The sequence below is a fragment of the Xenopus tropicalis genome, chromosome 10, assembly GCF_000004195.4.
Source record: "Xenopus tropicalis strain Nigerian chromosome 10, UCB_Xtro_10.0, whole genome shotgun sequence".
Taxonomy (NCBI): domain Eukaryota; kingdom Metazoa; phylum Chordata; class Amphibia; order Anura; family Pipidae; genus Xenopus; species Xenopus tropicalis.
Genome location: NC_030686.2, coordinates 51,420,557 through 51,492,452, shown reverse-complemented (window position 1 = coordinate 51,492,452; position 71,896 = coordinate 51,420,557). Strand labels below are relative to the sequence as shown.

Here is a 71,896-nt window from a genome sequence, read left to right as displayed (position 1 = left end):
TTCCACACAAGAATATTAGAACCCAATGCCATCATTCTGCTTCTGCCCAAGCAAAGGTTCAAGGGTCTCTACTCCGTCCTCTTTCCGGTGGGCAAGCTGCTTGATACAGGCGAGTATTGAGCCACAAGCCATGGAGCCTAAAGCTCAAGAAAACACTTTGCCAGTGAGTGAATGATCAACGCCATGACAGCAGTGCCAGTGTTTCAATCCACCCTCTACCCCAAAGGTACCAGATGTCTGAACCATTATCGCTTTTGTGCCCACATTATGGCCCCACAAGCCTTTACCAGTGCCTGCCCCAGTGATGCCCACCCTTGGCATGAGAGGCATTGGTGTTGGAATGGAAACAGTCCCTGAGTCTGCGCTCTATATGAATGTTCCTCGTACGAGTGAGAGCAGTATCTGAGCTCTAACACCAGAAGCTGCCGGAGCCAGAGACAACCCAGCACGTAGTCGGGCAGTACCACCACCGTGGCATCTCTCCTGTACCAGGCGGGCATGGGAAGCAATGAATATGGCAACCAAGATATTCATGTGGGCAGAAAGGAGCATTCTGGGAGAGAGGGTCCGCTCGCTTGGGGAGCTCGTATCTCCACCTTTACTCACCGCTGCGAGACAGGAGGGGCTATCCCTCTGATAGGGCTAAAAGCAAGGACAAGTAACCCCAATACTTATATATGAAATATAATGGACTAGAGAATGAGGCATCATGGCAGTCACATGATCACTTGTAATGGCAGAAAACTCCCCGCGGGTATCGGCACTAAGGGGCCATTCACACAGGATTTATTGGCGCTAAAAGTCGCAGAAAAACATTCGCCCAATGGCCGACGTCCCTTCCCCGCAGGCTCCTCCTTATGCTTCCGAACGTTAGCGCTTTCAGATTTCTCATGCTGGTTTTTTTGGCAACAATTAAAAAAAAAAGTAGAAGTTTTGGTCTGAAAATGTGGAGTTTAGCGACTTTTTCAGTTGAGACTTTTCAGTAAATGTCAGACAGACGTTGGGGGAAATGCGTTTGTTGGCGTTTTAGTAAATGTGGCCCTAAATGCCGGAATGAGAGAGATAATGGGGGGAATTGCACTGATGCACCCACAGGAGCGGATGGACCCTGTGACCCCGCAACCTAGCGACACGCCGCAACCTAGCGACGCCCCCTCTTGGGGATATCAACTGACTCGGTGCCAATAATCCTCCACTAATAAGCACTCCATCCACTTATACAAGCGAGTAGTTGTACTATATGTAGAACCAACATGGCCGCCATTATAACTGGGCTCCGCCCCAGATCATTATGCGCTAATTCTACAAACTGGTGGGAACTAGAAATGGAAACAATCGCTTGATTTTGTCCATAGAACGAATTTGGCCTGATACTCAGCATGACTGCAGATTTCATAATGGATTTCGAATAGTTGTTTTTGCCCATGGGAATATTGCCTGCTGTATATGGATTTGGGCGCCCCTGTACCCCACATAGCTTGGTAAATCTGTGCATATGGGGCATCAAACTGTCCGTAGGCCCCTGGGTTCCTGTAGAGAATGCTTTATGTGAATATGTTACTAAATGCCGGGTATATAATGGGCTAAAATGCAAGCTTTGTGACGGTTTTTAGAAATTTTGTAAAAACTGCTACGTTTAGCATAGCTGTGTAGTTTGCAGTAGAAAGATTTATTTACCCATTTTGGTTTCATCAGAATGTGTACTTTGGGTAAATATATGGTTTTCTAGGGTCTCCGTACTGTTAGGGGGTCTTATGGCACATAATACGCATATCCGTACTGTTAGGGGGTCTTATGGCACATAATACGCACATCCGTACTGTTAGGGGGTCTTATGGCACATAATACACACATCCGTACTGTTAGGGGGTCTTATGGCACATAATACGCATATCCGTACTGTTAGGGGGTCTTATGGCACATAATACGCACATCCGTACTGTTAGGGGGTCTTATGGCACATAATACACACATCCGTACTGTTAGGGGGTCTTATAGCACATAATACGCACATCCGTACTGTTAGGGGGTCTTATGGCACATAATACGCACATCCGTACTGTTAGGGGGTCTTATGGCACATAATACGCACATCCGTACTGTTAGGGGGTCTTATGGCACATAATACGCACATCCGTACTGTTAGGGGGTCTTATGGCACATAATACGCACATCCGTACTGTTAGGGGGTCTTATGGCACATAATACGCACATCCGTACTGTTAGGGGGTCTTATGGCACATAATACACATAGCGGGAGCTCATATTGCAGCAGCCGAGCGTCAGATGTGAAAATCCATTTCCATTTTGGTGCCTCTGTACCCCATAGCTTGGTAAATCTGTGCATATCGGGCATCAAACTGTCCAGCAGGCCCGTGGCGTTCATATTTAGAGTATTTAGTGTTGATACGTTACACGGTGTGAGGTATAGAATGGGGTAAAATACAAGCTTTGTGACAACTCAGCAATGACATACAAATGGCTCCATTTCGCTTCGCTTTGCAGTTTGGTGCTTCGCCGCACAAAGACATATTTACCCATTTTACATTCGGCAGAAAGTGTCTTTTTTGAAAATATGAAGTTTTCTGGGGTCAACTTACTTATTTCCCAGTTTTTGCACATATATGTAAGTTCAGAATAGCGTTGCTGTTTGGTACTTATGAGTAGAAAGACAGGGTTACCCATTTTGGATTCGGCAGAATCTGTACTTTGCAAAAATATAAGGTTTCCTTGGGGTAAAACTAACGTTCCAGGACTTTTGGCTTTGGAAGCTAAAGTATGCCGTATTCTGCTGTAATGCTTTGAAAATTTGGTAATTTACTGCCGGGAGTTTTTGATCTACAGACGTCAGAAATCTCCATCAAACTGTACATAACGGGTATCGGCACGTTCGGGAGACTTTCCAGATCAGTTGGATTTTGCGCCTATAAAATAAAATAGGTTTCTGCTATAAATCCCTATATCATGAAGAATAGCAATTTTTCTTATTGTTTGTACTTAGAGCTCTGTGCCTACCCACTTGCCCACATACCCTGTGCCTACCCGCTCGCCCACATACCCTCACACTCGCCCACATACCCTGTGCCTACCTGCTCGCCCACATACCCTGTGCCTACCCGCTTGCCCACATACCCTCACACTCGCTCACATACCCTGTGCCTACCCGCTCGGCCACATATCCTCACACTCGCCCACATACCCTGTGCCTACCCGCTTGCCCACATATCCTCACACTCACCCACATACCCTGTGCCTACCCGCTCGCCCACATACCCTCACACTCGCCCACATACCCTGTGCCTACCCGCTTGCCCACATACCCTCACACTCGCCCACATACCCTACCCGTGGGTGTGCAGTGAGGACATAGACATCGCATTTAGTGCATGGAAGCAACATCAACTTATTGCGCACGTGCTCAGAGAAGGCTTTGCGGCTTACTGCAACGGGTGCCAACGGGGGCCCATGGGCAGAGCAGACCCTCGCAGAACTCACAAAGGTAATAAAACCCAGTCCTGGAGCTTCAGCAGGTTGGGGTGTGATCACATGACAGGAAATGAGATGTGTGGGGACACTAATTTGTTGATTGCTTACTAATGTCACGTGATAGGGGATGAACCCATTGGTGCCCACTGGCATTTGAAGCAACACGGCAAACAGTTCTTTCAAATTGAGCCCCATACTAAAGCCCCTGTAGGACCTTCACATCATCTTCACATCCTCCTCCTCCGCTGGAAGCGCTCAGGGTGTTCGACTCAAAACTTGATAGGTCCCTTCCTACTGGCAGTTTGCTCGGCTACAGTAGTCTCTGAAAAACCATAGCAACAACCATGGGTGGCCCTACAGAAAGATAACGGAAAATCATATCATACTTAGCGAGATTTTGGTTTCCTGGACTGGAACATGGCAGTGGGCACTAATGGGTTAATCCCCCCTGCCGTGAGGAAGGTACAGGAAATGACACAATATAAAAGACTTCCCCCAGCCCCCCCATCTCTACTGACTGAGTGCAAAACCTAGGGTGGGAAGCCCCGTGCCCACTGCCATGTTCCAGTCCAGGAAACGAAAATCTCCGTAAGTAGGATATGATTTTCCGTTTTCCTGTTCCTTCCACATGGCAGTGGCACCAATGGGACAGAACCAGCTTACAGCATAGGGAGGGCAAACTATTATTTATTAGCAGTAGCCTCCGATAGAATAGCCCTTCCAAAAACAGCTAAGTTAGAAGCAAAAGTGTCAAATTTATAATGCTTGGAGAAGGTAACATAGTAACATAGTAAGTTGGGTTGAAAAAGGACCATAATGCCTATATATAACCTGCCTAACTGCCAGTTGATCCAGAGGAAGGCAAAAACCCCATCTGAAGCCTCTCTAATTTGCCCCAGAGGGGAAAAAATTCCTTCCTGACTCCAAGATGGCAATCGGACCAGTCCCTGGATCAACTTGTACTGAGAGCTATCCCCCCTACCCCTGTATTCCCTCACTTGTACTGAGAGCTATCTCCCCTACCCCTGTATTCCCTCACTTGTACTGAGAGCTATCTCCCCTACCCCTGTATTCCCTCACTTGTACTGAGAGCTATCCCCCCTACCCCTGTATTCCCTCACTTGTACTGAGAAGCTATCTCCCCTACCCCTGTATTCCCTCACTTGTACTGAGAGCTATCCCCCCTACCCCTGTATTCCCTCACTTGTACTGAGAGCTATCCCCCCTACCCCTGTATTCCCTCACTTGTACTGAGAGCTATCCCCTACCCCTGTATTCCCTCACTTGTACTGAGAGCTATCCCCCTACCCTTATTCCCTCACTTGTACTGAGAGCTATCCCCCATACCCCTGTATTCCTCACTTGTACTGAGAGCTATCCCCCCTACCCCTGTATTCCCTCACTTGTACTGAAGAGCCCTTATCTCCCACTACCCCCTGTATTCCCTCACTTGTACTGAGAGCTATCTCCCGCCTACCCCCTGTATTCCCTCACTTGTACTGAGAGCTATCCCCCCTACCCCTGTATTCCCTCACTTGTACTGAGAGCTATCTCCCCTACCCCTGTATTCCCTCACTTGTACTGAGAGCTATCTCCCCTACCCCTGTTATTCCCTCACTTGTACTGAGAGCTATCCCCCCTACCCCTGTATTCCCTCACTTGTACTGAGAGCTATCCCCCCTACCCCTGTATTCCCTCACTTGTACTGAGAGCTATCCCCCTAACCCCTGTATTCCCTCACTTGTACTGAGAGCTATCTCCCCTACCCCTGTATTCCCTCACTTGTACTGAGAGCTTCCCCCCTACCTGTATTCCCTCACTTGTACTGAGAGCTATCCCCCCTACCCCTGTATTCCCTCACTTGTACTGAGAGCTATCTCCCCTACCCCTGTATTCCCTCACTTGTACTGAGAGCTATCTCCCCTACCCCTGTATTCCCTCACTTGTACTGAGAGCTATCCCCCCTACCCCTGTATTCCCTCACTTGTACTGAGAGCTATCTCCCCTACCCCTGTATTCCCTCACTTGTACTGAGAGCTATCTCCCCTACCCCTGTATTCCCTCACTTGTACTGAGAGCTATCTCCCCTACCCCTGTATTCCCTCACTTGTACTGAGAGCTATCTCCCATACCCCTGTATTCCCTCACTTGTACTGAGAGCTATCCCCCCTACCCCTGTATTCCCTCACTTGTACTGAGAGCTATCCCCATACCCTGTATTCCCTCACTGTACTGAGAGCTATCCCCCTACCCCTGTATTCCCTCACTTGTACTGAGAGCTATCTCCCCTACCCCTGTATTCCCTCACTTGTACTGAGAGCTATCCCCCCTACCCCTGTATTCCCTCACTTGTACTGAGAGCTATCCCCCTACCCCTGTATTCCCTCACTTGTACTGAGAGCTATCTCCCATACCCCTGTATTCCCTCACTTGTACTGAGAGCTATCTCCCCTACCCCTGTATTCCCTCACTTGTACTGAGAGCTATCCCCCCTACCCCTGTATTCCCTCACTTGTACTGAGAGCTATCCCCCCTACCCCTGTATTCCCTCACTTGTACTGAGAGCTATCCCCCTACCCCTGTATTCCCTCCTTGTACTGAGAGCTATCTCCCCTACCCCTGTATTCCCTCACTTGTACTGAGAGCTATCCCCCCATAACCCCTGTATTCCCTCACTTGTACTGAGAGCTATCCCCCCTACCCTGTATTCCCTCACTTGTACTGAGAGCTATCCCCCTACCCCTGTATTCCCTCACTTGTACTGAGAGCTATCCCCCCTACCCCTGTATTCCCTCACTTGTACTGAGAGCTATCCCCCTACCCCTGTATTCCCTCACTTGTACTGAGAGCTATCCCCCTACCCCTGTATTCCCTCACTTGTACTGAGAGCTATCTCCCCTACCCCTGTATTCCCTCACTGTACTGAGAGCTATCCCCCTACCCCTGATATCCCTCACTTGTACTGAGAGCTATCCCCCTACCCCTGTATTCCCTCACTTGTACTGAGAGCTATCCCCCTACCCCTGTATTCCCTCACTTGTACTGAGAGCTATCTCCCTACCCCTGTATTCCCTCACTTGTACTGAGAGCTATCCCCCTACCCCTGTATTCCCTCACTTGTACTGAGAGCTATCCCCCCTACCCCTGTATTCCCTCACTTGTACTGAGAGCTATCCCCCCTACCCCTGTATTCCCTCACTTGTACTGAGAGCTATCCCCTACCCCTGTATTCCCTCACTTGTACTGAGAGCTATCTCCCCTACCCCTGTATTCCCTCACTTGTACTGAGAGCTATCCCCCCTACCCCTGTATTCCCTCACTTGTACTGAGAGTTATCCCCCCTACCCTGTATTCCCTCACTTGTACTGGAGAGCTATCCCCCCTACCCCTGTATTCCCTCACTTGTACTGAGAGCTATCTCCCCTACCCCTGTATTCCCTCACTTGTACTGAGAGCTATCTCCCCCTACCCCTGTATTCCCTCACTTGTACTGAGAGCTATCCCCCCTACCCCTGTATTCCCTCACATTGTACTGAGAGCTATCTCCCCTACCCCTGTATCCCTCACTTGTACTGAGAGCTATCCCCCTACCCCTGTATTCCCTCACTTGTACTGAGAGCTATCCCCCCTACCCCTGATTCCCTCACTTGTACTGAGAGCTATCCCCCCTACCCCTGTATTCCCTCACTTGTACTGAGAGCTATCCCCCTACCCCTGTATTCCCTCACTTGTACTGAGAGCTATCCCCCCTACCCCTGTATTCCCTCACTTGTACTGAGAGCTATCCCCCTACCCCCTGTATTCCCCTCACTTGTACTGAGAGCTATCCCCCTACCCCTGTATTCCCTCACTTTTGTACTGAGAGCTATCCCCCCTACCCCTGGTATTCCCTCACTTGTACTGAGAGCTATCCCCCTACCCCTGTATTCCCTCACTTGTACTGAGAGCTATCCCCCTACCCCTGTATTCCCTCACTTGTTACTGAGAGCTATCCCCCCTACCCCTGTATTCCCTCACTTGTACTAGAGCTATCCCCCTACCCCTGTTTCCCTCACTTGTACTGGAGAGCTATCTCCCCTACCCCTGTATTCCCTCACTTGTACTGAGAGCTATCCCCCCTACCCCTGTATTCCCTCACTTGTACTGAGAGCTATCTCCCATACCCCTGTATTCCCTCACTTGTACTGAGAGCTATCTCCCCTACCCCTGTATTCCCTCACTTGTACTGAGAGCTATCCCCCTACGCCCTGTATTCCCTCACTTGTACTGAGAGCTATCCCCTACCCCTGTATTCCCTCACTTGTACTGAGAGCTATCCCCCTACCCCTGTATTCCCTCACTTGTACTGAGAGCTATCCCCCCTACCCCTGTATTCCCTCACTTGTACTGAGAGCTATCCCCCCTACCCCTGTATTCCCTCACTTTGTACTGAGAGCTATCCCCCTACCCCTGTATTCCCTCCACTTGTACTGAGAGCTATCTCCCCTACCCCTGGTATTCCCTCACTTGTACTGAGAGCTATCTCCCCTACCCCCTGTATTCCCTCACTTGTACTGAGAGCTATCCCCCCTACCCCTGTATTCCCTCACTTGTACTGAGAGCTATCCCCCCTACCCCTGTATTCCCTCACTTGTACTGAGAGCTATCCCCCCATACCCCTGTATTCCCTCACTTGTACTGAGAGCTATCCCCCCTACCCTGTATTCCCTCACTTGTACTGAGAGCTATCCCCCCTACCCCTGTATTCCCTCACTTGTACTGAGAGCTATCCCCCCTACCCCTGTATTCCCTCACTTGTACTGAGAGCTATCCCCCCCTACCCCTGTATTCCCTCACTTGTACTGAGAGCTATCCCCCATACCCCTGTATTCCCTCACTTGTACTGAGAGCTATCTCCCCTACCCCTGTATTCCCTCACTTGTACTGAGAGCTATCCCCCCTACCCTGTATTCTCTCACTTGTACTGAGAGCTATCCCCCTACCCCTGTATTCCCTCACTTGTACTGAGAGCTATCCCCCCTACCCCTGTATTCCCTCACTTGTACTGAGAGCTATCCCCCTACCCCTGTATTCCCTCACTTGTCTGGAGAGATATCCCCCTACCCCTGTATACCCTCACTGTACTGAGCAGCTATCCCCCCCTACCCCTGTATTCCCTCACTCTCGTACTAGAGCTATCCCCCTCCCCCTGTATTCCCTCACTTGTACTGAGAGCTATCCCCCCTCCCCTGTATTCCCTCACTTGTACTAAGAGCTATCCCCCCTACCCCTGTATTCCCTCACTTGTACTGGAGAGCTATCTCCCCCTACCCCTGTCTTCCCTCACTTGTACTGAGAGCTATCCCCCCTACCCCTGTATCCCTCACTTGTACTAAGAGCCTATCCCCCCTACCCCTGTATTCCCTCACTTGTACTGAGGAGCTTCTCCCCTACCCCTGTATTCCCTCACTTGTACTGAGACTATCTCCCATACCCCTGTATTCCCTCACTTGTACTGAAGCGCTATCTCCCTACCCCTGTAATCCCTCACTTGTATTCTCGAGAGCTATCCCCCTACCCCTGTATTCCCTCACTGTACTGAGAGCTATCTCCCCTACCCCTGTATTCCCCTCACTTGTACTGAGCAGCTATCCCCCCTACCCCTGTATTCCCATCACTTGTACTGGAGAGCTATCCCCCCTACCCCTGTATTCCCTCACTTGTACTGAGAGCTATCCCCTACCCCTGTATTCCCCCACTTGTACTGAGAGCTATCCCCCATACCCCTGTATTCCCTCACTTGTACTGAGAGCTATCCCCCTACCCCTGTATTCCCCTCACTTGTACTGCGAGCTATCCCCCCTACCCCTGTATTCCCCACTTGTACTGAGAGCTATCCCCCCATACCCCTGTATTCCCTCACTTGTACTGAGAGCTATCCCCCCCTACCCCTGTATTCCCTCACTTTGTACTGAGAGCTATCCCCCTACCCCTGTATTCCCTCACTTGTACTGAGAGCTATCCCCCCTACCCCTGTATTCCCTCACTTGTACTGAGAGCTATCTCCCATACCCCTGTATTCCCTCACTTGTACTGAGAGCTATCCCCCTACCCCTGTATTCCCTCACTTGTACTGAGAGCTATCTCCCTACCCCTGTATTCCCTCACTTGTACTGAGAGCTATCCCCCCTACCCTGTTATTCCCTCACTTGTACTGAGAGCTATCCCCTACCCCTGTATTCCCTCACTTGTACTGAGAGCTATCTCCCTACCCCTGTATTCCCTCACTTGTACTGAGAGCTATCTCCCCTACCCCTGTATTCCCTCACTTGTACTGAGAGACTTCCCCCCCTACCCCTGTATTCCCTCACTTGTACTGAGAGCTATCTCCCCTCCCCTGTATTCCCTCACTTGTACTGAGAGCTATCTCCCCTACCCCTGTATTCCCTCACTTGTACTGAGAGCTATCCCCCCCTACCCCTGTATTCCCTCACTTGTACTGAGAGCTATCCCCCCTACCCCTGTATTCCCTCACTTGTACTGAGAGCTATCCCCCCTACCCCTGTATTCCCTCACTTGTACTGAGAGCTATCTCCCCTACCCCTGTATTCCCTCACTTGTACTGAGAGCTATCTCCCCTACCCCTGTATTCCCTCACTTGTACTGAGAGCTATCCCCCCTACCCTGTATTCCCTCACTTGTACTGAGAGCTATCCCCCCTACCCCTGTATTCCCTCACTTGTACTGAGAGCTATCTCCCCTACCCCTGTATTCCCTCACTTGTACTGAGAGCTATCCCCCCTACCCCTGTATTCCCTCACTTGTACTGAGAGCTATCCCCCCTACCCCTGTATTCCCTCACTTGTACTGAGAGCTATCTCCCCTACCCCTGTATTCCCTCACTTGTACTGAGAGCTATTCCCCTACCCCTGTATTCCCTCACTTGTACTGAGAGCTATCCCCCCCTTACCCCTGTATTCCCTCACTTGTACTGAGAGCTATCCCCCCTACCCCTGTATTCCCTCACTTGTACTGAGAGCTATCTCCCTACCCCTGTATTCCCTCACTTGTACTGAGAGCTATCCCCCCTACCCCTGTATTCCCTCACTTGTACTGAGAGCTATCCCCCCTACCCCTGTATTCCCCTCACTTGTACTGAGAGCTATCTCCCTACCCCTGTATTCCCTCACTTGTACTGCGAGCTATCCCCCCTACCCCTGTATTCCCTCACTTGTACTGAGAGCTATCCCCACTACCCCTGTATTCCCTCACTTGTACTGAGAGCTATCTCCCCTACCCCTGTATTCCCTCACTTGTACTGAGAGCTATCCCCCTACCCCTGTATTCCCTCACTTGTACCTGAGAGCTATCCCCCTACCCCTGTATTCCCCTCACTTGTACTGAGAGCTATCCCCCTACCCCTGTATTCCCTCACTTGTACTGAGAGCTATCCCCCTACCCCTGTATTCCCTCACTTGTACTGAGAGCTATCCCCCTACCCCTGTATTCCCTCACTTGTACTGAGAGCTATCTCCCCTACCCCTGTATTCCCTCACTTGTACTCGAGAGCTATCCCCCCTACCCCTGTATTCCCTCACTTGTACTGAGAGCTATCCCCCCTACCCCTGTATTCCCCTCACTTGTACTGAGAGCTATCTCCCCTACCCCTGTATTCCCTCACTTGTACTGAGAGCTATCCCCCTACCCCTGTATTCCCTCACTTGTACTGAGAGCTATCCCCCTACCCCTGTATTTCCCTCACTTGTACTGAGAGCTATCTCCCCTACCCCTGTATTCCCTCACTTGTACTGAGAGCTATCCCCCCTACCCCTGTATTCCCTCAACTTGTACTGAGAGCTATCTCCCCTACCCCTGTATTCCCTCACTTGTACTGAGAGCTATCCCCCCTACCCCTGTATTCCCTCACTTGTACTGAGAGCTATCCCCCCTACCCCTGTATTCCCTCACTTGTACTGAGAGCTATCTCCCCTACCCCTGTATTCCCTCACTTGTACTGAGAGCTATCCCCCCTACCCTGTATTCCCTCACTTGTACTGAGAGCTATCCCCCTACCCCTGTATTCCCCACTGTACTGAGAGCACCCCCCTACCCCTGTATTCCCTCACTTGTACTGAGAGCTATCTCCCCTACCCCTGTATTCCCTCACTTGTACTGAGAGCTATCTCCCCTACCCCTGTATTCCCTCACTTGTACTGAGAAGCTATCCCCCCTACCCTGATATTCCCTCACTTGTACTGAGAGCTATCCCCCCTACCCCTGTATTCCCTCACTTGTACTGAGAGCTATCTCCCCTACCCCTGTATTCCCTCCACTTGTACTGAGAGCTATCCCCCCTACCCCTGTATTCCCTCACTTGACTGAGAGCTATCCCCCCTACCCCTGTATTCCCTCACTTGTACTGAGAGCTATCCCCCTACCCCTGTATTCCCTCACTTGTACTGAGAGCTATCCCCCCTACCCCTGTATTCCCTCACTTGTACTGGAGAGCTATCTCCCCTACCCCTGTATTCCCTCACTTGTACTGAGAGCTATCCCCCCTACCCCCTGTATTCCCTCACTTGTACTGAGAGCTATCTCCCCTACCCCTGTATTCCCTCACTTGTACTGCGAGCTATCTCCCATACCCCTGTATTCCCCTCACTTGTACTGAGAGCTATCCCCCTACCCCTGTATTCCCTCACTTGTACTGAGAGCTATCTCCCCTACCCCTGTATTCCCTCACTTGTACTGAGAGCTATCCCCCCCTACCCCTGTATTCCTCACTTTGTACTGAGAGCTATCCCCCCTACCCCTGTATTCCCTCACTTGTACTGCGAGCTATCCCCCCCTGGCTACCCCCTGTATTCCCTCACTTGTACTGAGAGCTATCCCCCTACCCCTGTATTCCCTCACTTGTACTGAGAGCTATCTCCCCTACCCCTGTATTCCCTCACTTGTACTGAGAGCTATCCCCCTACCCCTGTATTCCCTCACTTGTTACTGAGAAGCTATCCCCTACCCCTGTATTCCCCTCACTTGTACTGAGAGCCTATCTCCCCTACCCCTGTATTCCCTCACTTGTACTGAGAGCTATCTCCCATACCCCTGTATTCCCTCACTGTACTGAGAGCTATCCCCCTACCCCTGTATTCCCTCACTTGTTACTGAGAGCTATCCCCCTACCCCTGTATTCCCTCACTTGTACTGAGAGCTATCCCCCCTACCCCTGTATTCCCTCACTTGTTACTGCGAGGCTATCCCCCCTACCCCTGTATTCCCTCACTGTACTGAGAGCTATCCCCCTACCCCTGTATTCCCTCACTTGTACTGAGAGCTATCCCCCTACCCCTGTATTCCCTCACTTGTACTGAGAGCTATCTCCCCTACCCCTGTATTCCCTCACTTGTACTGAGAGCTATCTCCCCTACCCCTGTATTCCCTCACTTGTACTGAGAGCTATCCCCCCTACCCCTGTATTCCCTCACTTGTACTGAGAGCTATCTCCCCTACCCCTGTATTCCCTCACTTGTACTGAGAGCTATCCCCCCTACCCCTGTATTCCCTCACTTGCTAAGAATCCATCCAGCCCCTATATAAAGTTATATAATGTATCAGCCAGTACGACTGATTCGGGGAGGGGGACCCCACAACCTCACAGCTCTCACTGTAAAAAATCCTTTCCGAATATTTAAATGGAACCTCCCTTCTTCTAAACGGAGTGGGTGCCCTCGTGCCCGTTGGAAGGACCTACTGGTAAATAAAACATTAGAAAGGTTATTATATGATCCCTTTATATATTTATACATAGTTATCATGTCACCCCTTAAGCGCCTCTTCTCCAAGTACAAAGAGAAGACCAAGTTGCAGCTCTGCAAATTTCCTCTGAAGACACCTGAGCCCGGGATGCCCAGGACGCCGCCATCCCTCCAGTAGAAAGTGCTTTCAGACCTGAAATCGGGGCTGTCTGTAATGAGAACGCAATTTGAATAGATTCTTCAATCCGTCTGGCAATGGAACCTTTGGAGGCTTTGGTTCCTGGATTGTTTCCTGCAAAAGTAACCAGCAAAGCATCCGATTTCCTGATTGAAGAAGTTTTCTCTAAATAAATTCTTAGACATCTAACCACATCTAGAGCGTGGAGTTTCTTCTCATGCTCATTCTCCAGACAGGTATGAAAAGATGGAAGGATGATCTCTTGAGACTGATGAAACTTGGAAGAAACTTTAGGGACAAAATTATCCTCTGTTCTAAGAACCACTCTTGAAAAAAGGTGATTTTGGATGGTTTGATGGATAATGCGTGGATTTCTCCAACCCTTCTGGCTGAGGTAATAGCAAGCAGAAAAGAGGTTTTTAGGCAAACCATCTTGAGAGAAGCTTTATCCAAAGGTTCAAAAGGGCATTCAGTACTAAAGAAAGGTCCCAAGGAGGAATCTTCTGTTTGCACACTGGTCGAAGTTTGCTAAGACCCATGAAAAATTTTTTAACCAAAGGATTTTCTGCCCAAGAAATATATGAAAAAGAAGAGATAGCTGTGACTTGTCCTTTAAGCGTAGAATTGCTAAGGTTGCGATCTGCTCCTTCTTGAAGGAATTCGATCAAAGGACCCACCGAAGTACAAAAAGGGTTAATATTCCTGGAAGAACACCAACTGGAAAAAACATCCCAAACTTTAGAGTATTTAAGATGAGTAGAAGGTTTTTTGGAAGCCAAAATAGTAGAGAAAGCTTTTCTCGGGATTCCTTGCTGACTCAGCCGGTTCCTTTCAACTTCCATGCTGTTAATGCCCAACTCTTTGGATTTGGATGGAAGAGGGACCCTTGTGATAGAAGATCCTTGCAAATTGGAAGATGAAATGGTTTGTCTACAGCCATCTGAATTAAGAGAGGAAACCAAGGTCTCCTGGGCCACCATGGAACCACCAGAACCACATTCGCTTTGTCTTCCCTGATCTTCTTGATTGTTTTGGAAATCATTGCAGTGGGAGGAAATATGTAGGCTTGACTGAAGTTCCACTGGAAAGAAAAAGCGTCCCAAAAGATGGTTCTTTTGTCCTGTTTCCAGGAACAAAAAACTGGAATCTTCTTGTTGTGGAAATTCGCCATAAGGTCTATGGAAACTGGACCCCATTTGTTGGAAATCGTCTTGAAAACCTCTTGATTGAGTTCCCATTCTCTTGCTGAGAATCTTCTGCTGAGCCGATCCGCTAATTGGTTCTGGGTCCCCGGTATGTAACAGGCCGCTAGACATTTGAGATTCTTTTCTGCCCAATTCAGAATAATTGTGGTCGTGTTCAACAAACTTGCAGATTTGGTGCCTCCCTGTTTGTTTAAGTAATTGACCGTAGTTTGGTTGTCTGACCTGATAAGCACCTCCTTCCCTAGGATAAGACGACGAAAGTATAGCAGACTCTGAAGAACTGCATTTAGCTCCCTCCAATTGGAAGATTTCTTCGCATCTTGTGTTTTCCAAATCCCTTGGCAAGTCCCTTGTAGTGAGCTCCCCAGCCCTTGAGACTGGCATCCGTGGTAATGATCTCCCACGAAGGAGGAGTCAAGGACACTGGGACTAGAAGATTCTGGGTCTCCATCCACCAGTTCAATGTGTTGATGGTGTGATCTGACAATGAAATTATCTGGAAATCCCTCCGATAATCTTTGTCCCATTGATTGAGGAAATCTACTTGTAGCTGTCTCGAGTGTATTCTTGCCCATCTGATCGAATCTATAGTGGAATTGAGTTTCCCTATGACTTGTTGGCAAACTTTCGCTGTGGTGACAGGATGATGAATGATGGATAACACCTGTGCTTGAATATCTGGAATTTTCTCTGTAGGCAGACTGAGGTGAAATTTCTTTGTGTTGATGATGGTCCCCAAAAAAGTGATTTCTTGAGTGGGTTTCAGCATCGATTTCTCCCAATTCACTAGCCATCCCCAATCCGTAAGGGTTTTGATTACAATTTGAAGATGATCTAGGAGGAGTTGCCTTGTGTGAGCTTTGACTAGGAGATCGTCTAAATATCCGAAAATCTGGATCCCCCGAAGCCTGAGATGAGCTAAAAGCGGGGCTAACACCTTGGCGAAAGCTCTGGGAGCCGTAGACAGACCGAAGGGCATGGCTTGATATTGAAAATGTTTTCCCAGGATGAAAAACCTGAGAAACTTCCTGTGAGGTTTCCATATGGGAACATGGAGATACGCATCTGCGAGATCTATCTTTGCCATCCAATCTTCACGGCAGATGTGTTGTGATATAACCCTGATCGAATCCATTTTGAATGAACGAATCAACAGAACTTGGTTGAGTACACGTAAGTTCAGAATAACCCGAAACTGACCGTTTGGTTTTTTCCTTAGAAACAGATGAGAATATATTCCTCCAAATCTCTCTTGTTTGGGCACTTCTGAAATTGCTCCTTTTTTTAAAAGGTCTGAGAGAATGGAAGCTTCTTGATGGCCTCTGAAGATCTGTTTTTTCTGATGACACGAAGCTTCTCTTGGGATAACTCTTTAATTCCAAAGCATAGCCTTCTGTGATGGTTTTTATGACCCAGGCATCTTTTGTATATTGAGCCCACACTGCCCCAAACATATTTAATCTTCCTCCTACTCGAGACAGAGGGGCTCTCGCACCATCATGCTGATTTTTTATCTGTTTTCTGACCTTTCTTGTCGTAATTCTGGAATCTGGATCTCCATGGTTGCCTTTGAAAAGGTTTCCCTGGCTTGTACTGTTTGGAATCACGAAAGGACTGTTTGGGATTCCTGAATGGTTTTCTTTCTCTCTTATCTTGAGGTAAAAAAGAAGCTTTAGATATAATCTGCTCCAACTTTTCTTCAAATTGCTCCCTCCCTTTCAAAGGGAATTTGCTAAGATTATGTTTAGACTGAGAATCTGCATGGCAATGACGCAACCACAAGGCTCTTCTAGCTGCCACCGGCAAACCCATGGCTTTGGCTGCGAATCTAACTCCATCCAATGAAGCTTCCGAAGTAAAGTCATTGACCATCTTTACATCTTGAATGAGCTCAAGAATCTTCTCTCTCTCTACCCCAGACTTGAGGGCATTTTCTATGTCAGCAAGCCAAATATTATTGGCTCTAGCCAATGAAGTAAGAGCGACAGATGTTTTACAGGCCATTCCATCTACCAGATAGAGTTTTCTGAGCGTGGCATCCTGCCTTCTTTCCATCGCATCTCTGAGAGAAACCCCTTCATCAACAGGTAAAGTAGTACGTCTAGCTACCCTAGTGATGGAAGCATCAACTTTGGGAACTGAAGTCCAGTGGCGAACATGCTGTTCTGCAAACGGGTACATTTTCTTGTTTTTCCTTGATTCTGCCAGCTTTTTATCTGGGGTTTCCCATTCATGAAGCATAAGATTGGAAATAACCTCATGAACTGGGAACGTATGATTCTTTTTTCCACAAGCCTTGAACATTTTGTCTTTTTTCAAAGGGGGATCAACAACATCTAGATCCAAAGTGGCTCTCATATGTTTAATAAGAGGTTCTACAAAATCAATATTAAAGCAAGTCTCATTAGAACCTTCTGACTGGTTGTCCGAGAAGGACACTTCCCCTTCAGATCCACTGGAGAATCTCATCTCCCGTTCATGCTGCTCGCCAACTGCCGCCGCAGGGGTATCCATGTTGCGCATAACTTTCTCTGTCACCTCATCTACCACAGAAGCCACAGATTGTTTGAAGGTAGATTGCATCCAATCCATCATAGAATTCATCTGATCAGATGGTCCAGCGATGTCAGAGAGACCCTTTTTGTCTAACCAGGCCGGGTCACTACAAGCTTCACATTGCTTTCTCGGTGACTTGCTTTTGCTAGGTCTTTCACCTTGCCGCGAGCTCCTGCAACAAAAATAAAATAATACCATAAAAAACTTTTTTTTTTTTTAAATGGTCCCATGCTCTCACAAGTTATAGAGCTTACCCCCTGGAGCCAGAGATGGTCCGAGACTCATTGTATGTATATCTTTACTTATAGACTCATTACAGCCTGTAAATAACATTACACACACAGGTTAAACTTCAAACAACCTGAAGCTCCATGCGTAAAATAAAACCGATGGGTTAATTACTTACACCCAGGATCAATTTTGGTCAAATAAGCACAATTGGCAAAGTTTCTGATCTGGAAAGACACCATAGGCAAAAAAGGGAACAAAAACGCCGTTTAAATTTCAAATTTGGCGCCAACCGTCCCTTTAAATCTTACCCGGAAGTTCGCGCAGAAGCGCAAGTCAGCTCTCCAGACAGGGGCGCTCAGCGTCTCGCCTAATGGATCGGCATTGCGACTTACTGCGCTGTGGGCAACGGATGGCTATAAGCCCGCCGGCTTCTCTCTGCGCACTCAAAAGATGCGGATCTCGGCTGCAGGAGCATCAGACAGAGGAGCGCTACTCTGCTGGTAACGGGGGAAGAGATGGGGCGCTGGGGCGCTGGGGGAAGTCTTTTATATTGTGTCATTTCCTGTACCTTCCTCACAGCAGGGGGGATTAACCATTAGTGCCCACTGCCATGTGAAAGGAACAGGAAAAGGTGGTCCTACAGAAAGATAAGGTGGTCCTCACAAGTGCCCCTGGGTTAACAAAGTTCTAGCTACCTTCCACCTTAATGACAACATCCATTCACTGTGCGGGAATGATGCGGGAATGATGCGGGAATGATGCGGGAATGATGCGGGAATGATGCGGGAATGATGCGGGAATGATGCGGGAATGATGCCCCCCATCCTCTGGGCTATGGGAAGAGCTTCAAAGATGTATGTGAGGCCCTATACCAGCTGTCTGATGTTGTGTTATGAACTGATGGTACAACATGGAGAGGAGGCCAGGTGGCTACTAGAGAGTATTCCCTTTGGCTAATAGAAGGGCAGGGAAGCTGAAGCCACTCAGTGATCCCCGTGGCTCACAGGCTCCATGTTGCTCCTGTTTGAATTCCTGGCTTGGAGGCAAGTTATGGAGGTGTGAAGACCAACAGAGCCGACTGTAAGTTCAAATAGCCAATTACAGCTCTTATTAGGGAACCACTAGGAAACGTCATTCTCGTATTGGCTCATATATAGAGTTTGAGGACCCCCCCCTCCCCTACTCTGTATGTTCTCCACCTCTTTCCCTCATTGTGTCTTTGTTGTACTAAACTGTTGCCTGGAGAGGGAGTCTGGTGTAGGGTGGGGGGCACTGTGGGGCTTTTGTTCTGCTAGAGGTGTCCAACTTGTGTGCTAGGATTTAGGAGTAATAAAAAGTTATTGTAGAGGTAAGAATTGGACCAAGGACTCCGGCGGAGCAGGGCAGTGGTACGAGCCATTGGGATGAACCAGTGCGATGAACCAGTGGGACGAGCTATTGGGACGAACCAGTGGGACGAACCAGTGGGATGAGCTATTGGGCTTGGTTCCTCTCTGGATTCCATGGAACTATCTGTATTGATACATTGTGTTGCACCGAGTGATTGGAGAGATATTGGGGGAAGAAGCAGAGGAAATATCAGAAGAAACCTGAATGGGTCAGTGCTAGAGGTACTGGCTTGTAATGGTGGAGTCCTGGGTTCAAATCCAGATGGAGGTATTTTTTTTTTTATGGAGAGCCACGTGGCGGGGAAGAAGCCAAGCAAAATCTCTCTCCGGCTCTCGGATTCGAACCCAGGACTACTGCGCCGAGAGCCACAGCTCCAACCCCTGAGCCATTCAGGTTCCTCCAATTACCCCTGTGTTCCTTGCAGTAATATCTTTCCCATCTGTGTGTGGGGGCAGGGTAGGTCGATGTAGGTCACTGGCCCATTGGCTACTTCGGCTACAGTCTCTCTCATGTACCGACAAGGGAAGGGGCACATATACAAGGTGGGCACCAAGGGAAGGGGCAAGTGCTTGAGGTGAATGGGGAGGGTGCTGCCAATGGATGCCCCTCTGGGGCTTGTGTAGGGCCTCTCTTTGGGTGTTGGGCTAATAAGGAAGGTTCCACGGTAGCACCAAGGGAAGGGGCACATATATACAAGGTGGGCACCAAGGGAAGGGGCACATATACAAGGTGGGCACCAAGGGAAGGGGGCAAGTGCTTGAGGTGAATGGGGAGGGTGCTGCCAATGGATGCCCCTCTGGGGCTTGTGTAGGGCCTCTCTTTGGGTGTTGGGCTAATAAGGAAGGTTCCACGGTAGCACCAAGGGAAGGGACACATATATACAAGGTGGGCACCAAAGGAAGGGGCAAATGCTTGAGGTGAATGGGGAGGGTGCTGCCAATGGATGCCCCTCTGGGGCTTGTGCAGGGCCTCTCCTTGGGTGTTGGGCTAATAAGGAAGGTCCCACGGTAGCACCAAAGGAAGGGGCACATATATACAAGGTGGGCACCAAAGGAAGGGGCACATATATACAAGGTGGGCACCAAAGGAAGGGGCACATATATACAAGGTGGGCACCAAGGGAAGGGGTACATATATACAAGGTGGGCACCAAGGGAAGGGGCACATATACAAGGTGGGCACCAAGGGAAGGGGCACATATACAAGGTGGGCACCAAGGGAAGGGGCACATATACAAGGTGGGCACCAAGGGAAGAGGCACATATACAAGGTGGGCACCAAGGGAAGAGGCACATATACAAGGTGGGCACCAAGGGAAGGGGCACATATACAAGGTGGGCACCAAGGGAAGGGGCAAATGCTTGAGGTGAATGGGGAGGGTGCTGCCAATGGATGCCCCTCTGGGGCTTGTGCAGGGCCTCTCCTTGGGTGTTGGGCTAATAAGGAAGGTCCCACGGTAGCACCAAAGGAAGGGGCACATATATACAAGGTGGGCACCAAAGGAAGGGGCACATATATACAAGGTGGGCACCAAAGGAAGGGGCACATATATACAAGGTGGGCACCAAGGGAAGGGGTACATATATACAAGGTGGGCACCAAGGGAAGGGGCACATATACAAGGTGGGCACCAAGGGAAGGGGCACATATACAAGGTGGGCACCAAGGGAAGGGGCACATATACAAGGTGGGCACCAAGGGAAGGGGCACATATACAAGGTGGGCACCAAGGGAAGAGGCACATATACAAGGTGGGCACCAAGGGAAGAGGCACATATACAAGGTGGGCACCAAGGGAAGGGGCACATATACAAGGTGGGCACCAAGGGAAGGGGCACACATATACAAGGTGGGCACCAAGGGAAGGGGCACATATATACAAGGTGGGCACCAAGGGAAGGGGCACATATATACAAGGTGGGCACCAAGGGAAAGGGCAAGTGCTTGAGGTGAATGGGGAAGGGAAGAATAACACAGAGCAGTACGGGCATAATCCTCTCGCACTCCCAGCATCCTCGGCACAACCCTAGCGGGCAGCAACCTACCCCAGCCGGGGGCAGAACTCCCACACAATGGGCCCCGACTCTTACAAATGACAACGGCAGAGGAAAATTTTTTTTTAAATCTTTTTTTTTAATGAATCAGCTATAAATTGAAGCAGTTTCCCAACGTTACAGAATGACACTACTGGCGGCACCAACAGAACCGGGTCAGCACACTGGGAGCTTCCCATGAACACAGTAAGGCGGCTTTGTGACCCGTTGGCAGTAAAGGGGTTAAAAACTGTACTGAAGTTCAACACTGCACCCCAACTCTTAGGGAGCCCACAAACTTACTGGTACCGGGAGGGAGCCCCTCTGAGCCCACACACGGATCAGACAGAGCAGAACAATTAATGGCCAGGGAAAGAATTGAACGTTGCACTAGTGACTTCCTGCCAACAGGGGAGCACATGTGACTTCCTGCCAACAGGGGAGCACATGTGACTTCCTGCCAACAGGGGAGCACATGTGACTTCCTGCCAACAGGGGAGCACATGTGACTTCCTGCCAACAGGGGAGCACATGTGACTTCCTGCCAACAGGGGAGCACATGTGACTTCCTGCCAACAGGGGAGCACATGTGACTTCCTGCCAACAGGGGAGCACATGTGACTTCCTGCCAACAGGGGAGCACATGTGACTTCCTGCCAATAGGGGTGTGCTAGCGACTTCCTGCCAATAGGGGAGCACATGTGACTTCCTGCCAATAGGGGTTCGCTAGCGACTTCCTGCCAACAGGGGAGCACATGTGACTTCCTGCCAATAGGGGTTCGCTAGCGACTTCCTGCCAACAGGGGAGCACATGCGACTTCCTGCCAATAGGGGTTCGCTAGCGACTTCCTGCCAACAGGGGAGCACATGCGACTTCCTGCCAATAGGGGTGCGCTAGCGACTTCCTGCCAACAGGGGTGCACATGTGACTTCCTGCCAATAGGGGTGCGCTAGCGACTTCCTGCCAACAGGGGTGCACACGTGACTTTTCAGATTAGGGAGACCCCATTTACGGACATGGGTCCGACAGCCCTTCTGGGTCAGGTGACTGAGTTCTCGGCTACACACGCGCATTGCCTGGAAGGTTCTGACTTAGTGTCGGGTGAGAATGCCAATCCTGTGGGTGGCAGCTGGGAAGGGAGGAGCTACAAGCTGGGGTGCCCAAGGGCCGCCCCAAATAGGACTTCTTCCCTGGCTACACCACAAGGGGGCACTTTATCTTACTCAGTCTTTGTACAGGTACCATGAAGCCCCGGGGGGGGGGGGGGGGGAAAGGAAGAGGCCCGACTCTAAAGCACTGGCTCTGCACTAGTCACAATCAGTGCTCCAGAACATTCCCCCACCCTGCCACCAAGAAAGCATGGTGACTCCCGGCTGTTCTAGAGCAGGAGCTCGGTTCTAGTAGCTCTATGTTACAGACCATGAGTTTTCCGGACTCGTGCATAGTAAAAGCCCCCTGTAGGGGGCACGTTCTTACTTAATGCCCTGTCGGCACCTGTACCTGTTCTAGAGCAAACTCTCCCTTCTCTAGAGTAGTCACGGGGGGGGGGGGGGGTTCTAGCATGCCAGGGCCTGGGGGAATCTGCAAGCCCACAAGTCTATACACGTTGCCCGTACTGGAGAACTTGGGGTGCATGTTGGAACCCCCCGAGGCCTCGGAGCAGGAGAGGAGCGAAGTGATGGAACCACAAGAGACGGTTCCTTCGCTCGTGTCTCTGTGCCGCCCCCAACGCTTATTTACCCCCCAAAAACTGCCCTTTCCCATCTTACTTCTGCCCCAAATCTTACTCATTGCCCTCCAATGGGGGGGGGGTAATTAACCCATTTACTGCCAAACAGAACCTGCTGGGACTGACGCCTTCCATTTGGGGGGGGGTTAGAACGGAGCGCTGGCCTATACAGATATGTACAGAACTTTCACAGAAAATTCTCTTTTAATGCTATTTACACACGAGACCAGGATGAGACAGAGAGAGGTAGGTGGCCCTGATAAAGCTCCGCGTTGCCATAGAAACACAAATTCATTAGTAGCAAAATATGGCATTTTTCCCGTTTTTGCAGTTTTTCTCTGATTGGAGACGACGGAGATCGGCGGCGACGCCCACAAAGGCTTTTAGCGAAACTTCTGCTTTAGAATTTAAGCCGTTTGGTTAAAAAAATTGCTTTCTACAAAATTCAGTCCAAAAGAAAAAAAAAAAAATCCCAAAAACTTTTATAAGAATAAAGATAAAAATAGAAATAACAGGTATTAAATTATATATTAGTACGTCGGGGCCATGTTTAGGGTCGGTGGGCGTGTACCCAGTGATGTCAGAGGTCAGCCCCACCCCCGCGGAGCCACGTTCCTGTTTGTACCAATGAGGGGAAGGTGGGTTTGTGGGTCCGTAGGAGGGAATGTAATAGAACCAATCTCTTATACAAAAATATTAGTAGTCTTTATCCGCAGGAGTCTCCTGTGTGGGCCCAAGGGGGCGCTCTCGGCACTCGCAGCGCTCTCTCTGCGCTCTCGCCAATGTCTGGGGTCACTGGTTTAAATAGCAGCTTAGTCGCCCACAGACAGCGACTTTCTCTCGGTGAGACACACACGTAAGTCTATGCACACACACATGTCTCTCATCCCCTAACGCTCCTTTTATTGGCCGGGGTCCCAGTGCCCCGGGGCAGGGAGGCGGAATGGTGGCAAGGCTGGCGAGGCGGGCAAGGTCACTCCACAGCAAACCCACACGTCTCCTCGATGGCCGTCAGCAACTTCTCATACAGCTTCTCGTAGGTCTCGTACGGCGGGATGTCTATGCGGTTAAAGCTGAGAGAGAGAGAGAGGGGGAAAGGTTATGGGATGTCTGCCCGGGTCCTGCCCCTTCTACCAGCAAGAGAGGGGCAAAAGAACAAGTAAACATGGGGGGGGGGGTAAGAAGGCTTGGGGGGGGGGTAAGAAGGCTTGGGGGGGGGGTAAGAAGGCTTGGGGGGGGGTAAGAAGGCTTGGGGGGGTAAGAAGGCTTGGAGGGGGGTAAGAAGGCTTGGGGGGGTAAGAAGGCTTGGGGGGGGTAAGAAGGCTTGGGGGGGGTAAGAAGGCTTGGGGGGGGTAAGAAGGCTTGGGGGGGTAAGAAGGCTTGGGGGGGGTAAGAAGGCTTGGGGGGGGTAAGAAGGCTTGGAGGGGGTAAGAAGGCTTGGAGGGGGGGTAAGAAGGCTTGGAGGGGGGTAAGAAGGCTTGGAGGGGGGTAAGAAGGCTTACCAGGTATGAGCCTTGGGTAGGTTGTTAGTGCTGGCGTCGATCTGGTGAATGGTGAAAAGTCTCGGCCCCGCAGCACCTGCCCGTAACAAGGGAGAATTAGATCAGCCAATACCAGCACAGGATTCCCACAATACCCTGCAGTGAGAGGCCCCGCCCACAGAAACTCAGGCACTCCATGGAACTCGCCCCCTCTGCCCCCGGCACTCCATGGAACTCGCCCCCTCTGCCCCCGGCACTCCATGGAACTCGCCCCCTCTGCCCCCGGCACTCCATGGAACTCGCCCCCTCTGCCCCCGGCACTCCATGGAACTCGCCCCCTCTGCCCCCGGCACTCCATGGAACTCGCCCCCTCTGCCCCCGGCACTCCATGGAACTCGCCCCCTCTGCCCCCGGCACTCCATGGAACTCGCCCCCTCTGCCCCTGGCACTCCATGGAACTCGCCCCCTCTGCCCCCGGCACTCCATGGAACTCGCCCCCTCTGCCCCCGGCACTCCATGGAACTCGCCCCCTCTGCCCCCGGCACTCCATGGAACTCGCCCCCTCTGCCCCCGGCACTCCATGGAACTCGCCCCCTCTGCCCCCGGCACTCCATGGAACTCGCCCCCTCTGCCCCCGGCACTCCATGGAACTCGCCCCCTCTGCCCCCGGCACTCCATGGAACTCGCCCCCTCTGCCCCCGGCACTCCATGGAACTCGCCCCCAAATGAAATGGGGAGGAGCTTATTTGGGGTATATTTGGGCCCAGTACCTACCCTGTAATGCCTTAAAGCCCTGGAGGGGGACGCGGGAGGAGCCGGTGACAAACTGCAGCAGCCGGGCCCTTCGCTCTTCATCAAACGACTCCACCGCTTTCCAGAACCATTTCACGATGTTACTGTCAGCCGTGCAGTGTTTTAGCCGCGTGTTCGACTTCCAGTCATTCACATCGATCTTCCCCAGGCCGCAGATAATCAGCTGCAACAACAACACGGGGATGAGTTTGTCTGAAGCACCACAGGGGGTAAGTTACTCTCGGCCCGGCGCATTTGTATAGCAGGAAAAGAACAAGAGCATAACAAAGGGAAAGGTCCAGGGCCGGATGGGATTCATCCCAGGGTATTAATTGGGCTCAGCGCTGTGATTGCCAAACCTCTTCCCTTAATTTCCCAGGATTCCCTGAGGTCGGGCATGGTGCCGAGAGACTGGCCAATTGCTAATGTGGTGCCGTTATTTAAACAGCGATCCCGCTCTCAGCCTGAAAACTATAGGCCTGTTAGTCTGACATCAGTAGTAGGAAAGCTTCTGGAAGGGGTAATAAGGGATAGGATAGTTGAATACATTGCAGTTCACAATACTATTAGTTTGTGCCACAGGGGTTTATGGGTAACAGATCTGACTCATTTAGTCGCCTTTATGAGGAGGTGAGTAGGAACCTTGATGCTGGAATGGCAGTGGATGGGATCTACTTGGACTTTGCTAAAGCGTTTGATACAGTACCTCACAGAGGGTTAATGATCAAATTAAGGAATATTGGCCTAGAACATAATATTTGTAATTGGATAGAGAACTGGCTGAAGGATAGAGTACAAAGAGTGGGGGGAAATGGAACAGTTTCTAATTGGGCCAGTGTGGTTAGTGGGTACCGCAAGGGTCAGTCCTTGGGCCAGTGTGGTTAGTGGGTACCGCAGGGGTCAGTCCTTGGACCAGTGTGGTTAGTGGGTACCGCAGGGGTCAGTCCTTGGACCAGTGTGGTTAGTGGGTACCGCAGGGGTCAGTCCTTGGGCCAGTGTGGTTAGTGGGTACCGCAGGGGTCAGTCCTTGGGCCAGTGTGGTTAGTGGGTACCGCAGGGGTCAGTCCTTGGACCAGTGTGGTTAGTGGGTACCGCAGGGGTCAGTCCTTGGGCCAGTGTGGTTAGTGGGTACCGCAGGGGTCAGTCCTTGGACCAGTGTGGTTAGTGGGTACCGCAGGGGTCAGTCCTTGGGCCAGTGTGGTTAGTGGGTACCGCAGGGGTCAGTCCTTGGGCCTTTGCTTGTTTATTAATGCCCTGGGGGGGGGGGCACAGACGGTACTGTTGTATTTTTGCTGGCGACACTAAATTGGGCAGAACTATAAGTTCCATGCAGGGTGCGGAGATTATAAAAGACCCCCAGAAACACACCTTTCATACAAACACCGTATGGGAACTTACTACTGAGAAAACATTTATGGTTTTAGTTAATGAGGGCAAGTTGTAGTTTAACTAAGGGGGAGTTTTCTGGCCGGGGGGGTTGGTATTTGTGGCACCCAGAGCCCCCCCAGGCTGTGTGTATGGGCCTGAGGCACCCACTCCCGGGCTAATGGCCGACTCACTCACCTCTAGTTCCTTTTCATCAAATGCTTTCAGCAAGTGCTGGGGAATCACCTCGTTAAACCCCTTCTGCAGAGCCAGAAACTGCGCCTCGATCCCCCGCAGGAACCGCCAGTTCACATACAGCCTGAAACGAAGGGTTAATATTGTCTGTAGCAGTATGGCAGCACTCCAGATATGGCACAGAGGCTAGAAGGTTGGCACTGAGGCTATAAGATACGGCACTGAGGCTATAAGATACGGCACTGAGGCTATAAGATACGGCACTGAGGCTATAAGATCTGGCACTGAGGCTATAAGATCTGGCACTGAGGCTATAAGATCTGGCACTGAGGCTATAAGATCTGGCACTGAGGCTATAAGATCTGGCACTGAGGCTATAAGATACGGCACTGAGGCTATAAGATACGGCACTGTGGCTATAAGACTGGCACTGAGGCTATAAGACTGGCACTGAGGCTATAAGATCTGGCACTGAGGCTATAAGATCTGGCACTGAGGCTATAAGATACGGCACTGAGGCTATAAGATCTGGCACTGAGGCTATAAGATACGGCACTGAGGCTATAAGATCTGGCACTGAGGCTATAAGATACGGCACTGAGGCTATAAGACTGGCACTGAGGCTATAAGATCTGGCACTGAGGCTATAAGATCTGGCACTGAGGCTATAAGATACGGCACTGAGGCTATAAGACTGGCACTGAGGCTATAAGATACGGCACTGAGGCTATAAGATACGGCACTGAGGCTATAAGACTGGCACTGAGGCTATAAGACTGGCACTGAGGCTATAAGGTTGGCACTGAGGCTATAAGGTTGGCACTGAGGCTATAAGGTTGGCACTGAGGCTATAAGACTGGCACTGAGGCTATAAGACTGGCACTGAGGCTATAAGATCTGGCACTGAGGCTATAAGACTGGCACTGAGGCTATAAGATCTGGCACTGAGGCTATAAGACTGGCACTGAGGCTATAAGACTGGCACTGAGGCTATAAGATACGGCACTGAGGCTATAAGATACGGCACTGAGGCTATAAGGTTGGCATTGAGGCTATAAGATACGGCACTGTGGCTATAAGATCTGGCACTGAGGCTATAAGGTTGGCACTGAGGCTATAAGATCTGGCACTGAGGCTATAAGATCTGGCACTGAGGCTATAAGACTGGCACTGAGGCTATAAGACTGGCACTGAGGCTATAAGACTGGCACTGAGGCTATAAGATCTGGCACTGAGGCTATAAGATACGGCACTGAGGCTATAAGATACGGCACTGAGGCTATAAGATCTGGCACTGAGGCTATAAGATCTGGGCACTGAGGCTATAAGATCTGGCACTGAGGCTATAAGATCTGGCACTGAGGCTATAAGATCTGGCACTGAGGCTATAAGACTGGCACTGAGGCTATAAGATCTGGCACTGAGGCTATAAGATCTGGCACTGAGGCTATAAGATCTGGCACTGAGGCTATAAGACTGGCACTGAGGCTATAAGATCTGGCACTGAGGCTATAAGACTGGCACTGAGGCTATAAGATCTGGCACTGAGGCTATAAGACTGGCACTGAGGCTATAAGACTGGCACTGGGATCACTAGCAATTCACTCCCCATTTCCTTCTGTAGGACAGTGTTGCTTTATAACACAGACATGGAAGTAAGAGTCTGGGGGGGGGGGGAGTAAGAGTCTGGGGGGGGGGGGAGTAAGAGTCTGGGGGGGGGGGGAGTAAGAGTCTGGGGGGGGGAGTAAGAGTCTGGGGGGGGGGGAGTAAGAGTCTGGGGGGGGGGAGTAAGAGTCTGGGGGGGGGGAGTAAGAGTCTGGGGGGGGGGGAGTAAGAGTCTGGGGGGGGAAGTAAGAGTCTGGGGGGGGAAGTAAGAGTCTGGGGGGGGGAGTAAGAGTCTGGGGGGGGAGTAAGAGTCTGGGGGGGGAGTAAGAGTCTGGGGGGAGGGAGTAAGAGTCTGGGGGGGGGGGAGTAAGAGTCTGGGGGGGGGGAGTAAGAGTCTGGGGGGGGGAGTAAGAGTCTGGGGGGGGAGTTAGAGTCTGGGGGGGGAGTAAGAGTCTGGGGGGGAGTAAGAGTCTGGGGGGGGAGTAAGAGTCTGGGCGGGGGGGGAGTAAGAGTCTGGGCGGGGAGTAAGAGTCTGGGGGGGGGGGGAGTAAGAGTCTGGGGGGAAGGGAGGCTTCAGTAAGGACCATAAGGACTAGCTGTGCAGAACACACGGTGCAATTACCTGACATATTCCTTTTTAGTCTCCTCGGTGACCGGGATGCTTTTGCCGCTGGGTTTCAACTCATGTTGGATTAATTCCCCATAGGCGCTGTGTTCCACGCAAAATGTGTGATCCAACACTCCCGTTATATCATTCTCTCTAAGGGTCCCAATAATATAGCGGCGTCAGGCACGGGGCACAGGTACAACCAAGGGGAGAGACAGAGGGTGTCAGGCACGGGGCACAGGTACAACCAAGGGGAGAGACAGAGGGTGTCAGGCACGGGGCACAGGTACAACCAAGGGGAGAGACAGAGGGTGTCAGGCACGGGGCACAGGTACAACCAAGGGGAGAGACAGAGGGTGTCAGGCACGGGGCACAGGTACAACCAAGGGGAGAGACAGAGGGTGTCAGGCACGGGGCACAGGTACAACCAAGGGGAGAGACAGAAGGTGTCAGGCACGGGGCACAGGTACAACCAAGGGGAGAGACAGAGGGCGTCAGGCACGGGGCACAGGTACAACCAAGGGGAGAGACAGAGGGCGTCAGGCACGGGGCACAGGTACAACCAAGGGGAGAGACAAGAGGGCGTCAGGCACGGGGCCACAGGTACAACCAATGGGAGAGACAGAAGGCGTCAGGCACGGGGCACAGGTACAACCAATGGAGAGACAGAAGGTGTCAGGCACGGGGCACAGGTACAACCAAGGGGAGAGACAGAGGGTGTCAGGCACGGGGCACAGGTACAACCAAGGGGAGAGACAGAGGGTGTCAGGCACGGGGCACAGGTACAACCAATGGGAGAGACAGAAGGCGTCAGGCACGGGGCACAGGTACAACCAAGGGGAGAGACAGAAGGTGTCAGGCACGGGGCACAGGTAGATCCAAGGGGAATCAGAGAGAGAGAGACCCGGTGTGGGGGCACAGCTAGATCCAGGGGGAATCAGAGAGAGACCAGGTGTGGGGGCACAGGTAGATCCAGGGGGAATCAGAGAGAGAGAGACCAGGTGTGGGGGCACAGGTAGAACCAAGGTGGAATCAGAGACACCAGGTGTGGGGGCACAGGTAGAACCAAGGGGAATCAGAGAGACCAGGTGTGGGGGCACAGGTAGATCCAAGGGGAATCAGAGAGACCAGGTGTGGGGGCACAGGTAGATCCAAGGGGAATCAGAGAGAGAGAGACCAGTTGTGGGGGCACAGGTAGATCCAGGGGGGAATCAAAGAGACCAAGTGTGGGGGCACAGGTAGATCCAGGGGGAATCAAAGAGACCAAGTGTGGGGGCACAGGTAGATCCAGGGGGAATCAAAGAGACCAAGTGTGGGGGCACAGGTAGATCCAAAGGGAATCAGAGAGAGAGACCAGTTGTGGGGGCACAGGTAGATCCAAGGGGAATCAGAGAGAGAGAGACCAGTTGTGGGGGCACAGGTAGATCCAAGGGGAATCAGAGAGAGAGAGACCAGTTGTGGGGGCACAGGTAGATCCAAGGGGAATCAGAGAGAGAGAGACCAGTTGTGGGGGCACAGGTAGATCCAAGGGGAATCAGAGAGAGAGAGACCAGTTGTGGGGGCACAGGTAGATCCAGGGGGGAATCAAAGAGACCAAGTGTGGGGGCACAGGTAGATCCAGGGGGAATCAGAGAGAGAGAGACCCGGTGTGGGGGTACAGCTAGATCCAGGGGGAATCAGAGAGAGAGACCCGGTGTGGGGGTACAGCTAGATCCAGGGGGAATCAGAGAGAGACCCGGTGTGGGGGCACAGCTAGATCCAGTGGGAATCAGAGAGAGACCCGGTGTGGGGGCACAGCTAGATCCAGGGGGAATCAGAGAGAGAGAGACCCGGTGTGGGGGCACAGCTAGATCCAGGGGGAATCAGAGAGAGAGAGACCCGGTGTGGGGGTACAGGTAGATCCAGGGGGAATCAGAGAGAGAGATCCGGTGTGGGGGTACAGCTAGATCCAGGGGGAATCAGAGAGAGAGACCCGGTGTGGGGGTACAGGTAGATCCAGGAGGAATCAGAGAGAGACCAGGTGTGGGGGCACAGCTAGATCCAGGGGGAATCAGAGAGACCCGGTGTGGGGGCACAGGTAGATCCAGGGGGAATCAGAGAGACCAGGTGTGGGGGCACAGGTAGATCCAAGGGGAATCAGAGAGAGAGAGACCAGGTGTGGGGGCACAGGTAGAACCAAGGTGGAATCAGAGAGACCAGGTGTGGGGGCACAGGTAGATCCAGGGGGAATCAGAGAGACCAGGTGTGGGGGCACAGGTACAACCAAGGTGGAATCAGAGAGACCAGGTGTGGGGGCACAGGTAGATCCAAAGGGAATCAGAGAGAGAGAGACCAGGTGTGGGGGCACAGGTAGATCCAGGGGGAATCAGAGAGACCAGGTGTGGGGGCACAGGTAGATCCAAGGGGAATCAGAGAGACCCGGTGTGGGGGCACAGGTACAACCAAGGGGAATCAGAGAGACCAGGTGTGGGGGCACAGGTAGATCCAGGGGGAATCAGAGAGACCTGGTGTGGGGGCACAGGTACAACCAAGGGGAATCAGAGAGACCAGGTGTGGGGGCACAGGTAGATCCAGGGGGAATCAGAGAGACCCGGTGTGGGGGCACAGGTACAACCAAGGGGAATCAGAGAGACCAGGTGTGGGGGCACAGGTAGATCCAGGGGGAATCAGAGAGACCTGGTGTGGGGGCACAGGTAGATCCAGGGGGAATCAGAGAGAGAGAGACCCGGTGTGGGGGCACAGCTAGATCCAGGGGGAATCAGAGAGACCCGGTGTGGGGGCACAGGTAGATCCAGGGGGAATCAGAGAGACCCGGTGTGGGGGCACAGGTAGATCCAGGGGGAATCAGAGAGACCAGGTGTGGGGGCACAGGTACAACCAAGGGGAATCAGAGAGACCAGGTGTGGGGGCACAGGTAGATCCAGGGGGAATCAAAGAGACCCGGTGTGGGGGCACAAGTAGATCCAGGGGGAATCAGATTTGGGGGCAAGGAGGCACAAAGTGAGTGGCATTACTTACAGGATCCAGACAAGGCTGTTGTGAAGATCGGGATCTACTGACTCCATATCATCTAACGTTATGGGTTTCCCCAGCAGCTGCTTATAGAAAGGGAGTGTGAAGCCCCCATCTATGTAGTGTCCGTGGAACACAGCCATTCCCATGATCCGGCCCACAAAATGGAAGTAGGACAAGTGCTCCTGGAAGCAAAACACATGGATCCAATCACAGTGATACAGAGGGGAGGGGCTAAATAGCGGCCATTCTCTAACCCATAAACAGGCTTCATCCTCCAATCCCCTTGCACATCCGTAAGGGCCACAGAACTGAATAGCGCTTGCACCATTACAGGGCCACTAAACAGCACTTGCACCATTACAGGGCCACTAAACAGCGCTTGCACCATTACAGGGCCACTAAACAGCGCTTGCACCATTACAGGGCCACTAAACAGCGCTTGCACCATTACAGGGCCACTAAACAGCGCTTGCACCATTACAGGGCCACTAACCAGCGCTTGCACCATTACAGGGCCACTAAACAGCGCTTGCACCATTACAGGGCCTCTAAACAGAACTTGCACCATTACAGAACCACTAAACAGCGCTTGCACCATTACAGGGCCACTAAACAGAGCTGCCACCATTACAGGGCCACTAAACAGTGCTTGCACCATTACAGGGCCACTAAACAGAGCTTGCACCATTACAGAACCACTAAACAGCGCTTGCACCATTACAGGGCCACTAAACAGCGCTTGCACCATTACAGGGCCACTAAACAGCGCTTGCACCATTACAGGGCCACTAAACAGCGCTTGCACCATTACAGGGCCACTAAACAGCGCTTGCACCATTACAGGGCCACTAAACAGAACTTGCACCATTACAGGGCCACTAAACAGAACTTGCACCATTACAGGGCCACTAAACAGAACTTGCACCATTACAGGGCCACTAAACAGAACTTGCACCATTACAGGGCCACTAAACAGAACTTGCACCATTACAGGGCCACTAAACAGAGCTTGCACCATTACAGGGCCTCTAAACAGCGCTTGCACCACTACAGGGCCACTAAACAGCGCTTGCACCATTACAGGGCCACTAAACAGTGCTTGCACCATTACAGGGCCACTAAACAGCGCTTGCACCATTACAGGGCCACTAAACAGAGCTTGCACCATTACAGGGCCACTAAACAGTGCTTGCACCATTACAGGGCCACTAAACAGTGCTTGCACCATTACAGGGCCACTAAACAGCGCTTGCACCATTACAGGGCCACTAAACAGCGCTTGCACCATTACAGGGCCACTAAACAGAGCTTGCACCATTACAGGGCCACTAAACAGTGCTTGCACCATTACAGGGCCACTAAACAGTGCTTGCACCATTACAGGGCCACTAAACAGCGCTTGCACCATTACAGGGCCACTAAACAGCGCTTGCACCATTACAGGGCCACTAAACAGCGCTTGCACCATTACAGGGCCACTAAACAGAACTTGCACCATTACAGGGCCACGCAGCGCTCAGTTTGGCAGCCAATAGGATGAGAGTAATAATACCCACTGCTTACACAAGAAAAAAAGAAACAAATAAAGGGGCAGAAACAAAATGGGAGTAACAACCCTTTACACTTACCGGGTTCACTGCAGAATCTGGATTAATCTGTAGAGTATAAATATCGTCCCGGGAATATTGGAACAGGCCGTAATACGGATTCAACATTTCATGGGACAGCAGGTACAGCCACTCCCTGGGGGGGACACAGAGAAAATAAAATGGCCGACGTGCCACACACACACACACACTATCCCTGGCACCTCACTCCCTGGGGGACACAGAGACAGTAAAATGGCCGACGTGACACAAACACACACACACACTATCCCTGGCACCTCACTCCCTGGGGGGGGACAGAGACAGTAAAATGGCCAACGTGACACAAACACACACACACACTATCCCTGGCACCTCACTCCCTGGGGGACACACAGAGACAGTAAAATGGCCGACGTGCCACACACACACACACTATCCCTGGCACCTCACTCCCTGGTGGACACAGAGACAGTAAAATGGCTGATGTGCCACAAACACACACACACACTATCCCTGGCACCTCACTCCCTGGGGGGGACAGAGAGACAGTAAAATGGCCGACGTGCCACAAACACACACTATCCCTGGCACCTCACTCCCTGGGGGACACAGAGACAGTAAAATGGCCGACGTGCCACAAACACACACACACACTATCCCTGGCACCTCACTCCCTGGGGGGGACAGAGAGACAGTAAAATGGCCGACGTGCCACAAACACACACACACACACTATCCCTGGCACCTCACTCCCTGGGGGACACACAGAGACAGTAAAATGGCCGACGTGCCACACACACACACACACTATCCCTGGCACCTCACTCCCTGGGGGACACAGAGAGACAGTAAAATGGCCAACGTGACACAAACACATACACACTATCCCTGGCACCTCACTCCCTGGGGGGGACAGAGAGGCAGGATAATGGCCGACGTGCCACACACACACACACTCTATCCCTGGCACCTCACTCCCTGGGGGACACAGAGAGGCAGGATAATGGCCGACGTGCCACACACACACACTATCCTTGGCACCTCATTCCCTGGGGGGGACAGAGAGGCAGGATAATGGCCGACGTGCCACACACACACACACACACTCTATCCCTGGCACCTCACTCCCTGGGGGGACAGAGAGGCAGGATAATGGCCGACGTGCCACACACACACACACACACTCTATCCCTGGCACCTCACTCCCTGGGGGACACAGAGAGGCAGGATAATGGCCGACGTGCCACACACACACACTATCCCTGGCACCTCACTCCCTGGGGGGGACAGAGAGGCAGGATAATGGCCGACATGCCACACACACACACACACACACTCTATCCCTGGCACCTCACTCCCTGGGCGGGACAGAGAGGCAGGATAATGGCCGACGTGCCACACACACACACACACTCTATCCCTGGCACCTCACTCCCTGGAGGGGGACAGAGAGGCAGGATAATGGCCGACGTGCCACACACACACACACTATCCCTGGCACCTCATTCCCTGGGGGGGACAGAGAGGCAGGATAATGGCCGACGTGCCACACACACACACTATCCCTGGCACCTCACTCCCTGGGGGGGACAGAGAGGCAGGATAATGGCCGACGTGCCACACACACACACTATCCCTGGCACCTCACTCCCTGGGGGGGACAGAGAGGCAGGATAATGGCCGACGTGCCACACACACACACTATCCCTGGCACCTCACTCCCTGGGAATAATGTAATAACGTTTACCTGGCAACTCCTCCGTAATCCAGGCCTTCTTCCCCCCGGAATTTTATCATTAGTCTTTTCCAAAGATCCTTTGGTCTCATCTTCATCACTTGCCGGTAAGATTCCTGCAAGAAACACGGAGCTCTCAGGCAATGGAAGCCAATGCTTTTCTAATCACTTGCTCGGGGAATATTGGTCCCTCAGGGACCCAGGTCTAACTCCGCTGTGCAACAGGCTGGCACCCTAGGAACGTGCTATTCCCATGAGAGGCTGTGGGTGCAGTCTGGGGGGCACTCACCTCAAAGATCTCTTCCCGAGACACCTCGATGCGGCAGTGGCCGGCCTGGGGCTGCTGCTGGGACAGTTCTTGTCTGAGGATCTTCAGCTTATGTACCAGGTCCCTCTTATAACGCGGGACGGTCAGGCACTCAACCTCATCGGGCAGCTGGCATAGGGGCACCACCTGGGGGGGCTGCTGCTCCTTTAACTGCTGGTTCTGGCGGCTGCACATAAGGCAAGGGGGGTGCAAGTGCAATGTTTCAGCAAGGTATAAAGTCATCCTGCAACTGTAACCTATGGGGGCTCTGCAGCATTAACCTTATTATCTCCCAGCTAGTCCTTTCCCAGCCAGTATCCCCTAGCTAGTCCTTTCCCAGCCAGTATCCCCTAGCTAGTCCTTTCCCAGCCAGTATCCCCTAGCTAGTCCTTTCCCAGCCAGTGTCCCCTAGCTAGTCCTTTCCCAGCCAGTATCCCCTAGCTAGTCCTTTCCCAGCCAGTGTCCCCTAGCTAGTCCTTTCCCAGTCAGTATCCCCTAGCTAGTCCTTTCCCAGCCAGTATCCCCTAGCTAGTACTTTCCCAGCCAGTGTCCCCTAGCTAGTCCTTTCCCAGCCAGTATCCCCTAGCTAGTCCTTTCCCAGCCAGTATCCCCTAGCTAGTCCTTTCCCAGCCAGTGTCCCCTAGCTAGTCCTTTCCCAGCCAGTGTCCCCTAGCTAGTCCTTTCCCAGCCAGTGTCCCCTAGCTAGTCCTTTCCCAGCCAGTGTCCCCTAGCTAGTCCTTTCCCAGCCAGTGTCCTCTAGCTAATCTAGGAGTTTATTAGGGGATTCCCAATTTCCTTTCCTTGGGGGTGTGAGTGGAGGAATGCCTGGCCATATTTGTGGGTTCCTTTCCCGTGCCCCACATGTGAGCTTGGCTCAATAGGCCTGTCTGTAACTTTCCCTTTGTGTTTATGTAATAAGCCTCAGGGAAACATGATCCCACATGCCGGGGGGGGGGGACATCTGTAATTATGTAAGGTGATTAAATGCAGCGCAGGATTAGGGCAGAGGCCTCAGTACTGGATACACTGAATGCTAAGCAGGGACACTTATACACACACACAGTCTGCGACTATCCTGCATACACCTACGGGGGGGGCACAGGGGGTCCTGGCTGGGGTTATGATGCAGTCTAAAGGTGGCCATACCAAATAAAATAATGTGCCTACATGTACAGTGCCCCATCAGTAGAAGAGCGTGCCGGATAGGGCAGGAAGAAAAGCAGTAAGTGCTGTCCCCCAGTCACACAGCTGTGAAGCCATTAGCCCATAGCTATATATACCGAGCCCAGGCAAGCAAATGGGGGATCTGGGGAACATGCAAACAGGGTCTGTGTGCCCCACCCATCTCCGTGATTACCCACAAGCCCCCAGTGATGTCATCACATGGTTCAGTTGTTGATTTTTGTTTTTCCTTCCTAAGCAAAATTCTAGTATAAGCAGAGGAGGAATTCCTGCTAAGTGACATAATGGGAACTGGGGGGATTACACACTTACTTTAAGACGAGGTGCAAGTTTGCAGAGAGCCTGGGGTCAGTGAATTGGGTTGTGCGGTTGTTATGATCTACAAAATACACCCGCCCTGTTGCCGTATTGCGGATCTCCCAGCCCGGAGGGAGAGGACCTAACTCTTCACAGTTGATGTTGCTAAGATCCCTGTGAAAACAAACAAGAGATTAGTGGAAAGGAAAAAACTCTTCCTCGGAATGTGGCCTTGCCGCTTTGTAGGCAAAACGTGCCAAATGTGCCAACTCAGAGACAGGCAATGACAACATTCCTATGGTGCCACAGAAACACAAGGGATAATTATCCCATCACCAGAACATTGTACTGAAAACCCCAGCTCAACGGAGACTCCGCAGCAAAAAGGGGAGGAATGTCTGTGCTTGGAATGGATCTCGCTCTACATACCAAGGCAAGGCCATTCATCCCATCATTGGGGTATCCCCAAGGGCAGTTCCGCCTTCTGCTGCTAGCAGCAAGTACCCTTCTGTCCCATAATGCCCCCCCACCCTTCCTGCAACAGAGAAAGAACTCAAGGAAAGCCACTCATTGTCTAGTTTGGTCTTTTCTACCAGTGGGCCAGTAGGCTGTCCATGTGTTTTATTGGGTTCTACTGCATTTATAGCTTGGGCCACCTATGTCTGTACTCCAGGGATCCCCAACCATTTTGACTTGTGGGCCACAGCCAGATCTAAAACGTGTTGGTGAGCCACGAAAGCATGAAAAGGTTCTTTGGGGATGCCAAATAAAGACTGTGATTGGCTATTTGGTAGCCCCATGTGGACTGCAAGAGGCTCTGCTTGGAGTAAAACTGTGTCTCTGTGCTTCCGAAACCCCCAAGCCAGAAATTTAGAAATGGGAACCTACGTTGAGGCCACTGGGAGCAATATCAATAGGGTTGGTGAGCAACATGTTGCTCCTGAGCCACTGGTTGGGGATCACTGCCATACCCTAATACCCATATGGCCACCCAACCAGCAAACTACAGGCCAACAGTAAATAGTGCTTTCCTGGAGCTCATAGCGCAATGTTCCCACCCTGTGCCCCCCACACATCTGATGGGAGAATGGTCCTGCAGCTTGGGGTTAGTTAATGAAAGGCTTGACACTCCAATGCTTTGCAACCGAGCAGCATGGAAACCCAGCCACAGGGCCAAGGGAAATCACTTACCTGGGAACTCTGGGATCGTGCCACGTGCTGACCCCCGTCTGTGTATGCAGGAAATACACCTGGCCCTGCTGTGTAGTTCTCTGTTCTGTAGACAAAAGTAAAAGGCCATGAAATCACTCATTCTCCCAGACACAAGACAAATAGTATTACACAGCGGTGCACAATGAGACACCGGGAATACCGTTGTGTAGTGCCTGGCCCTACACACTCTTGGTCAAACCAGTGGGATTTCTGCTAGTGAGGGGCGATAGAAGCCCAAATGGGCAGCATGGCCAATAACTGCTTTACCGGTAATGAATAGATTTCTAGATAAACTCTGCAGCTCACCATATCCCTCTGGCAAGTCTGGAGGAGTGTGTAAGTGCGTTCTGCTCATGTAATTCCTGTGCCGCTGGGACCGAACTCGTCTCTCTGCGATGCGGGGGTCTGAGGTTTGCCCACAGGTAGCACCATTGGTCCCGGTTATTGGCGTATTCTCATCCACAAAGCAGCTGAGCGGCCGGCCGGGGCTGGAGTACTCCGACGCAGGCCTACGGATAGGAGACACCGGTCTCAGCACATCTCTAGGCACCAAGTAACAGTTCCCTGTTCTTGAAGCAGCAGCATAGGGTAATGGGAGACTGCAAATTACACAGAAGCAGCACTGGGGCGTGTAAAACTCAAGGATAACTCCAGAGTAACACAAAAGCCACCAAACAGCTCGTATAATCTAGTAATTGCCATATAAAAATGTCAGAAGCCTTTAGCATCCGGCTAAGAAAGGCTTCTATAATAAGGAGACACACCCAAACGCTTGGGGGAGACGTCATATTATTCTAAGACGACACACAGGAGGCTGCTGGACTAACAAGACTGGCTTATTAGAGCCAATGTGGTTCAACAGTGTAACAGAAAGCGGATATTGTATAAACAAGGTTCCATTACCGCGTGGGGCGCTCCCACTGTGTCGTCCTTGTGATGTGATTCAGGTACTGGATGCGGCCAGAGGCAGTCCTCCGCTCTTCCCAGCTAAAGGCAGAAGGGACATAAGTGAATGTACTTAGCAGACAACAGCCATGGCCACAACAAGCCACGACTGCAAAGAAATAAACGGGTCAGCAATTGTGGTGTCCAAAAATCCCCCTTGGCAGCCAAAGCTTTCATCCCAATTCTTCTCCAGACTCGTGTCTGGGCCAATCAAAGCTGCAAAAGGCTAGCAGAGACCACTCATGAGCACATCACGGTCAGTACCCATACTCCTCTATGCCCGTGCCTCTATCCCACGAGAAACTCACCCATCCGGTAGGTCATTGTCGAAAAGCCGGCTGCAGTCGACCACTTGCCCGCCGCTGCCTATCCTGTCTCTGGACTGCAGGCTGACTGCAAAGGCACAACAGACAATTGCACATTAACTTTCTGTAATGAGATGCCCAACTGTGTGTGACTGTCTGTGCCTGAGACTCTCTCACACAGTAACAAAGTCATTATGGGATGTGGAACGTTTAGGGACACTTGCATCCTCTACCTACTGGCCCCCATTATACTCACTGCCCTGCCCGGCATATCTACACTCTATCCGACACTTCTTACCAGATTCCTGGGAATTATTCTTGTGCTGAACACACAATAAATGGTGCTGCATGCTGGTGGCACTGACAGAGGGACAGCTTTGGCTTCAGCTACACTAATTGGCAAGGTCAGGAACCCTGCCGGCAGTCAGTCAGAACTAAGGATATTTACAGAGCCAATCACTGCCCCTTATATTGGCACATCCGACATTATTATCCATTACATAACTCGAGAGAACTGTAACTGCATGGAAAACCTCTGTGCGGTTTCTGTCATAAATGGTATGAAATAAAATGCCACCTCACATCCCCATTTCCTTAGAAATCTGGTCCATGAAATCACAACTTAATTAATATCAACTCACCCACAATCTGCCCTCGCACAGTGTCATTGTCATTGGGACCGAGCTTGCATAGGTCGAGTCTCTGGTCTGGAAAGGACACAAACATACAATCTGGTTACAATGACTTTTGTGCAACGACAGCCACTATCATAAGTTACAGTATCAGGGTATAGCCATACACATACTTCATAGATAGAGGTGGAAGCTGCCATAGTGTTTCCCTTAGACAGTACAGTATGGGGGTACAGCTTATTAAGTGCCCAGAACATTCCCTCTCTGTATATTTGTATTTATACATATGGGTAGGGGGTGCCATAGTGTTTCCCTTAGACAGTACAGTATGGGGATACAGCTTATTGTGTGCCCAGAACATTCCTTCTCTGTATATTTGTATTTATACATATGGGTAGGGGGTGCCGTAGTGTTTCCCTTAGACAGTACAGTATGGGGGTACAGCTTATTGTGTGCCCAGAACATTCCCTCTCTGTATATTTGTATTTATACATATGGGTAGGGGGTGCCATAGTGTTTCCCTTAGACAGTACAGTATGGGGGTACAGCTTATTGTGTGCCCAGAACATTCCCTCTCTGTATATTTGTATTTATACATATGGGTAGGGGGTGCCCTAGTGTTTCCCTTAGACAGTACAGTATGGGGGTACAGCTTATTGTGTGCCCAGAACATTCCTTCTCTGTATATTTGTATTTATACATATGGGTAGGGGGTGCCATAGTGATTCCCTTAGACAGTACAGTATGGGGGTACAGCTTATTGTGTGCCCAGAACATTCCTTCTCTGCATATTTGTAGTTATACATATGGGTAGGAGGTGCCATGTTGCATTAGTGAAGGAATCCTCATTAAGCAGACCACATGACCAGGGCAGTCCCGGATTCAGGTACATATAAATGGATATACAGCAGAACCCCGATTTTAGGCAGGCTGATTTAACATTTTTGTGGAACTGATGTAGTTTCTTGTGGTCCCTGGATGTTACGCAGTTTTGCTGCGATACCAAGGGAAAGGTAAAATCGGGGTTCTACTGGACAGAAGCCTGGCGCCGGGGAGGGGGTGCATGCCCATACTCACAGCCAGTGTCCTTCAGCCGATTAATTGCATTGGAGAGAAGCCGTACGCAGCCCAGGAAGCCAGCACCCTGCTTTTTGTGGATCTTCTTGTGGTTCCAGACACTGATGGTAATGGAGTCAGATTTGCCAATGTAGCTAAAATGGGGCAGAGAGGAGCAGCTCATTAGGGAAACGACAGGAAAGCACAGAGATTGGGGTTCTGTAGGGGGGCACAGAGATTGGGGTTCTGTAGGGGAGCACAGAGATTGGGGTTCTGTAGGGGGGCACAGAGATTGGGGTTCTGTAGGGGGGCACAGAGATTGGGGTTCTGTAGGGGAGCACAGAGATTGGGGTTCTGTAGGGGAGCACAGAGATTGGGGTTCTGTAGGGGGGCACAGAGATTGGGGTTCTGTAGGGGGCACAGAGATTGGGGTTCTGTAGGGGGGCACAGAGATTGGGGTTCTGTAGGGGAGCACAGAGATTGGGGTTCTGTAGGGGGGCACAGAGATTGGGGTTCTGTAGGGGGGCACAGAGATTGGGGTTCTGTAGGGGGGCACAGAGATTGAGGTTCTGTAGGGGAGCACAGAGATTGAGGTTCTGTAGGGGAGCACAGAGATTGGGGTTCTGTAGGGGAGCACAGAGATTGGGGCTCTGCAGGGGAGCACAGAGATTGAGGTTCTGTAGGGGAGCACAGAGATTGGGGCTCTGCAGGGGAGCACAGAGATTGAGGTTCTGTAGGGGAGCACAGAGATTGGGGTTCTGTAGGGGAGCACAGAGATTGGGGCTCTGCAGGGGAGCACAGAGATTGGGGTTCTGTAGGGGGGCACTGATGTGCTACCATAAAGCTCAGTACAAATGAGACCCCTCCGTCTGCTTGGCCGGCCCTTTATTCAGGCCAATGCTACACGGCACGGCCAATACTAACTGTGGGTGGCACAGACTGGCCATGTACAGGGCGCTTATTCATTTAGCAAATATAGAGCATAAGCTCATGTGGTAAGGCTAAGTGTGGCTGCAGTGGCAAATAGGGTTTAACTGTAAATAATCCACTGTTAATTGCTATTTCCAGGATGGTGATGCCTTTAGTCTGATATTATTAGTCTAATATAATTAGGCACTGATTAACCCTGCGTGTCTCATTACAGTGCAGTCTGACCCGCTGCCTGTTAGTGTTCTAACCAGCAGAACCGGTCTGTGGAGTGGGCTGGGCTCTCTGCTTTAGCGACAATGCACTGTGTGTGCTGGATGATGGCTAACCTTACCCTTCTCTCCCGGGGCGGGGCTAACCTTACCCTTCTCTCCCGGGGCGGGGCTAACCTTACCCTTCTCTCCCGGGGCGGGGCTAACCTTACCCTTCTCTCCCGGGGCGGGGCTAACCTTACCCTTCTCTCCCGGGGCGGGGCTAACCTTACCCTTCTCTCCCGGGGCGGGCCATTGGTGATATGAGAAGCCAATACAGAACCTCAGGGGCAGGGATATAACGCTTACAGGCTACGTATAGTTATTGAGGAGAATGGAAATGATGACGAGAGATTGTACAAAGTGGGGCAGGGGGTCCCCGACACGTCCAACTACCAACCCTACACACCCCGACACTTACGCAAAGCAACCAAACCTTTCACTCACAGGTCATAATGCTGGTTCCATTTTGGGTCCAGTGTGTTCTTGACGGTGTCGGTAGAGTGGCACTGCCCCGAGCCATCCACAACCACCTTGGCAAAGGGATCCGGGAGTCCTGCAGTAGAAGCAAGAGAGAAGGGTGGAGATAAAGCAACTGCCCCTTTAGTAATGAATTGGGAGGGTCATGTTAACCTGACTAATAAACCCCCCACCCCCCTTTACCTACTGGGGTGCTACCACCCATTCCCTCCCATTTCTAATGAACTAGGTGAGCCTCACTACTGCAGGATGCACCCACTGACCACTAGGGGGGGTACCGGCCAGGCACACAGGCACTATTGGCAGGGGCAATTGACCTATGAGTTACTGTAATACTCACTGAAGAAATCCTTTTTCACCAGATTTTTAGCGCACAGCACTGTGAATGAGATAAAAAGAATGAGTAATTAGTCATTTCCCCCCATATTGTTACTATTATGCATAATGTGCAACGGGCTCGGGGGGCATCTCTGTCAGAGAACATCACCAACTTACCCCCACAAATGGGCAATACAATTCCCCATGGGCCATATGGGCCGGCCCCTAACAGCCACTTCCTACTCAGCGCTAATATCAGCTGGGCTTGCAGGCAACACCATGCGCTAGTCACACTGGCCAGGGCCCAAGGGTGGAAAAGATCCTATGTATTCCACACACCACAGATAGCACCCATCGATTCCCACATACACCCCACACATTCCCACAGCCCCCCCACATATACCACACAGCCCACATACACCCCACACATTCCCACAGCCCCCCCACATATACCACACAGCCCACATACACCCCACACATTCCCACAGCCCCCCCACATATACCACACAGCCCACATACACCCACATATACCACACAGCCCACATACCCCCACATATACCACACAGCCCACATACCCCCACATATACCACACAGCCCACATACACCCACATATACCACACAGCCCACATACACCCACATATACCACACAGCCCACATACACCCACATATACCACACAGCCCACATACACCATGCAGAACCGACATTGCAACATGTTATACAAGGGCCGAGTTCTCCCTAAGGAATACGGATACAGGTGAGAGGGCTCCTAGCCATTAGACTGTAAGCTCTGAGCCTAGGGAATAGCAGGTGTAATACACAGGGGGCACACAGCAGAGTCCGACAGAGTCATCCTGGCAGTACCCAGTGTGGTGGGGTGATCGCGAGAATGGTAAATATACAATAATGCCCCTCTAATGCCAAATCCTTAAACCCCTCCAGCAAGAGAGGGGCACCCCATACCCTCCCAGAACCAGGGAAAAGCCCCAGAGCGCTGGTGGGTACCCAGCAGATAAGGTGGGCACTGAGAGGGCACAGTATAGTAAGTGGGATTACGGCACCACCACAACATAACCCAAATCTCACCCACATCTGAAGCCCCACAGCAGTATGAAGGTACCCCTAAACAGGCACTCAGGGTGGGGCTCTAACAGGAAGCCCCCCAGGACATGCCATTTTCATATCCAAACTGGGGCATTGGGCCAGTACAGACACCTGCTGCTTAGTCCCCCAGCTTGGGTCAGAACTCTCAGCTGTACCAGAACCCTGCATTACTGGGAGAATTATCAGCACCACAGAGAAGACTGATATTGGCCAAAAGAGCTTGCAATCCAGGTAGTACATGGAGGGCAGAGCCTATAGAGGTTCCAGCAGTACCAAGAGATTAGCCCCACAGAGGGTATTGCTAGTGAGATAGCCACACTTTGCCAAGGGAATGCCCCCTTCTGTGAGTGTGTCCTTACACTGCCCCACACAGACACTGCCCCCCATAGACACTAATACTAAATAATCACATTTCTGTGGCAATGTAAGCCCGTAGCCAGCTGTGGCTGAACTGTAACACTCAGCATCCTGCAACAGCCAAAGACACACACATTGCAGCCCGCGGCCCTGTAGGACTGTGTGATGTTGTTGTATAACTGGGCTTCCACTTCAGTCATTCATCACTTAACAGGGACAGGAATGGGTTAATATGGGCACAAGGCTCTTTACTGTAACCACAGAGCTCTTAAGCCCTTTCCTTCCTGTGGCTGGGTCAGGCCGGGCTTGGCACCCAAGGAGTTAAGTGGCGCACAATGATGAATAGCCCCTCTATGCACAAACCCCAGAGCGGCCTCCCATTCCTCTGCCGATGGGCACCTGTACCATCTTGGCCACGCTGTGCCCCTTATTTGTACAGGCATAACTGTACCCTCCCTGTCACCTACTGGGGGGCCCCACACATCAGCACATTGCCTGCACAGAGATCTACCCCCCCCCCCCCCCCCCCACATACTTGGCTCTCAGTGCCTGGGCACCGTCTCCGCATACAGGCCCCACAACCAGAAGGAATTCTGGGGGCCCTTATGGCCAAGGTACTGGGGGGCCCAAGCAGGTTCTGATTAAATCCTCTCACAGGGAAATATAGGGAAAGGAAGCAGGGGGTACTGGGGGCATTAGGAATGAGGCGACAGGCTGGGCCGTGTAGATATGTACCCACTGAGAGACTGCTCCAGTCAAGGGCATTATGGTGCCACTGGGCACACAGTGCTGGGCATTATGGTGTCACTGTGCACACAGTGCTGGGCATTATGGTGTCACTGGGTACACAGTGCTGGGCATTATGGTGTCACTGGGCACACAGTGCTGGGCATTATGGTGTCACTGGGTACAGTGCTGGGCATTATGGTGTCACTGGGCACACAGTGCTGGGCATTATGGTGTCACTGGGCACACAGTGCTGGGCATTATGGTGTCACTGGGCACACAGTGCTGGGCATTATGGTGTCACTGGGCACACAGTGCTGGGCATTATGGTGTCACTGGGCACACAGTGCTGGGCATTATGGTGTCACTGGGCACACAGTGCTGGGCATTATGGTGTCACTGGGCACACAGTGCTGGGCATTATGGTGTCACTGGGCACACAGTGCTGGGCATTATGGTGTCACTGGGCACACAGTGCTGGGCATTATGGTGTCACTGGGCACACAGTGCTGGGCATTATGGTGTCACTGGGCACACAGTGCTGGGCATTATGGTGTCACTGGGCACACAGTGCTGGGCATTATGGTGTCACTGGGCACACAGTGCTGGGCATTATGGTGTCACTGGGCACACAGTGCTGGGCATTATGGTGTCACTGGGCACACAGTGCTGGGCATTATGGTGTCACTGGGCACACAGTGCTGGGCATTATGGTGTCACTGGGCACACAGTGCTGGGCATTATGGTGTCACTGGGCACACAGTGCTGGGCATTATGGTGTCACTGGGCACACAGTGCTGGGCATTATGGTGTCACTGGGCACACAGTGCTGGGCATTATGGTGTCACTGGGCACACAGTGCTGGGCATTATGGTGTCACTGGGCACACAGTGCTGGGCATTATGGTGTCACTGGGTACAGTGCTGGGCATTATGGTGCCACTGGGTACAGTGCTGGGCATTATGGTGCCACTGGGTACAGTGCTGGGCATTATGGTGTCACTGGGTACAGTGCTGGGCATTATGGTGTCACTGGGTACAGTGCTGGGCATTATGGTGTCACTGGGTACAGTGCTGGGCATTATGGTGTCACTGGGTACAGTGCTGGGCATTATGGTGTCACTGGGTACAGTGCTGGGCATTATGGTGTCACTGGGTACAGTGCTGGGCATTATGGTGTCACTGGGTACAGTGCTGGGCATTATGGTGTCACTGGGTACAGTGCTGGGCATTATGGTGTCACTGGGCACAGTGCTGGGCATTATGGTGTCACTGGGCACACAGTGCTGGGCATTATGGTGTCACTGGGTACAGTGTTGGGCATTATGGTGTCACTGGACACAGTGTTGGGCATTATGGTGTCACTGGACACAGTGTTGGGCATTATGGTGTCACTGGACACAGTGTTGGGCATTATGGTGCCACTGGGCACACAGTGCTGGGCATTATGGTGTCACTGGGTACAGTGCTGGGCATTATGGTGTCACTGGGTACAGTGCTGGGCATTATGGTGTCACTGGGGTACAGTGCTGGGCATTATGTGTCACTGGGTACAGTGCTGGGCATTATGGTGTCACTGGGGTACAGTGCTGGGCATTATGGTGTCACTGGTACAGTGCTGGGCATTATGGTGTCACTGGGTACAGTGCTGGGCATTATGGTGTCACTGGGTACAGTGTTGGGCATTATGGTGTCACTGGGCACACAGTGCTGGGCATTATGGTGTCACTGGGTACAGTGTTGGGCATTATGGTGTCACTGGACACAGTGTTGGGCATTATGGTGCCACTGGGCACACAGTGCTGGGTATTATGGTGCCACTGGGCACACAGTGCTGGGCATTATGGTGTCACTGGGTACAGTGTTGGGCATTATGGTGCCACTGGGCACACAGTGCTGGGCATTATGGTGCCACTGGGTACAGTGCTGGGCATTATGGTGCCACTGGGTACAGTGCTGGGCATTATGGTGCCACTGGGTACAGTGCTGGGCATTATGGTGCCACTGGGTACAGTGCTGGGCATTATGGTGCCACTGGGTACAGTGCTGGGCATTATGGTGCCACTGGGTACAGTGCTGGGCATTATGGTGCCACTGGGTACAGTGCTGGGCATTATGGTGCCACTGGGCACACAGTGCTGGGCATTATGGTGCCACTGGGCACACAGTGTTGGGCATTATGGTGCCACTGGGCACACAGTGCTGGGCATTAAGGCGCCACTGCAGCTCCTTAATCCATATTCCTGTCTGGGCCTGAGAGGACCCTTCCCCATACGGATGGCAGACAGTACACTGACACGGCAGGCTCAGGTGGGGGCGACTCCATTCAGATAAGCGCGGCCATGAAAGGGCACTTTATTAGCCCAGCTTGCCACGGGCCTGGGGGGCAAGGCTGAGCCAAAGCTTTAACCCTTCCATGCCCTGCCACTCCCAGACACGGGCACATCACTCATCCGATTGTGCCCCTGGGGAGGAACGTGTCTGGCTGGGGGGCAAGGCTGAGCCAAAGCTTTAACCCTTCCATGCCCTGCCACTCCCAGACACGGGCACATAACTGATCCGATTGTGCCCCTGGGGAGGAACTTGTCTGGCTGGGGGGCAAGGCTGAGTCAAAGCTTTAACCCTTCCATGCCCTGCCATTCCCAGACACGGGCACATAACTGATCCGATTGTGCCCCTGGGGAGGAACGTGTCTGGCTGGGGGGCAAGGCTGAGTCAAAGCTTTAACCCTTCCATGCCCTGCCACTCCCAGACACGGGCACATAACTGATCCGATTGTGCCCCTGGGGAGGAACGTGTCTGGCTGGGGGCAAGGCTGAGTCAAAGCTTTAACCCTTCCATGCCCTGCCACTCCCAGACACGGGCACATAACTGATCCGATTGTGCCCCTGGGGAGGAACGTGTCTGGCTGGGGGGCAAGGCTGAGTCAAAGCTTTAACCCTTCCATGCCCTGCCACTCCCAGACACGGGCACATAACTGATCCGATTGTGCCCCTGGGGAGGAACGTGTCTGGCTGGGGGGCAAGGCTGAGTCAAAGCTTTAACCCTTCCATGCCCTGCCACTCCCAGACACGGGCACATAACTGATCCGATTGTGCCCCTGGGGAGGAACGTGTCTGGCTGGGGGGCAAGGCTGAGTCAAAGCTTTAACCCTTCCATGCCCTGCCACTCCCAGACACGGGCACATAACTGATCCGATTGTGCCCCTGGGGAGGAACGTGTCTGGCTGGGGGGCAAGGCTGAGTCAAAGCTTTAACCCTTCCATGCCCTGCCACTCCCAGACACGGGCACATAACTGATCCGATTGTGCCCCTGGGGAGGAACGTGTCTGGCTGGGGGGAAGCTGCAGACGGATGGCCCTTCAGGAGCTTCCTTGGCACCTACACTACACAATGTGGGACATTCTATATAAGCCCGCGAGCATCCCTTCTAGGCCACCGTACTGCCTAATGGCCCACAGTGAAGTTCTGCTAGCCACAATACAAACCAATAGAGTTATTGAGGGTGTGCAGCATCCCCTCATAACCAATGGGTAAGGGATGCATAACCAACACCAGCCAATCAGGAGCTTGCATATAATATTCTAAGAGCAGTAAATGCCAATTGGCTATTGGGCAAGACATAATACTGGCCAGAATCCAAAATGAAAGGCACAACCATTTGTTACATACAACAAGGAACTATAACACTCACACTGGGGCCCCTTATTCCTACCTGGGCCTACGTGCCCACAAGGATTTCCTGAGACACCTACCTCTGTGCAGCCTGCTATGAATTGACTTACTGTAATGCCCACTACCACCTCCACTGAGAGGCAGTTCCACAAGGCCTGCCCCTGTCTGGGAGGTGAATGAGCACATTTAAACGGCAAGGGATCTCTGTTTCAATCCATATTCCGGCTACCAGCCCCCTGATCCTGCGCAATTTGTAGGCTTTACGGATAAATGTGCCCCCACCGCAATTCTTTCATTTCCACAGACCCCCGGCAGCCACAGATACTTTATTGTCTGACAGACTTCCTTTCATTTCAGCAGAGTCGGCTGATGGGAAACCACGGAGCTGTGTAACCCGTGGCCCATTAACCTGCTCCGGCCCACAAGCCTGTTATCCATGGCTGCCTGCCAGCTCCGCATTCACTGTGCCTAGTCTGGGTCACCTACGGGCCCCCGGCCCAAACGGGAACCCACGTCTCCCCAATGGCATGTACAGCGTACTGAGTGGGAACCCACGTCTCCCCAATGGCATGTACAGCGTACTGAGTGGGAACCCACGTCTCCCCAATGGCATGTACAGCGTACTGAGTGGGAACCCACGTCTCCCCAATGGCATGTACAGCGTACTGAGTGGGAACCCACGTCTCCCCAATGGCATGTACAGCGTACTGAGTGGGAACCCACGTCTCCCCAATGGCATGTACAGCGTACTGAGTGGGAACCCACGTCTCCCCAATGGCATGTACAGCGTACTGAGTGGGAACCCACGTCTCCCCAATGGCATGTAAGGCGTACTGAGTGGGAACCCACGTCTCCCCAATGGCATGTACAGCGTACTGAGTGGGAACCCACGTCTCCCCAATGGCATGTACAGCGTACTGAGTGGGAACCCACGTCTCCTCAATGGCATGTACAGCGTACTGAGTGGGAACACACGTCTCCCCAATGGCATGTACAGCGTACTGAGTGGGAACCCACGTCTCCCCAATGGCATGTACAGCGTACTGAGTGGGAACCCACGTCTCCCCAATGGCATGTACAGCGTACTGAGTGGGAACCCACGTCTCCTCAATGGCTTATCCCATGCCCAGGGTATGTACAGGGTACTGAGTGCAGGACCCTCGCCCCTGCTGATTGGCTCACTTTGTGCCAAAGGTATAAAGCCCTTTGTTACTCACAGTGACCGGCGCAGAGCACAAGCCCACAGCACGGAGCCTTTGCTGGCATGGCAGGGGTTAATGTGGTGCACCTACCGAGACCTCTCTGGTGAGGAATCCAACAGGCCTGGCTAATACCCGCCTGTCCCAGCCCCACAGAGAGCAGGGAGGGAGGGAGGGGGAGGCTGCTGCTGGCGGATGCCACAGACATTTTTGCCATTCCAGACTGCTGATTGCAGGGAGAAAAACCAAAAGGAAAAGTAACTGGGGCCCGAGAGTTTCACTATCCCAGAGACTGTCTCTGCTCCACAGGCCTCATTCCCAGCACTCTCAGAGCAGGGGCTGATGGGAAACTACACAGGCCTCATTCCCAGCACTCTCAGAGCAGGGGCTGATGGGAAACTACACAGGCCTCATTCCCAGCACTCTCTCCTGGAGCAGGGGCTGATGGGATATTCCACAGGCCTCACTGCCAGCACTCTCTCCTGGAGCAGGGGCTGATGGGATATTCCACAGGCCTCATTCCCAGCACTCTCTCCTGGAGCAGGGGCTGATGGGATATTCCACAGGCCTCACTTCTAGCACTCTCTCAGAGCAGGGGCTGATGGGATATTCCACAGGCCTCACTTCTAGCACTCTCTCAGAGCAGGGGCTGATGGGATATTCCACAGGCCTCACTGCCAGCACTCTCTCCTGGAGCAGGGGCTGATGGGAAACTCCACAGGCCTCACTGCCAGCACTCTCTCAGAGCAGGGGCTGATGGGATATTCCACAGGTCTCATTCCCAGCATTCTCTCCAGCCCCAGTCCCGCGGCACCACCGGCTTGGTTGGCACACAGGGGTTATCACTGACAGTAGCCCCAGTCCCGCCGGCTTGGTTGGCACACAGGGGTTATCACTGACAGTAGCCCCAGTCCCGCGGCACAGCCGGCTTGGTTGGCACACAGGGGTTATCACTGACAGTAGCCCCAGTCCTGCAGCACCGCCAGCTTGGTTGGCACACAGGGGTTATCACTGACAGTAGCGCCAGTCCCGCAGCACAGCCGGCTGGGTTGGCACACAGGGGTTATCACTGACAGTAGCCCCAGTCCCGCGGCACCGCCAGCTTGGTTGGCACACAGGGGTTATCACTGACAGTAGCCCCAGTCCCGTGGCACCGCCGGCTTGGTTGGCACACAGGGGTTATCACTGACAGTAGGCCCAGTCCCGCGGCACCGCCGGCTTGGTTGGCACACAGGGGTTATAACTGACCGTAGCGCCAGTCCCGTGGCACCGCCAGCTTGGTTGGCACACAGGGGTTATCACTGACAGTAGCCCCAGTCCCGCGGCACAGCCGGCTGGGTTGGCACACGGGTTATCACTGACAGTAGCGCCAGTCCCATGACACCGCTGGCTTGGTTGGCACACAGGGGTTATCCCTGACAGCAGCCCCAGTCCCGCAGCACCGCCGGCTTGGTTGGCACACAGGGGTTATCACTGACAGTAGCCCCAGTCCCGTGGCACCGCCAGCTTGGTTGGCACACAGGGGTTATCACTGACAGTAGCCCCAGTCCCGCGGCACCGCCGGCTTGGTTGGCACACAGGGGTTATCACTGACAGTAGCCCCAGTCCCGCGGCACCGCCGGCTTGGTTGGCACACAGGGGTTATCACTGACAGTAGGCCCAGTCCCGCGGCACCGGCGGCTTGGTTGGCACACAGGGGTTATCACTGACAGTAGGCCCAGTCCCGCGGCACCGGCGGCTTGGTTGGCACAGTGTATATTCTCCATGTTTAGACTCCTGCAGGACACAACCCAGTCTACTTCACAGCATTGTTCTGCCACAGACAAAGTGTTTCCGTTGCAGCCCCTCCTGTTCTCTGGCCGTTCAGATCAGGAGGGGGAAAGGGGCCATAGATACCTCAGAGAAACCAATGGGGCTGCACTTCCTACTGCGTTTCCTCTCTCCTTCCCTCAACCACGAAAGGAAAGCCACTGACTCCCTATTATCCGCCAGCAGAATGGCGCCCAGAGAGAGGGTCCCACCAGCAGCTCCCCCAGGGGTACAAATCAAAATAAACTGCTTTACTGCAATGAATAGGAACAGAGGGTATCTGCCCCCTATTACTATAGCCCCTCAATCCCCTATCCCCCCAATGTACAGCAATAAAGCGTACCCCCCCCCCCCAAGTCACTGCCATTAGTACAGTTTGGGCCTAGGGGGTACTGACCCATAAACACGTCGGTGCCATTAGTACAGTTTGGGCCTAGGGGGGATTGACCCATAAACATGTCGGTGCCATTAGTACAGTTTGGGCCTAGGGGGGACTGACCCATAAACACGTCGGTGCCATTAGTACAGTTTGGGCCTAGGGGGGATAGACCCATAAACACGTCACTGCCATTAGTACAGTTTGGGCCTAGGGGGGACTGACCCATAAACACGTCGGTGCCATTAGTACAGTTTGGGCCTAGGGGGGACCGACCCATAAACACGTCACTGCCATTAGTACAGTTTGGGCCTAGGGGGGACTGACCCATAAACACGTCACTGCCATTAGTACAGTTTGGGCCTAGGGGGGGACTGACCCATAAACACGTCACTGCCATTAGTACAGTTTGGGCCTAGGGGGGACTGACCCATAAACACATCACTGCCATTAGTACAGTTTGGGCCTAGGGGGGACTGACCCATAAACACGTCGGTGCCATTAGTACAGTTTGGGCCTAGGGGGGACTGACCCATAAACACGTCACTGCCATTAGTACAGTTTGGGCCCAGGGGGGACTGACCCATAAACACGTCACTGCCATTAGTACAGTTTGGGCCTAGGGGGGACTGACCCATAAACACGTCACTGCCATTAGTACAGTTTGGGCCTAGGGGGGACTGACCCATAAACACGTCACTGCCATTAGTACAGTTTGGGCCTAGGGGGGACTGACCCATAAACACGTCACTGCCATTAGTACAGTTTGGGCCTAGGGGGGGTACTGACCCATAAACACGTCACTGCCATTAGTACAGTTTGGGCCTAGGGGGGACTGACCCATAAACACTTCACTGCCATTAGTACAGTTTGGGCCTAGGGGGGACTGACCCATAAACACGTCACTGCCATTAGTACAGTTTGGGCCTAGGGGGGACTGACCCATAAACACGTCACTGCCATTAGTACAGTTTGGGCCTAGGGGGGACTGACCCATAAACACGTCACTGCCATTAGTACAGTTTGGGCCTAGGGGGGACCGACCCATAAACACGTCACTGCCATTAGTACAGTTTGGGCCTAGGGGGGACTGACCCATAAACACGTCGGTGCCATTAGTACAGTTTGGGCCTAGGGGGGACTGACCCATAAACACGTCACTGCCATTAGTACAGTTTGGGCCTAGGGGGGACTGACCCATAAACACGTTGGTGCCATTAGTACAGTTTGGGCCTAGGGGGGACTGACCCATAAACACATCACTGCCATTAGTACAGTTTGGGCCTAGGGGGTACTGACCCATAAACACATCACTGCCATTAGTACAGTTTGGGCCTAGGGGGGACCGACCCATAAACACGTCGGTGCCATTAGTACAGTTTGGGCCTAGGGGGGACTGACCCATAAACACGTCACTGCCATTAGTACAGTTTGGGCCTAGGGGTTACTGACCCATAAACACGTCGGTGCCATTAGTACAGTTTGGGCCTAGGGGGGACTGACCCATAAACACGTCGGTGCCATTAGTACAGTTTGGGCCTAGGGGGGACTGACCCATAAACACGTCACTGCCATTAGTACAGTTTGGGCCTAGGGGGGACTGACCCATAAACACGTCACTGCCATTAGTACAGTTTGGGCCTAGGGGGGACTGACCCATAAACACGTCACTGCCATTAGTACAGTTTGGGCCTAGGGGTTACTGACCCATAAACACGTCGGTGCCATTAGTACAGTTTGGGCCTAGGGGGGACTGACCCATAAACACGTCGGTGCCATTAGTACAGTTTGGGCCTAGGGGGGACTGACCCATAAACACGTCGGTGCCATTAGTACAGTTTGGGCCTAGGGGGGACTGACCCATAAACACATCACTGCCATTAGTACAGTTTGGGCCTAGGGGGGACTGACCCATAAACACGTCACTGCCATTAGTACAGTTTGGGCCTAGGGGGGACTGACCCATAAACACGTCGGTGCCATTAGTACAGTTTGGGCCTAGGGGGGACTGACCCATAAACACGTCGGTGCCATTAGTACAGTTTGGGCCTAGGGGGGACTGACCATAACACGTCACTGCCATTAGTACAGTTTGGGCCTAGGGGGGACTGACCCATAAACACATCACTGCCATTAGTACAGTTTGGGCCTAGGGGGGACTGACCCATAAACACGTCACTGCCATTAGTACAGTTTGGGCCTAGGGGGGACTGACCCATAAACACGTCGGTGCCATTAGTACAGTTTGGGCCTAGGGGGGACTGACCCATAAACACGTCACTGCCATTAGTACAGTTTGGGCCTAGGGGGGACCGACCCATAAACACGTCGGTGCCATTAGTACAGTTTGGGCTGGGGGGGGGGACTGACCCATACACATATCGGCACCAGAAGGGAAGTGGAAGTGCTCTCAGTGCCAGAGGAGCCGGGGCAGTTGCCGAACAGAACATGTTCCTTTCCTCGCGCCTCATTCAGAGACGGTGAATCACTTCCCACTTGGCGGGGTTCCTGGCCACGGCCGACCTTCTGTACGAGCCCTACTGGTAGCCGCGTGCCTAACTCCCTGCACCTGTGCTTGCAGCCAGCTGGAGCCCAGACACCGTCCTGTTTAGGAGACGCGCGGAGCAGAACCTGCAGATGTTCCGGTGAGACCGTAGAACCCAGGAGCAGCTCTGCTTTCTATCTGCTTAACCCCTCACACACCAGTACCTGGAGCCCCCAGTACAGGAGGCAGGGGTTCCCCATAAGCGCTGTGCAGCCCCTGCCACCCACACCCTGACGCACAACAATGGGAGCGGGGGCCTTGCCGGCAGCAACACAAACAGACACAAAGCACATTTCAAACCACAACAACGTATCAGCTGTTGGGACTTGTTCTGTCGGAGAAAGAGGCGCAAGTTGTGTTGGTGCAGCTGCACGGCCCCGGCGCCTACCCACCACAAGGACATTCCTACCTCTCGCTCTATTCCCAAACAGGCTCCAGGGGCCAATGGAATTCCGGCAGCCTTGGCACACACAATAAGGCCCAGTGCGTGCCAATGGGGGGGGGGCATGGGTAACATTATATTGCCCCACAGCTTTATGCAATACAGAACTGCGGCACAGCTTAAACAAAGCCACCGTGCCAAGGGGCATCCCTGTGCGTGGGAATATTCCCCTTGTGCCACCCAGGAGCACAAAGCATGTGTGGGTGCCCAAGGCTGGCGATATCCCAAACTGTACTGGTAATAAGATGCTCTGTGGCACAGACACAGAACTAAAGCCTGGTTGTGCCACAGAAGCTGGTACACATGCCAACCTCTCCCTAGCACCCACACAGAGCTCCTCCTTGCCTAGGAACCCCAAATACAACCCTCGCCAGGGAAATGCCCAGGGAGCAATCTAAATGGTTGGCACCCAAATCTTACAGTGACTGGCACCCACAGAATAAACTACTGATGGCACAAAGGGGGGCTTGGCACCCAGGTAGAGGGACGGGTGAGCCCTGTTGGCAGCGAGTGCGGGCACAGTGCATTAGGGGGGACTCCAGGGACACAGAAACAGCTGCCAGTCATGTGAAAAGTTTATCAAAATAACAATTAAAGGGAAAAGCAAGTTTCTCTGCAGAAACGAGAGAAAAACCCCCGGCTCTTGGTTCAATATTGTATTTGGCGCCGGAGCTGGCACTCGCAGCCGCAGCCTGGACTCGCTTCAATCAACCGCCTGTCATTTTCCCACTCTGTCAAATGTTTTCCATGTAAACGCTCCGTGTTTGTTCCAGAAAGGCCATGAATTGGATCCAGCTGATGCGGGCGGCCCGGGGGGCAGCAGGAATCAAGGTGGCGGGTGGTTATTTCCATACATGGGGAAGGGCTTGGGAACCCAGCCTGCGGAGCCCATTTAATCTCCTAATTCCTCTCAACAGAACCATTGATCCCATTCCATAACGAGGGCTGCGGCACGGCCTCCCCGCCAATATAAAGGCCCCATTGACTCAGCTAAAGGTGAAGTTAAGGCTAAGGGAAGAGAAGGCTGGTACTCCTTCCTTTCACTATTTACACTGGCGCAATGAGGGACCCACCTTGTATGGGGAGTGGTGCCCGGGGGCAGGGCGGAGACACAGGAACACTGGCACGGGAATGCCAAGCCCAGGCATGGCACATACACACGGGGGCAGGATTATTTCCTACTATTTATATAGTGCCGTATAGTGATTATACATCATTCCCATCAGTCCCTGTCCCAGTGAGCTTACAATCTAAGGTCCCTATCCCATTCCCATCAGTCCCTGCCCCAGTGAGCTTACAGTCTAAGGTCCCTATCCCATTCCCATCAGTCCCTGCCCCAGTGAGCTTACAATCTAAGGTCCCTATCCCATTCCCATCAGTCCCTGCTCCAGTGAGCTTACAATCCAAGGTCCCTATATCCCATTCCCATCAGTCCCTGCCCCAGTGAGCTTACAATCTAAGGTCCCTATCACATTCCCATCAGTCCCTGCCCCAGTGAGCTTACAATCTAAGGTCCCTATCACATTCCCATCAGCCCCTGCCCCAGTGAGCTTACAATCCAAGGTCCCTATATCCCATTCCCATCAGTCCCTGCCCCAGTGAGCTTACAATCCAAGGTCCCTATCCCATTCCCATCAGTCCCTGCCCCAGTGAGCTTACAATCCAAGGTCCCTATCCCATTCCCATCAGTCCCTGCTCCAGTGAGCTTACAATCCGAGGTCCCTATCCCATTCCCATCAGTCCCTGCCCCAGTGAGCTTACAATCCGAGGTCCCTATCCCATTCCCATCAGTCCCTGCCCCAGTGAGCTTACAATCTGAGGTCCCTATCCCATTCCCATCAGCACCTGCCCCAGTGAGCTTACAATCTAAGGTCTCTATCCCATTCCCATCAGCCCCTGCCCCAGTGAGCTTACAATCTAAGGTCTCTATCCCATACCCATCAGTCCCTGCCCCAGTGAGCTTACAATCTAAGGTCCCTATCACATTCCCATCAGCCCTTGCCCCAGTGAGCTTACAATCTAAGGTCCCTATCCCATTCCCATCAGCCCCTGCCCCAGTGAGCTTACAATCTAAGGTCCCTATCCCCTTCCCATCAGCCCCTGCTCCAGTGAGCTTACAATCTAAGGTCCCTATCACATTTGTGCCACAGACAGCTTTGTGCCAGGGCTAGCGTACAGACAGCTTTGTGCCAGGGCTAGCGTACAGACAGCTTTGTGCCAGGGCTAGCGTACAGACAGCTTTGTGCCAGGGCTAGCGTACAGACAGCTTTGTGCCAGGGCTAGCGTACAGACAGCTTTGTGCCAGGGCTAGCGTACAGACAGCTTTGTGCCAGGGCTAGCGTACAGACAGCTTTGTGCCAGGGCTAGCGTACAGACAGCTTTGTGCCAGGGCTAGCGTACAGTTAGCTTTGTGCCAGGGCTAGCGTACAGTTAGCTTTGTGCCAGGGCTAGCGTACAGTTAGCTTTGTGCCAGGCTAGCGTACAGTAGCTTTGTGCCAGGGGGGCGGGGCTAGCGTACAGTTAGCTTTGTGCCAGGGCTAGCGTACAGTTAGCTTTGTGCCAGGGCTAGCGTACAGTTAGCTTTGTGCCAGGGCTAGCGTACAGTTAGCTTTGTGCCAGGGGCTAGCGTACAGTTAGCTTTGTGCCAGGCGCTAGCGTACAGTTAGCTTTGTGCCAGGCTAGCGTACAGTTAGCTTTGTACAGTTAGCTTTGTGCCAGGGCTAGCGTACAGTTAGCTTTGTGCCAGGGCTAGCGTACAGTTAGCTTTGTGCCAGGGCTAGCGTTACAGTTAGCTTTGTGCCAGGGCTAGCGTACAGTTAGCTTTTGTGCCAGGGCTAGCGTACAGTTAGCTTTGTGCCAGGGCTAGCGTACAGTTAGCTTTGTGCCAGGGCTAGCGTACAGTTAGCTTTGTGCCAGGGCTAGCGTACAGTTAGCTTGTGCCAGGGCTAGCGTACAGTTAGCTTTGTGCCAGGGCTAGCGTACAGTTAGCTTTGTGCCAGGCTAGCGTACAGTTAGCTTTGTGCCAGGGCTAGCGTACAGTTAGCTTTGTGCCAGGGCTAGCGTACAGTTAGCTTTGTGCCAGGGCTAGCGTACAGTTAGCTTTGTGCCAGGGCTAGCGTACAGTTAGCTTTGTGCCAGGCTAGCGTACAGTTAGCTTTGTGCCAGGGCTAGCGTACAGTTAGCTTTGTGCCAGGGCTAGCGTACAGTTAGCTTTGTGCCAGGGCTAGCGTACAGTTAGCTTTGTGCCAGGGCTAGCGTACAGTTAGCTTTGGTGCCAGGGCTAGCGTAACAGTTAGCTTGTGCCAGGGCTAGCGTACAGTTAGCTTTGTGCCAGGGCTAGCGTACAGTTAGCTTTGTGCCAGGGCTAGCGTACAGTTAGCTTTGTGCCAGGGCTAGCGTACAGTTAGCTTTGTGCCAGGGCTAGCGTACAGTTAGCTTTGGCCAGGTACAGTTAGCTTTGTGCCAGGGCTAGCATACAGTTAGCTTTGTGCCAGGGCTAGCGTACAGTTAGCTTTGTGCCAGGGCTAGCGTACAGTTAGCTTTGTGCCAGGGCTAGTACAACACCCACAAGCAATGAGAAGCAGCGCAGAGCACATCCCTGACACCTGGCCAATGGAGCGCAGCAGGGCCCGGCTGACACTTAGGAACATGTGGGAGGCGAGTATGCTGGGGAGCGTGCGTGTGTAACATCTCCTGGGTACAAGATTTCCCTGACCCCTCTGCCAACAAGACGGGTAATGTGAAACACACGCAGCCGGATCAGTTGCACTCAATAGCCGCCGGCATGAATAAACCATGGGGCACTGACAATTCTGCAGGGGTCAGTGACGCCGGTTACAGTAACCGTGCCAGGGCTGTTATTACACCAGCACAATCATTAAGTGCCCCCTTTCTGTGCCAGATGTAATTTGTACTTGTGGTGCCACTGGCACTGTGTGTGGAACCTGTGCTAACTCTATGCCCATATTGTGCCGCCTTTGCCCACAAACCAGCAGATACACTTTAAGCCACTGTAAACCCGCCTCTCACCAGCAGGAATTAAATGACAATGGGAGGAGGGTAATAGAGGGAAAGGTCCCCTTGCCCTGCATTCTGGGGCACCCTGACGCTGGAAAATGGGGGGTCCGGGTTCTGTGAGCGGATTGGCTGGCAGCAGCTGAAAGTGGCGCTTAGCAGGTAGGGTTCTGTGAGCGGATTGGCTGGCAGCAGCTAAAAGTGGCGCTTAGCAGGTAGGGTTCTGTGAGCAGATTGGCTGGCAGCAGCTGAAAGTGGCGCTTAGCAGGCAGAATACAATGAGGCACAGACAGAAAGAGATTATTGTGCGACGAGGGATCCAAAACAAACTGTGTTTAACTTCTCCTTTGCTTCCGGCTGCTCGGCCCGCAGCCCCACAACAGGTATTTCCAGAACAGAGCCTCTTGGGAGACTGGCACCCAGCAGCACCCAGAAACAGCGCGCCACCCAGCAGCACCCAGAACCAGCACGCCACCCAGCGCCTGGGAAACCTGTCGGCAAATTTTTCTACACAACATAGAACTCTGACCCGCTTGGTTATATAACTGGCACAGATACGGGCACAGCCCGGTACTCTCAGCCATCCTGTATGCCAGGCTGTACGGCAGTGTGGCACTTATACGGGCACGGCCCGGTACTCTCAGCCATCCTGTATGCCAGGCTGTACAGCAGTGTGTGGCACATATACGGGCACGGCCCGGTACTCTCAGCCATCCTGTATGCCAGGCTGTACGGCAGTGTGTGGCACAGATACGGGCACGGCCCGGTACTCTCAGCCATCCTGTATGCCAGGCTGTACGGCAGTGTGTGGCACATATACGGGAACAGCCCGGTACTCTCAGCCATCCTGTATGCCAGGCTGTACAGCAGTGTGTGGCACATATACGGGCACAGCCCGGTACTCTCAGCCATCCTGTATGCCAGGCTGTACAGCAGTGTGTGGCACATATACGGGCAAAGCCCGGTACTCTCAGCCATCCTGTATGCCAGGCTGTACGGCAGTGTGTGGCACATATACGGGCACGGCCCGGTACTCTCAGCCATCCTGTATGCCAGGCTGTACGGCAGTGTGTGGCACATATACGGGAAGAGCCCGGTACTCTCAGCCATCCTGTATGCCAGGCTGTACGGCAGTGTGTGGCACATATACGGGCACAGCCCGGTACTCTCAGCCATCCTGTATGTCAGGCTGTACGGCAGTGGTGTGGCACATATACGGGCACAGCCCGGTACTCTCAGCCATCCTGTATGCCAGGCTGTACGGCAGTGTGTGGCACATATACGGCACAGCCCGGTACTCTCAGCCATCCTGTATGCCAGGCTGTACGGCAGTGTGTGGCACATATACGGGCACAGCCCGGTACTCTCAGCCATCCTGTATGCCAGGCTGTACGGCAGTGTGTGGCACATATACGGCACAGCCCGGTACTCTCAGCCATCCTGTATGCCAGGCTGTACGGCAGTGTGTGGCACATATACGGGCACAGCCCGGTACTCTCAGCCATCCTGTATGCCAGGCTGTACGGCAGTGTGTGGCACATATACGGGCACAGCCCGGTACTCTCAGCCATCCTGTATGCCAGGCTGTACGGCAGTGTGTGGCACATATACGGGCACAGCCCGGTACTCTCAGCCATCCTGTATGCCAGGCTGTACGGCAGTGTGTGGCACATATACGGGCACAGCCCGGTACTCTCAGCCATCCTGTATGCCAGGCTGTACGGCAGTGTGTGGCACATATACGGGCACAGCCCGGTACTCTCAGCCATCCTGTATGCCAGGCTGTACGGCAGTGTGTGGCACATATACGGGTCGGGCACTTCCTCTTACAGGAACAATCCAAAGCATTTATAGGCACCAGTGACCCACTGCCCTCATTTCCCTGTCTGCTACTAATTAGCATTGCTCAGCCATGGGAGTAGCCTTACACAGTACCATAATGGGTCAGAACAACATGCACACCCCGGTACCTGGCCTTACACAGTACCATAATGGGTCAGAACAACATGCACACCCCGGTACCTGGCCTTACACAGTACCATAATGGGTCAGAACAACATGCACATCCCGGTACCCTGGCCTTACAACAGTACCATAATGGGGTCAGAACAACATGCACATCCCGGTACCTGGCCTTACAACAGTACCATAATGGGTCAGAACAACATGCACATCCCGGTAACCTGGCCTTACACAGTACCATAATGGGTCAGAAACAACATTGCAACATCCCGGTACCTGGCCTTACACAGTACCATAATGGGTCAGAACAACATGCACATCCCGGTACCTGGCCTTACACAGTACCATAATGGGTCAGAACAACATGCACATCCCGGTACCTGGCCTTACACAGTACCATAATGGGTCAGAACAACATGCACACCCCGGTACCTGGCCTTACACAGTACCATAATGGGGTCAGAACAACATGCACACCCCGCGTTACCTGGCCTTACACAGTACCATAATGGGTCAGAACAACATGCACACCCCGGTACCTGGCCTTACACAGTACCATAATGGGTCAGAACAACATGCACACCCCGGTACCTGGCCTTACACAGTACCATAATGGGTCAGAACAACATGCACATCCCGGTACCTGGCCTTACACAGTACCATAATGGGTCAGAACAACATGCACATCCCGGTACCTGGCCTTACACAGTACCATAATGGGTCAGAACAACATGCACATCCCGGTACCTGGCCTTACACAGTACCATAATGGGTCAGAACAACATGCACATCCCGGTACCTGGCCTTACACAGTACCATAATGGGTCAGAACAACATGCACATCCCGGTACCTGGCCTTACACAGTACCATAATGGGTCAGAACAACATGCACATCCCGGTACCTGGCCTTACACAGTACCATAATGGGTCAGAACAACATGCACATCCCGGTACCTGGCCTTACACAGTACCATAATGGGTCAGAACAACATGCACATCCCGGTACCTGGCCTTACACAGTACCATAATGGGTCAGAACAACATGCACACCCCGGTACCTGGCCTTACACAGTACCATAATGGGTCAGAACAACATGCACACCCCGGTACCTGGCCTTACACAGTACCATAATGGGTCAGAACAACATGCACACCCCGGTACCTGGCCTTACACAGTACCATAATGGGTCAGAACACATGCACACCCCGGTACCTGGCCTTACACAGTACCATAATGGGTCAGAACAACATGCACATCCCGGTACCTGGCCTTACACAGTACCATAATGGGTCAGAACAACATGCACACCCCGGTACCTGGCCTTACACAGTACCATAATGGGTCAGAACAACATGCACACCCCGGTACCTGGCCTTACACAGTACCATAATGGGTCAGAACAACATGCACATCCCGGTACCTGGCCTTACACAGTACCATAATGGGTCAGAACAACATGCACATCCCGGTACCTGGCCTTACACAGTACCATAATGGGTCAGAACAACATGCACATCCCGGTACCTGGCCATGGAATCTGCAGCTGGGACCGGCCCAGAGGAACACGCTGACAAAGCAGGTCATCACTGCATTTATAGCATTGACATTCCCAGCCATAATGACTTTATAACGCCGGTCTGTCAGGGGGGAAACCTGGGGCTACGCCGGTCTGTCAGGGGGGAAACCTGGGGCTACGCCGGTCTGTCAGGGGGGAAACCTGGGGCTACGCCGGTCTGTCAGGGGGGAAACCTGGGGCTACGCCGGTCTGTCAGGGGGGAAACCTGGGGGCTACGCCGGTCTGTCAGGGGGGAAACCTGGGGCTACGCCGGTCTGTCAGGGGGGAAACCTGGGGCTACGCCGGTCTGTCAGGGGGGAAACCTGGGGCTACGCCGGTCTGTCAGGGGCGAAACCTGGGGCTACGCCGGTCTGTCAGGGGGGAAACCTGGGGCTACGCCGGTCTGTCAGGGGGGAAACCTGGGGCTACGCCGGTCTGTCAGGGGCGAAACCTGGGGCTACGCCGGTCTGTCAGGGGGGAAACCTGGGGCTACGCCGGTCTGTCAGGGGGGAAACCTGGGGCTACGCCGGTCTGTCAGGGGGGAAACCTGGGGCTACGCCGGTCTGTCAGGGGGGAAACCTGGGGCTACGCCGGTCTGTCAGGGGCGAAACCTGGGGCTACGCCGGTCTGTCAGGGGCGAAACCTGGGGCTACGCCGGTCTGTCAGGGGGGAAACCTGGGGCTACGCCGGTCTGTCAGGGGCGAAACCTGGGGCTACGCCGGTCTGTCAGGGGCGAAACCTGGGGCTACGCCGGTCTGTCAGGGGCGAAACCTGGGGCTACGCCGGTCTGTCAGGGGGGAAACCTGGGGCTACGCCGGTCTGTCAGGGGGACATGGGCCTATGGGCACAACTCTATGGCTTCTGTATGTTTGCCTATAGGCACAACTCTATGGCATCTGTATGTCTGCCTATGGGCACAACTCTATGGCTTCTGTATGTCTGCCTATGGGCACAACTCTATGGTATCTGTATGTCTGCCTATGGGCACAACTCTATGGTATCTGTATGTCTGCCTATAGGCACAACTCTATGGCATCTGTATGTCTGCCTATGGGCACAACTCTATGGTATCTGTATGTCTGCCTATAGGCACAACTCTATGGCTTCTGTATGTCTGCCTATAGGCACAATTCTATGGCTTCTGTATGTCTGCCTATGGGCACAACTCTATGGTATCTGTATGTCTGCCTATGGGCACAACTCTATGGTTTCTGTATAAATGCTCAGAAGGAAACTGCCAGTGTGAATGACTCCATAAGAAACCATGATTCATATTCCATGTACTCTCTCACACTCAGCTGCACTTGTACTGACAATGCAGGGCACCTAGGCCAGAGGCCCACATATTGTGAAACTACATCTCCCAGCATTCAGTGTGAGCAAAAGGCAACCCGAACAACAGGGTTCACAATTAAAGGACAATGCCAGACAAGGCCAATACTCACTACCATGGATGCCACTGTAAATCTCTGCATGCCAAGCCATTGTGGGCATTTCCTATGGTTAGAGTGGGTACCCATGATTGCTTTTAATACCAGCCCCCCTGTAGTCAGTGAGGAAAGGGGGGCCCATATGGTAAGGACTTAGTAATACTGCTTTTTGAATGCCTAGGCAACCAGCTGTTAAAGAACTACAAATCCCAGCATCCTCTTCAAAGATGAGTTAAAGGGCAAATAAGGTCCAGCCAGAGTTCCAGTAGCCAAGGGTGGCAGTGCCCAGGGCAGATCCATTACATACCCCAATGACCACTCCAGATTTCACGCAAAATACAGTAAAATGCCATTAAAGGACTAAAACTTATTTCACAATCGAGATGCAACTCAGACACATTGGGGCTGAGGAGCCATGTTGGTACCTTGAGCAGGGGCAGAATCCAAAGAGCAGCAATCCTAGTTGCCCCAAATGCACATTAGCCCAGAAAGGGGATTGCGAAGCCTTGAAGGAAGATGGTTGCAGCCCCCAGGCCTGGCCGATAGGGGAGGGGTTGGGCATTTGGGGTTTATTTTAGGGTTCCTGGCGCCCCCACAAGCCTACACAAGTGACTTCTTCCCTCTAATAAGTACCCCCTATACAGGGGCAAGTGGCGCAGGAATCAGGCACATACATGAGCTAACTGCCCCATACAGGGGTACAAGCGCCAGACTCATATAAACTCTATTAATTAGGTCTCGTTATTGCCCTGTAATTAGGGGGCGCACTCACAGCCTGGGCAGGACCCCAATAAGCACAGGGTGTGACCCCAGAAGCACCCAGGGCCCCAAACCAACTAGTTACCCCCACCTAGGGCAAGTAATCCTGCCTCAAAGGGCAATTGCTCAGCTCCAGGCCAAGCCAGAGGGGCCCCTGGGCTCAATGGAACATGCAGGTTAGGCCTGAGGGGTAACTAACGGCAGGAAGTAGCTGGGGTGAATATTACCCTACTTGCCCCCGGAACTCATGACAAACGCACGGAATGCTGGGAAGCACCGGGCCCAACTTGTTGTTGTGATCCCTCCCACCCTGAGCCTTCTGCCCCACGCAGGGGTATCGGGCCTACTCACCGGTCAGTCGCAGCTTCACCGGCCCGTTCCGCCGGGATCCCTGGTTAGACATGGCCCCGGGGAGTCCCACAGCAAGGCTAGGCCCGGGCCGCGGCCTGGAGTACGGAGGGAGGGCGGGAGAGTCAGGCGGACTGTGGGGGCCCCGAGTTACCGACTAGCGCCATCAGCCTGGGGCAGAGCGGAGACAGCACTGAGCCACACGGGCCGGGGGAGCCACTCACAGCCCGGGGAGGAGGCACCGGGGAACAGGGGCGGGGCACAGGCGGGAATGGGGCGGAGACACGGACACTTGTGGGAGGAGACTGCAAGTAGCGGGAGGCAGGAATGTGGGCGGGGCCGGACACTGTGAGCGACGCACAGTCTGAGACTCACCATTACCCAGAGTTCCTCACTGAGAGACACTCACTGAGAGACACTCACACCATTACCCAGAGTCACTCACTGAGAGACACTCACTGAGAGACACTCACTGAGAGACACTCACACCATTACCCAGAGTTCCTCACTGAGAGACACTCACACCATTACCCAGAGTCACTCACTGAGAGACACTCACACCATTACCCAGAGTTCCTCACTGAGAGACACTCACTGAGAGACACTCACTGAGAGACAGTCACACCATTACCCAGAGTCACTCACTGAGAGACACTCACACCATTACCCAGAGTTCCTCACTGAGAGACACTCACACCATTACCCAGAGTTCCTCACTGAGAGACACTCACACCATTACCCAGAGTTCCTCACTGAGAGACACTCACACCATTACCCAGAGTTCCTCACTGAGAGACACTCACTGAGAGACAGTCACAACCATTACCCAGAGTTCCTCACTGAGAGACACTCACCCCATTACCCAGAGTTCCTCACTGAGAGACACTCACTGAGAGACACTCACACCATTACCCAGAGACACTCACTGAGAGACAGTCACACCATTACCCAGAGTTCCTCACTGAGAGACACTCACACCATTACCCAGAGTTCCTCACTGAGAGACACTCACTGGGAGACAGTCACACCATTACCCAGAGTTCCTCACTGAGAGACACTCACCCCATTACCCAGAGTTCCTCACTGAGAGACACTCACCCCATTACCCAGAGTCACTCACTGAGAGACACTCACTGAGAGACACTCACACCATTACCCAGAGTCACTCACTGAGAGACACTCACTGAGAGACACTCACACCATTACCCAGAGTCACTCACTGAGAGACACTCACTGAGAGACAGTCACACCATTACCCAGAGTTCCTCACTGAGAGACACTCACACCATTACCCAGAGTCACTCACTGAGAGACAGTCACACCATTACCCAGAGTCACTCACTGAGAGACAGTCACACCATTACCCAGAGTCACTCACTGAGAGACAGTCACACCATTACCCAGAGTCCCTCACTGAGAGACACTCACTGAGAGACAGTCACACCATTACCCAGAGTCCCTCACTGAGAGACACTCACTGAGAGACAGTCACACCATTACCCAGAGTCACTCACTGAGAGACACTCACTGAGAGACACTCACTGAGAGACACTCACACCATTACCCAGAGACACTCACTGAGAGACACTCACTGAGAGACACTCACACCATTACCCAGAGTCACTCACTGAGAGACACTCACTGAGAGACACTCACACCATTACCCAGAGTCACTCACTGAGAGACACTCACTGAGAGACACTCACACCATTATCCAGAGTTCCTCACTGAGAGACACTCACTGAGAGACACTCACACCATTACCCAGAGTCCCTCACTGAGAGACACTCACTGAGAGACAGTCACACCATTACCCAGAGTCACTCACTGAGAGACACTCACTGAGAGACAGTCACACCATTACCCAGAGTCACTCACTGAGAGACAGTCACACCATTACCCAGAGACACTCACTGAGAGACACTCACACCATTACCCAGAGTCCCTCACTGAGAGACAGTCACACCATTACCCAGAGTCACTCACTGAGAGACAGTCACACCATTACCCAGAGTCACTCACTGAGAGACAGTCACACCATTACCAGAGTCACTCACTGAGAGACACTCACTGAGAGACAGTCACACCATTACCCAGAGTCACTCACTGAGAGACAGTCACACCATTACCCAGAGTCACTCACTGAGAGACACTCACTGAGGAGACACTCACCCCATTACCCAGAGTCACTCACTGAGAGACAGTCACCCCATTACCAGAGTCACTCACTGAGAGACACTCACTGAGAGACAGTCACACCATTACCCAGAGTCACTCACTGAGAGACAGTCACACCATTACCCAGAGTCACTCACTGAGAGACACTCACTGAGAGACACTCACACCATTACCCAGAGTTCCTCACTGAGAGACACTCACACCATTACCCAGAGTCACTCACTGAGAGACACTCACACCATTACCCAGAGTCACTCACTGAGAGACACTCACACCATTACCCAGAGTTCCTCACTGAGAGACACTCACACCATTACCCAGAGACACTCACTGAGAGACAGTCACACCATTACCCAGAGTCACTCACTGAGAGACATTCACACCATTACCCCAGAGTCACTCACTGAGAGACACTCACTGAGAGACAGTCACACCATTACCAGAGTCACTCACTGAGAGACACTCACTGAGAGACACTCACACCATTACCCAGAGTTCCTCACTGAGAGACACTCACTGAGAGACAGTCACACCATTACCAGAGTTCCTCACTGAGAGACACTCACACCATTACCCAGAGTTCCTCACTGAGAGACACTCACTGAGAGACAGTCACACCATTACCCAGAGTTCCTCACTGAGAGACACTCACACCATTACCCAGAGTTCCTCACTGAGAGACACTCACACCATTACCCAGAGTCACTCACTGAGAGACACTCACACCATTACCCAGAGTCACTCACTGAGAGACAGTCACACCATTACCCAGAGTCACTCACTGAGAGACACTCACACCATTACCCCAGAGTCACTCACTGAGAGACAGTCACACCATTACCCAGAGTCACTCACTGAGAGACACTCACACCATTACCCAGAGTCACTCACTGAGAGACAGTCACACCATTACCCAGAGTCACTCACTGAGAGACACTCACACCATTACCCAGAGTTCCTCACTGAGAGACACTCACACCATTACCCAGAGTCCCTCACTGAGAGACACTCACTGAGAGACACTCACACCATTACCCAGAGTTCCTCCACTGAGAGACACTCACTGAGAGACAGTCACACCATTACCCAGAGTTCCTCACTGAGAGACACTCACCCCATTACCCAGAGTTCCTCACTGAGAGGACACTCACTGAGAGACACTCACACCATTACCCAGAGACACTCACTGAGAGACAGTCACACCATTACCCAGGGTTCCTCACTGAGAGACACTCACACCATACCCAGAGTTCCTCACTGAGAGACACTCACTGGGAGACAGTCACACCATTACCCAGAGTTCCTCACTGAGAGACACTCACCCCATTACCCAGAGTTCCCACTGAGAGACACTCACTGAGAGACACTCACACCATTACCCAGAGTCACTCACTGAGAGACACTCACTGAGAGACACTCACACCATTACCCAGAGTCACTCACTGAGAGACACTCACTGAGAGACAGTCACACCATTACCCAGAGTTCCTCACTGAGAGACACTCACACCATTACCCAGAGTCACTCACTGAGAGACAGTCACACCATTACCCAGAGTCACTCACTGAGAGACAGTCACACCATTACCCAGAGTCACTCACTGAGAGACAGTCACACCATTACCCAGAGTCCCTCACTGAGAGACACTCACTGAGAGACGGTCACACCATTACCCAGAGTCCCTCACTGAGAGACACTCACTGAGAGACAGTCACACCATTACCCAGAGTCACTCACTGAGAGACACTCACTGAGAGACACTCACTGAGAGACACTCACACCATTACCCAGAGACACTCACTGAGAGACACTCACACCATTATCCAGAGTTCCTCACTGAGAGACACTCACTGAGAGACACTCACACCATTACCAGAGTCCCTCACTGAGAGACACTCACTGAGAGGAACAGTCACCACCATTACCCAGAGTCACTCACTGAGAGACACTCACTGAGAGACAGTCACACCATTACCCAGAGTCACTCACTGAGAGACAGTCACACCATACCCCAGAGACACTCACTGAGAGACACTCACACCATTACCCAGAGTCCCTCCACTGAGAGACAGTCACACCATTACCCAGAGTCACTCACTGAGAGACACTCACTGGAGAGACAGTCCACACCATTACCCAGAGTCACTCACTGAGAGACAGTCACACCATTACCCAGAGACACTCACTGAGAGACACTCACACCATTACCCAGAGTCCCTCACTGAGAGACAGTCCACACCATTACCCAGAGTCACTCACTGAGAGACAGTCACACCATTACCCAGAGTCACTCACTGAGAGACAGTCCACACCATTACCCAGAGTCCACTCACTGAGAGACACTCACTGAGAGACAGTCACACCATTACCCAGAGTCACTCACTGAGAGACAGTCACACCATTACCCAGAGTCACTCACTGAGAGACACTCACTGAGAGACACTCACCCCATTACCCAGAGTCACTCACTGAGAGACAGTCACCCCATTACCCAGAGTCACTCACTGGAGAGACACTCACTGAGAGACAGTCACACCATTACCCAGAGTCACTCACTGAGAGACAGTCACACCATTACCCAGAGTCACTCACTGAGAGACACTCACACCATTACCAGAGTTCCTCACTGAGAGACACTCACACCATTACCCAGAGTCCTCACTGAGAGACACTCACTGAGAGACAGTCACACCATTACCAGAGTCACTCACTGAGAGACATTCACACCATTTACCAGAGTCACTCACTGAGAGGACACTCACTGAGAGACAGTCACACCATTACCCAGAGTCACTCACTGAGAGACACTCACTGAGAGACACTCACACCATTACCCAGAGTTCCTCACTGAGAGACACTCACTGAGAGACAGTCACACCATTACCCAGAGTTCCTCACTGAGAGACACTCACACCATTACCCAGAGTTCCTCACTGAGAGACACTCACTGAGAGACAGTCACACCATTACCCAGAGTTCCTCACTGAGAGACACTCACCACCATTACCCAGAGTTCCTCACTGAGAGACACTCACACCATTACCCAGAGTCACTCACTGAGAGACACTCACCACCATTACCCAGAGTCACTCACTGAGAGACAGTCACACCATTACCCAGAGTCACTCACTGAGAGACACTCACACCATTACCCAGAGTCACTCACTGAGAGACAGTCACACCATTACCCAGAGTCACTCACTGAGAGACACTCACACCATTACCCAGAGTCACTCACTGAGAGACAGTCACACCATTACCCAGAGTCACTCACTGAGAGACACTCACACCATTACCCAGAGTTCCTCACTGAGAGACACTCACACCATTACCCAGAGTCCCTCACTGAGAGACACTCACTGAGAGACACTCACACCATTACCCAGAGTTCCTCACTGAGAGACACTCACTGAGAGACAGTCACACCATTACCAGAGTTCCTCACTGAGAGACACTCACCCCATTACCAGAGTTCCTCACTGAGAGACCACTCACTGAGAGACACTCACACCATTACCAGAGACACTCACTGAGAGACAGTCACACCATTACCCAGAGTTCCTCACTGAGAGACACTCACACCATTACCCAGAGTTCCTCACTGAGAGACACTCACTGGGAGACAGTCACACCATTACCCAGAGTTCCTCACTGAGAGACACTCACCCCATTACCAGAGTTCCTCACTGAGAGACACTCACCCCATTACCCAGAGTCCTCACTGAGGAGACACTCACTGAGAGACACTCACACCATTACCCAGAGTCACTCACTGAGAGACACTCACTGAGAGACCACTCACACCATTACCAGAGTCACTCACTGAGAGACACTCACTGAGAGACAGTCACACCATTACCCCAGAGTTCCTCACTGAGAGACACTCACACCATTACCCAGAGTCACTCACTGAGAGACAGTCACACCATTACCCAGAGTCACTCACTGAGAGACAGTCACACCATTACCCAGAGTCACTCACTGAGAGACAGTCACACCATTACCCAGAGTCCCTCACTGAGAGACACTCACTGAGAGACGGTCACACCATTACCAGAGTCCCTCACTGAGAGACACTCACTGAGAGACAGTCACACCATTACCCAGAGTCACTCACTGAGAGACACTCACTGAGAGACACTCACTGAGAGACACTCACACCATTACCCAGAGACACTCACTGAGAGACACTCACACCATTATCCAGAGTTCCTCACTGAGAGACACTCACTGAGAGACACTCACACCATTACCCAGAGTCCCTCACTGAGAGACACTCACTGAGAGACAGTCACACCATTACCCAGAGTCACTCACTGAGAGACACTCACTGAGAGACAGTCACACCATTACCCAGAGTCACTCACTGAGAGACAGTCACACCATTACCCAGAGACACTCACTGAGAGACACTCACACCATTACCCAGAGTCCTCACTGAGAGACAGTCACACCATTACCCAGAGTCACTCACTGAGAGACAGTCACACCATTACCCAGAGTCACTCACTGAGAGACAGTCACACCATTACCCAGAGTCACTCACTGAGAGACACTCACTGAGAGACAGTCACACCATTA

At 52.5% G+C, this 71,896-nt stretch overlaps 1 protein-coding gene across 2 annotated transcripts; it reads right to left on the bottom strand.

Annotated features, from left to right (window-relative positions):
- Positions 1-20,909: 20,909 nt before the first annotated feature.
- On the bottom strand, positions 20,910-65,432 carry smurf2 (SMAD specific E3 ubiquitin protein ligase 2). 2 transcript variants are annotated; one of them, XM_031894671.1, is made up of 19 exons: positions 65,141-65,432; positions 42,861-42,899; positions 42,488-42,596; positions 40,884-41,017; positions 39,816-39,881; positions 39,178-39,262; positions 38,828-38,911; positions 38,231-38,433; positions 37,904-37,988; positions 36,728-36,886; positions 35,216-35,420; positions 34,939-35,042; positions 33,231-33,345; positions 31,606-31,784; positions 28,603-28,740; positions 26,379-26,499; positions 24,798-24,999; positions 24,045-24,120; positions 20,910-23,615 (listed from the first exon to the last, which is right to left on the bottom strand). In XM_031894671.1, the coding sequence occupies exons 1-19, from the start codon at positions 65,190-65,192 to the stop codon at positions 23,516-23,518; spliced, it is 2,256 nt and encodes a 751-aa protein (XP_031750531.1). In that variant the 5' UTR covers positions 65,193-65,432; the 3' UTR covers positions 20,910-23,515. The 2 variants fall into 2 exon arrangements, with proteins under 2 accessions (XP_031750531.1, XP_031750530.1); XM_031894670.1 differs by having other exon boundaries at positions 20,919-23,615; positions 42,488-42,599.
- Positions 65,433-71,896: the final 6,464 nt, after the last annotated feature.

Coding starts and splice junctions, on each gene's coding strand:
- smurf2 (XM_031894670.1), bottom strand. CDS start 65,192: ATGTCTAACCAGGGATCCCGGCGGAACGGGCCGGTGAAGCTGCGACTG. Junction 37,989..38,230: donor AGACTTGCCAGAGGGATATG/GTGAGCTGCAGA, acceptor TTTTGTCTACAG/AACAGAGAACTACACAGCAG. Junction 36,887..37,903: donor CACGATCCCAGAGTTCCCAG/GTAAGTGATTTC, acceptor TTGTTTTCACAG/GGATCTTAGCAACATCAACT.